Source organism: Petromyzon marinus, unplaced genomic scaffold (assembly GCF_048934315.1).
Source record: "Petromyzon marinus isolate PM22_M1 ecotype Great Lakes invasive population unplaced genomic scaffold, UKy_Petmar_22M1.pri1.0 PM_G_Scaffold_44, whole genome shotgun sequence".
Taxonomy (NCBI): domain Eukaryota; kingdom Metazoa; phylum Chordata; class Hyperoartia; order Petromyzontiformes; family Petromyzontidae; genus Petromyzon; species Petromyzon marinus.
The window spans coordinates 553,521-604,616 of NW_027422996.1; the positions used below are offsets into that span (position 1 = coordinate 553,521).

A 51,096-nucleotide genomic window follows, 5' to 3' on the forward strand; every position below is an offset into this window, starting at 1 on the left:
GTGCTTCAATTTGGTGATGCGCTTCTCCTCCTCGAGACGTTTCACTTCCATGAAATGCTTTAACTGATCGAGGCGCTTCTCCATGAGGTGGTTCACATCTTTGAGGCACTTTTCCACTAAGCGCTTCACTTCCTCGAGCCGCTCCTCTGCAAGCCGCTTCTCCTCTGCAAGCTGCTTCTCCTCTGCAAGGTGCTTCTCCTCTGCAAGGTGCTTCTCCTCTGCAAGGTGCTTCTCCTCTGCAAGGTGCTTCTCCTCTGCAAGGTGCTTCTCCTCTGCAAGGTGCTTCTCCTCTGCAAGGTGCTTCTCCTCTGCAAGGTGCTTCTCTTCCTCGAGACGCTTCACCTCGCCGAGGTTATTCACCTCCCGAATGCTCCTCTGGTTCTTGGGGCGCCTACACTTGAGCTGCTTCTATTCGTACATATGCGCAACGATAAGCACAGGAACATTCAGACATGCACACACATGCACAAAATCATACTCACACGCACGCAAACATGCATTTCCACCCATACACAAATGCATACTCACACACCTATGCATGGACGCAAACATGCATATTGACTCATGCAAATATGCTGAGCACACACATACATATACACAATCACCCGATGTTAAAACAAACCTTTACCAATCAGTACTTTTGAACACAGAATTAATGTAGCCCTAACCCCTAATTCACCTAAACCCTACAAACTAATGATACATGTTACACCCTCATATATTCCCACAGACACCTATCGACCCCACAGACCTCATGAACCCCATTGAGGCCTTGATCAACTGCGATAATTTAATGGCGATTGTTATCAACATTCATCACGGGCAATAGGTGCCAGAGAATGTTCCATTGTAAGGATCTAGCTGCCCATAAGCTAGAAAAATCTAAAAGCAGCGCTCATAGTGGGCAACTGGAATAGCACCTTCCAATGAGCTCACAGACTGAGGTCGCGTCACTGCCTGAAAAAAAGGCCAATTTATGTGCATGCACAAGTGGAATATGGCATGACATGGTGGCAAGATGGGGTGATGTCAGGAGATGATGTGGTGGTATTTAGATGTGATGTGTTGGAATGTTATGGAGAGATGGTGTCATGTGATGGTGTAGACACATGGTGAGGTTCTATGATGGGTTATTGACTAGATGTTGGGGTGGTATGATGGGAAAGGTGGTGTGGAGAAATGGCTTGATGTGATGTGTAGTCATGTTGTAGTTTGATCGTGTGGTGGCATGGTGTGCTATCATGTAGAGACGGTGTCTTTGACCCTCACCGATCACATACACACCTTTTGGTCGCCATTGTTGTCACCTTGGTTCGGGAAAGGGTCAACTCTGTCCATAATGTCCCCCCACGTAGTCGTTTGGAGCTGCGACTTCCGGGCTACGGAGCACAGACATTTCATTCAAAGGATGAGTAATGGATTAGAGAACGAAGCACATGGAGATTTCACAGAACTCATTCTGAGATCCCTCTAGTTACCTCTTATCACACTACAGGCCCTGCTATTGAGAAATATTCATCACATCGTATTAACACTTTACATGTCATATTTTTGTGAGCATGTTGAGATCATTCATTCCATAAACTTGAGACCCTAGTATAATTATAGGTTGCTGAAACCCAGAGCTTAATCAACATTCTCTGCCATGCTGGATCAGTGTCTAATCCCTTACCCACCAAGCCAGTTCTACTGAATGTCATTATTAGGGAGTTCTCCTCTGCATTTCGTAGTAATTTGTGAAAAGTAAGTTTATAGCTCATCAGAATCCTCCAGAATATATAAATATTCTGATTCTAACAAACTATTTTATGTAGGTATATGTAACTTACTCTCATAGTGCTCCAAGATATCAGCCCACTTAAGTTGTCTGTCCATGGTGTCGGTGTTGTGTCTGTTTGATGGTGGTGGCCTGGAGGGGTTGGAACAAGGATCAAATTTATCAACTCAACGAATCACTCATCCTCTCAATGATTACCATTTCCCACTCACAGTACCAGTTCACTCGCTCTTGTGCATGTTGATTTACAAGCCCCTTCATTTACTTGCTTACTGCCAACTCACTCACTTGTGCACCCGCTCACTCACTCATTCACTGACCCACTCACACATGTTTATTCCAATCCACTATTCCATTGAACATAATCGTCAGACTTAACCATGTTCATGTAGAACCCATTTGTATTAATCCACTGGCTGATAAAGGCCTCTCAATGCCTCATGGATGATGAGGGTTATGTAACCATACTTTAAAACGCTGGTCAGTGTGGGTTGGTGAAGGTCGGGGAGACTGCAAAAGAAAATATATTTCTACACTGCCCTCCAATGCTCACAATGGCTATTACACCATTTATAGCACGTGGTGGCCACCCAATGCTAGGACATCCAATCACTCCCCAAGCTAGACCCTGCTTAGCTTCTGAGACCTGATGAAATCAGGAGCATAACGGGTACTCTATTCATAGGTCAACCAATCATAGTTCATAGTTTATAGTTCTTTTATTTGGTATAGCCCTGTGAGCCATTCGGCTCTTGAATCGGGTGCAACCGCAACAAACAAAAAACATGAACAAGAAAACATCTTAAAGTGATTATGTGACTGTGCAAACAGAAAATACAGGAAAAAATATCAAAATATTCCTGAAATAGCACCGTACACCAACGCTGTGTGCAATCGAATAACCTGAGCAATATCCCTCACCCAAACATCAAAATACTATTACTCAAGCATAACCCGAACACCTGATAGGCAACCCTAACCCGTCATACCGAACACTAACCCTTAATACACAAACCCTAATACACAACCGTAACTCTAACTCCTAAACCGTAACTGTATCACACTTGCCCGTATGGCAAACTCCAACCTCTAATTATAACTGTGAACTCTAACCCTTCACTCTATAAAGAAGACCTGTACCACCGCCGTCGCCTTGCTCTGCAGATGCACACGGACACAACGCACACACACATACACGGGGAAAGGTGATGCAAAAGTATACTGCACTGCAAGCAAGAACTAAAATTATTCGTATATTTGGTATTTTTTACCATTTGTTAGAAAGTAATGCTATCACCAAGGTGCACAAGACACGTGAAGGGATGGCAGCCAATGGTCAAGGATTGGAAAGCATCCTAGAGATGTTCAGAGATGGAGTGATTAAATCAGCTCGCGTACAGGTGCTCGGTGGATTTGTACGTTACGGGACCACGAGCGAGTTACGGGACCATGAGCGATTGCAATAGTTTGGCGAGGCCCTCAGCAGTGTGTTTGTATTAAATCTTTGCATATCCACAATTAGTCACACTGCAGCAATAAATTGGCCAAACAAAATCGTTTGGATGATTGTCTCAATTCTTGGCAACCGGAAACAGCAAACATTGTATAAAGATGCCAGGTTTTTTGTGCCAGCTAAAAGGGTAAAAACCTATTACTATGTCATGTTACTGGCAAAGGAGGTCTCATGATGTAAAGGCTTACCCCGAGCTCTCAATACTCTGATGGTGCACTGTTTTTGAGTTGTACGCCTTATGGTGTCATCTGGTCCAACACCAGTGGAGACTAGGCTCTAAGAAAAGCCGTCTCGGCTGTGGACCAATCAAATTCAAGGACAGTGCCAATATTATTATCGGAGTTGTCTCTTTTTTGTTTGCATTTTGACTGCTTGTGTTGTGGTCATTGCAAACATGATGCCTTGAATAAAGGTGTCAGTTTTTGTGCCAGCCAAAAGGGTAAAAACCTATTACTATATCTTGTTACTGGCAAAGGTCTCATGATGTAAAGGCTTACCCCGAGTTCTCAATACTCCCTGATGGTGCGTTGTTTTTGAGTTGTACGCCTTATGGTGTCATCTGGTCCAACACCAGTGGAGACTAGGCTATAAGAAAAGCCGTCTCGGCTGTGGACCAATCAAATTCAAGGACAGTGCCAATATCATTATCAGAGTTGTTTCTTTTTGTTTGCATTTTTGACTGCTTGTGTTGTGGTTATTGCAAACATGATCCCTTGTATAAAGGTGTCAGATTTTTTGTGCCAGCTAAAAGGGTAAAAACCTATTACTATTGGTAAGTTAACTTATTATCGGACAAAAAGCAATATTTGACAATAAGTGAATGGGGGTTCAAAGCAAGTTGCTCAATGGTGAAAGTGTATGCAACTAAGAGAGGCCGCTCTCTCTACTTAGTGTTCACTCAAGTGGTACTCGTGTGATTGTTTCATTGATCCCAGGGGGATGACAAACTAAGTCTAGCGTCAACTGGAAAATTAAGTCACGACTTTCCATTTTGAATTGAGTGACCTATCACACAGTACCCTCCTCCCTGGCTGGATGCTCCATTATTAGGTATCGTTATTACTGAACACCCATGCCTGTTCTTATTTGGAAAAGGTCAATTGCAGCTCTAATGCTAAATTATAAACATGATGATAGCAGCAAGGCTTTGATATGCCAAGTAGGAAGGATTGCCGCCTGGTACTGTTGTTCATCTTGGATTGAACCTGTTCATGTTTTAATTTAAAACTGCTACAGTTTAAAATCATTGTAATTCCAATTTAAAGCCCCTGATAATCCTCATGCCTTTCTTACATGTAAGGGTCTCCAAGACAAAATAAATATCAATTGGACGTTCTAACTTCTGATGCTATTTCATTGAAAAGTTACGTTAACTTATAATACGTTTTAAATATATAAAGTTACCACTATTGAAATACAGCAATGTATGCCAAAATCCAACATGGTGGATAATTCAATCATCATCATCATATGTGAGACACCCAGCTGAACTTAAAACCCAGTGTACACCCAGTATTTTGTTTACTTTTATGTATGGGTATTTAAGTGTTACCTGCTGGTATAGGCAAAGTTTATCCCTGTACTCAGATTTCTTCTCACAAACAAACCTACAAGATGAGGAAATGGCCAAACATAAAATGTCTTCTTGAGATCTTGAGACTCGGTGAGACTTGTTTAGATAAATGAAGTGTTATACTGGTAGGAACGAAGTTGTAAACTGAGTGTACCAGCCTGCAATAGATTAATGTGTCCGTCCGTCCCCTTTCAATACTTTAACGAAGTGAAATCTCGTGCTGTTGGGTGTAAAAAAAATTCCAATGTTCCTACCAGCCCACCCTGCAAGGACCTGTTTGTTATAACTTGAATAATATACTTTTGAGTGTATTAGGGTACATGTATTATCATTGTCGTTACTATATAATGCACCTAAACTGACTTAACAATGTATTTGCATGAGATTTTGCAAAGGAGCAAAACATTTCTACACCATATATTTATTTTATTACAGGCGTAGTAACATCACGGATGTCACTGTGTGGTGCCGGCCCTAGCGAGGCACGGCGTGCGATGCATCGTCATCGCGAACACCCCGTAGGTGGGTGTAGTACCAGCCCTAGGGGGGCACGGCGTGCGATGCATCGTCATCGCGAACACCCCGTAGGTGGGTGTAGTACCAGCCCTAGGGGGGGCACGGCGTGCGATGCATCGTCATCGCGAACACCCCGTAGGTGGGTGTAGTACCAGCCCTAGGGGGGCACGGCGTGCGATGCATCGTCATCGCGAACACCCCGTAGGTGGGTGTAGTACCAGCCCTAGGGGGGCTAGGTGAGCGCTGGAATAGCGCAGTAGCACCACACGTGGCGCGCAGTACTGACTCCTACAGGAGGGAGTGTGGGAGTGTCAGCCATGGGATGAGGTTACCCTCGGCCATGGCACTCTGGTTGACCCCGGAAGGCACGTGGCGGGTAAGATCTACACAGGGGCCTCAGGAGGGGGCTTGGGGGTGGTCACGTGTCAGGGTAAGCTCCTAGGGAAGGGCCGAGAAACAACAAGAGGTTTCTCGAAGGTGGTCTTGGCCAGCCGCGACCCAGCAGCATATAAACTGGGTCCGCACAGGGACCGAGGTTCAGCGTTGCTACCGTCATCTGAAGATCTACGTCCAAGAAGAAGTCACCAACACGTGGACGAGGACCCCAGCTAGGGAGGGTCCTGTCCGTTGTAGCTACTCCCGGTAACTAGCGTAGTTAGCCTGGTGGTCCACCACCATAGGTTATCTGGTAAAGGGACAGTAACCCCTTGTGTTATGTGTTGGTGTTAATAAATATGTTGCCTCCACGAAGAATATCTGCGACTCAGTTGAATCCACTACACAGGTATTACAAACTGAAAAGGCTCGGTAATAACTAAAAAACGCAATACATTGTATACACTCGAATGTAGCTGTATAATACTCAGGGAAAGGCTGGTAGAATGGTGCTCGAGAAATTATGTAAAATTAAAGCCGTACAAACAATTGCTATTAGGTTAACTGTCTAGAGTATCGGTCATTTTGTAATGACATTAATGTTTTTTTTGTTACAGGCAGCGTAGAGAATTATGAAAATCTGGTTGCATGCAGGAGTCCTTGATGTGAATGACAATAACTTACAGAGAAAGTATCACAATAGTCAACCCCCCTCACATGTTGTTATAAGCTGCAGTAACGACGACAGGGTGGGCAGCAGTTAGCAGTTTTGGCAAAAACCCAATGTTGTAATGTCTATGCTCTTCCATCTTTGCTCCATGCTTCCACCAGCCGACACTGAGCAGCAAGGTGCAAGGTTAAACAAAAACTCGGTGACCCGCAGTGTCAGAAGGCCCTTGTCCAGCAGTGTATTAAATTAGGGCTGTACACGTTTATCCTATCATTACATAACAGCCTTTACCTGTCCCACCGTATTTTCATCTTGACATTTAATCGTAAGAATGCGACTTGCTTACATTATCACAATACTATAGAAAAAAATATATATGTATTGCTGTGTTTAAAAGTTCATCCAGTTCCTTCTGACACATGCATTATATGGTGCCTCTAGGCGAGTTTAATTTCAAGCATAAAGTGTTATTTTAGTTACTGTTCAGGCATACGGCTCATCTGATCAACAACAAATGAGTCAACACCGATATAAACAAACCTGTTCACTGTATATTGGAATAAAGATTATGTGGCTGGTATTTTACAACAACTTTGTAGCGTGGTTATTTGCATGCAAAGCAACTATGCCTCACATTTAAATATTGACAGTCTCAAGCCAAGCAAAGTTACATCAGGAAAAAAAAAACTATATAGTATCTTTGACAACAAGCATGACAATGTTGCAGTACCAAAAACAGACTTATCACAGAGAAAATGTATAGTTAGACCAGTGGTTCTTAACCTTGTTGGAGGTACCGAACCCCACCAGTTTCATATGCGCATTCACCGAACCCCTCTTTAGTGAAAAATAAAATGTGATTTTTTTCAAATTCAAGACATAGATATGTTTTTTACTGGTACACAAAATGAGCCGTGCATGAACATTACCTTGTTCAAAGAATAAAACCAACACAATGCATAAACTCACAACAAATTACATACCTGGAAATCAATGTGACTTCTGCTGTTGCCTTTGAGAGATCAGTTCAGATATGCGTGGCTTCACCTTGGCAAGTGCCACTCTCATGTCATTTTCACAGCAAAGTCTGTTCCTTTTCTTCGTTTTTATGTCCAGCATCCTCGAAAAGGATTGCTCACAAAGATATGTTGTAACAAATGGTATAAAAAAATCCAGGGCTTTCTTAGCAATAACTGGATACTTGTTCATTTGTCGACAGCAAAACGTTGAGAGCGTTGTTGTTCTGAAGAGTTGCTGTTGAACCTGGCTCTGCTGAATTTCAATGATTTCGTCGAGGAATTCATCATTGACATCTGCTGTTTCAACAGCAAACGTGAACGGCTGTCTCACCCATGCTGGATATGACTCTCTTGTAGGGAAATATCTGTCGAGAGACTTTGTAAGCTCATCTAAGTGCGTGGCAATTGTTTGCTTCAGTTCCGTGGATACAGAAATATCTCCGATTCCAGACACATCTTCGATCTTACTTGCACAGTCGTCCAGAAGCGGGAAGTTTGCGAAGTTATTGTTCTCTGTTCGTCGTTTCCATAACGGTAGCTTTTTTTGAAAAGCCTTCAGGTGTTCTTCCGCTTCCATGATATTGACTCCACCACCCTGCATCTGCTGATTGAGATGATTGAGAGCTGCGAATATATCAGCCATGTACGCTAAAATGAGAATGAACTCAGGGTTTTTGAAGCAATCTGTATGTCAGTGTTGGTGCTCTTGCAAAAACAGGGCTAATTCCACACGCATGGCAAAAACACGATTCAGCACCTGTCCCCGGGATAACCACCGAATATTAGAATGGAGCAGAAGTACCTCAAATTCAGAGCCCATTTCTTTACACAGCTCACTGAAGATGCGGTGCCTCAGAGCACTTTTTCGCACATAGTTCACACATTCCACCACAGTTTTTAATACTTCTGCCATTTTTGGAGGTAAGGTTTTTGTTGCCAACGCATGCCTGTGCAGAATACAATGCGTCACAATGATGTGTGGTGCATCGGCCTTTACTAGCGCACCAAAACCAGACTTTCTTCCCAGCATGACTGGAGCTCCGTCCGTACAAACTGCAGAAACCATATCCCATGAAAGATTGTTGTCTCTGAAGAAGTCATCCACAAGCTTCTTCACATCGGCTGCCTTCGTTGTTGTTGTAAGAGGCTTACAAAATAAAAACTCTTCTTTTATCATGTCGTCTTTCACATAGCGTACAAAAACAGCAAGCTGGCTTAGATCAGAAACGTCTGTGGTTTCGTCGAGTTGAAGGCTGAATTTTGCCGGGCTTGAAATCAGATCCGCGACTACTTGAGCCAAGATGTCTTTACTCATGTCTTCTATTCTGTCACTGACGGTGTCATTTGAAAGGGGAATTTGGGATAATTTACCTTCGGCCGCTGTTCCGAGTATCAGATTCGCCATCTTTAATGCAGCTGGTTTCACAAGTGTTTCACCAATGGTGTGTGGCTTGCCCTGCTTTGCGATCAGGTAAGCAACTTCGTACGATTCTGTTAGGATCGGTTTGTTAACAGGTACAAATCCAAGAGCAGGCAGAGTGGCCCTTTCATCGAATCTGGCTCTCTTCACCCTGAATTCAGCAAGTGTTGTGTTCTTGTATTCCCCGTCTCCATGCAGCTTCAAGAAGTGTTCCTTTAGTTTTGCCGGTGCAAGACTAGAGTTGCTCAACTTGGCGTTGCAAATCATGCAGATAGGACGCTCACTCCCATCACGTTCCGTGATACATGAGAATCCATGTTGTACATATTCGTCCGACCACTTTCTTCTTTTGCCCGACATAGTTAGTATGGATAAAATATTAAAGAAATCACACGACGTACGACAACAACAGTCACACGTTGACTACTGAGTACGCACTAAATTCCCCGCAGCGCTGATTGGCCAAGCAGTGTAGCATGATCATCTGCAGCCAGTGATGGCCATGCGGGCCGTGTGTGTCATCACAAATTTACACAATAATTCAAGTGTGTCCGGACCTCCGTGGCGGGGGCTCTGCCGAACCCCTGAGATCGACTCACCGAACCCCTGGGGTTCAATCGAACCCAGGTTAAGAACCACTGAGTTAGACAATTAGTATTCACATTTGATATATACTTAGCAAAGAGAACCAGTGGACGTTTTTAATGACACACAACCAACGCTGAATGTAAAGAATAACAATTACTAAATACACAAGCCCCCTTTCAGTTAAAATCGTTCAAATCAAACCACGCTACATCAAAGCACGGACCGGCGCTGCCCCCGGCCGGGGCTCGTCCCAGGGCGGCCGGCCGGCAGGGGCTAGGAAAGAGGGGTAAAGCCTCCGGCCTAATCACCAACTCACCGGACACCTGCGGCCCAGCACGTTGAAGATGATCTCATTCTCGCGCGGGGTGAGCACGGCCGGAGCCGGCACACGGCTGCTGCCACTTTTGCTGCCTTCCCGGCTGCGTAGGCATCGTCGTCAAGAGCGTGGGCCCGCGTCGGCCGTGCGGGGACGCGGCCTCTCGGCGGAGTCTGAAGCCGCCTCGGGAGCCGCGTCCCAGCGCCGTCACCACCGGGCAAAACTTCAATGACGTCACACACCCAGGGGGAGGAGGGGGGGAGGGGTCAGACACTTGTGTGACGATTTGAATTAGAAAGGGCAATATTTAACAATTTTAAATTAAACAGCGTGGTGTTTACACCATTGGAAACCTCATTTGCCAGTAACAAAATATGATAGTTGTTTTTTTTTTTACCCTTTAATCTGGCAACAAAACATCGATATATCGGTGTGGTGTTTCTCTGTCGTGTTGCATTTCTCTAAATTAGTTTATTTAGAATTGTGACAATGTTGATTTCTGTATACTACACTGCTTTGAGTAGAGCTGTGGCTACGACTCCAGAGGACATGAGCTCGATTCCCGGCGACGGCTTAACGTCAGTGGCGAGTGACATCTGAACCGATACAGGCTCCTCTCTATCAACCCGCAATGTGCCTGTGTGTACCAGTGTAACTTCCAATTAAATGCTCCTATAAAATGACAAATTCCCCAGTACAAACAGAAAATCACAAGAAACAAGTTGTTGACAGTAGAACTCTGAAGCCCATACAAATGAAAAGAAAAAAATAATTGCCAAAAAAATTAAATAAACCGAAAAAGTTATCTATGTTGTGTTAAATAATTGGCAGAGTAAGAAGGCACTACGTTATATTGTCTGTACAAGATCTGCATTCAACCAAATTAACTTTAAATGTCTGTCCTACGGGCAGACTTGTTCACACAATGTGAATGTTGAATTTCCATCACGAGCTCAGGGCTGGTGACAGAGATGGGCACTGATCAACATTTTTTTGAGAAGTGAGGCCAATTGAAATGTATGTTAACAATGCGGCTATAGCTAAGGGCATTTTCTCCAACATCCCTATAAGGCTGTACAGGGGGGGGATCTTTATTTTGACGAGTGTGACTTGCATCCCACTGGGATTTTTGCACACAGCGTTGGTGTACGGTGTTTTTTCAAGGAACATTTTGATGTTTTTTTCCTGGATTTTCTGTTTGCACAGTCACACAAAGTCACTTTAAGATGTTTTTCTCGTTCGTGTTTTTGTTTTTTTAGTTTGTTGCGGTTGCACCCGATTCAAGAGCCGAATGGCTCACAGGGGGCTATACACCAAATTAATGGAACTGAAACTGAACGAGGGAATCCCGACGCAGGGCTACGTGGCTGCCGCCTCGTGGACGGCCTGAGTATCGCGCGTGAATTCCCTCGCACCGGCAGTCCCCGGCGGCAGCTTCCCCAACAGCCACGAGCCGCGTGCTGAGGTCACTCTGAGCAGAGCAGCGCTCAAGCTGCATTCTGGGCGATGTTGTCAGAGCCCTCAACGAATCCGGGCAATTTACCTGCAGAACAGAACAGTCCGTTGCAATTATATACACAGAATGTAAACCTTTGACTCGAAACTTTTGTGACCGCAGAAACATTCACATTCTTTTGTTTCTTTCGGTAAAGTCACGTAGATAGAAACTATTAAAGTTTTTTTTCTTCACTTTATTTTTTTTTCTATCTACGTGACTTTACCGAAAGAACCAAATAATAAGAATGTAGTTGAATTAACGCTTAGGAGGCTTTCACGACCAATATCATCCACAACAGAGGTGTTTTTGGGGGTTAGAACGCGTAAATATACAAATGTGTCGTTAAACCCGCCACCACCCGACACAGCCAACCAGTAAGGGTGGTCACGTAAACAGAACGTGGCCAATTCGTGTATAGTACAGCACTAGTGTGTAGTGTGTAGTAGTGTATAGTGTAGTGTATATTGTAGTGTATAGTAGTGTATAGTGTAGTGTATAGTAGTGTATAGTGTAGTGTATAGTGTAGTGTATAGTGTAGTGTCTAGTGTAGTGTATAGTGTATTGCATAGTAGTGTATAATGTAATGCATAGTAGTATAGTGCATAGTGTAGTGTATAGTAGTGTATAGTGTAGTGTATAGTAATGTATAGTGTATAATGTAGTGTATAGTGTAGTGTATAGTGCAGTGTATAGTGTAGTGTATAGTGTAGTATACTAGTACAGCACACCGGTGTGTTGGAGACCCAAGCCACAACATTTACAGTCTGAGTACCGTGACGTTTCGCCAGTAATTACAATTAGCTTCATCAGGCAACATCCAGATTTGGTGAAATATGCCAATTTTATTTTTGAGTCCACACACCAAGGCTATTTATTCAGTCAACAGAGGAGCTGCGCAGTGAGCTGCTGCCAAACGCATTCAGGTTCATCAGACCATTGCCCTGACACCAGTGTTGACTTGGTCGCTGTCAATAAGTATGATGGCAAGTCTTAATATGACTGCTGCTTGCACTGAAAAAAGTTTAACTTCTTAGTTTTCAAAACATAGGCGATGTGTGCATCTTTTTTTGTCACCGTAAATCTAATATTGCATCTGTTCTCCCACAACAGAATTGTCTGGGCAAACGATTAGCAGCATGTGCCATTACCGGCAAATTGGACAGAGATTGATTCATCTGTCATCGCCTTTCCGAAAATGTCCATCGAGCAACGTGCAACGCAGCTATGGTCAGCACTCCACGCTATTTGTGGTTCCCCACCACTTATGTCATCCACCCGTGGTGCACTGTGTCTACCACGGGGTCAAACCGAGTGCTGGTCAGTCATCATTCGCCTCCTGTGGTCACGATGTTCACACGAATCCTCATCAGAGCACATCGTAAGGTCCAGCAGCTGCTGTAGTTAAAGTAGCTCTGACCATCGTGCTCACCTCTGACCTCTTGTGCAGTTCATTACGAATGTATCAACTAAGGTAATACCGATCGCATTTAGACTCGCATCTGCCGCTGTCACTTCTCGTAAGCTAGCCTATCGCTAATATCAGAGAGGATAAGACTGCTCCGTTTTGAACTTGATAATTTAGACAAATGTCTCTTACAATCACACTTAGCATTAACAGATAAAATGTCCACATCTGATTGGGACCTTGTAGATAACATGACTGTTTTTTTTTTCTGCCGCGACAATGTCAACCAAATGTAAAGTTAACCTGATTGCTAAAGACAATGCACTATCAAAATAATGAGTGCATTGTCTTTGAGCTGTACGCCTTTTGGCATCATCTGGTCGAGCACCAATTGGGTCGAGGCTCAAAAGAAAGCCGTCCCTTGGTGTGGACCAATCAGTTTCAAGGACAATGCATATATTATCATAGTAGGTTTTTTGTTTGCATTTTGACTGCAGGTATTGCGGTTAATGCAGACATGAATCCTCGTAAAAAGGTTTCAGTTTTGTTGCCATAAAAAAGGGGAAAAACCCTATCATTACATTTTGGTACTGGCAAAGGAGGTCTAATGATGAATAATAGCTTTCAAACACTGCACAAAATTAATGCAGAACTCCAGGTTATCCACTGTTGGCATAGCCAACACCTTAAACGCCTTTTGTTTTGTCAATATAAATCGGAGCAGGCTGTTACGGTATAATAACGACGTGCCCGCTAAACTCGGGCCCTCTTGTCCACTGATGAGTGAGGAAGTTTAACAAAAAATGACAACAGAAACTCACGCAAATTAAGAAGTAAGCTAAAGTAACAAAAATATTTGGGTTTCTTTAATCAAAACACACCTCCATATTGATTACAAACCCTCACGCAAACATTCCCCCCAACTCGTGCGTTTATACGTTGGCCGAATGCGAAAGCCACGATGTCACACAAAACGCGTTCTAAGGAGATTTGAACTCTAAATGCTCTGGGTTACAAACCCAGCGCCGTATCACCCGAGCCACGAGGCTGGGTGCTGGCGTGCCCCCCGTGCCGTCGCGAGCGCGTTAGCGGGGTGCCCGCGCTCTGCCACTCGAATCTTAAAAGCGCAAACGGTCGCCTCCGATTGAATCTTGACGGAAGAATGTCAAGAAAACCTCCAAAGTCGAGACGATCAAAACGGCAGCGGGGCATTGGGGGGCCGAGTAAATGGAACGTGGGATGGCAAAAAGCGATTTGAGCGATAACCTACGCCCGAGAGTAAAACTATCCCGCTAAATCAAGACGTGCAGGTCGTGGGGCGCGTCCACGCCGTGGGAGGCGCCGCCAGCGGCGTCGCCCCCAGCTCCGTCTGGAGCTCCTTCAACTCGTCACGGAGCTGCCACAATTCCGATGGTGACGTCGCTCTGGGACCCGCCGTGGACTCCGGCTCGACAGCATCTGCCACCCTAGAAACGAGTCGAATTTCAATAAGAGTATTTTCATTAACAAAAAATATATATACACTCTCCATGATAGAGGGTTTTTTGGTTATATCGCATGTATAGTGCAGTGTATAGTGTAGTATAAAGTGCAGTGTATAGTGTAATGTATAGTAGTATAAAGTGCAGTGTATAGTGTAGTGCAGGGGTCGGGAACCTATGGCTCGCGAGCCAGATGTGGCTCTTTTGATGATTGCATATGGCTCGCAGATAAAACAAAATATTCTCACTTGTTTTAATCCATCCATCGATTTTTCACTGCGCATGTCCTGTTCAGGGCTGCAGGAGCAATTGTCCATTATTTTAATTGGATGATACTGGCCTACGTTTGCCGTTGCTGGGTAAAACAGGTAAACGCCCCCTTTTGAATCAGTCTGAGACTGCGTCTGCTCGGTCATTAGCTCAAAGCTAACCCTTCGACGAAGAAGATGGCGAAAAGAAAAAAAAGACGACGAGTATCGTACATTTCAGGACGAATGGACCGAAGAATTCGCCTTTGTGGAGAGAGCGGGTTCTGCGGTGTGTCTAATTTGCAATGACAAAATTACATCGTTGAAACGGCCGAATGTAAAGCGGCACTTCGACACGCGCCACGCTACCTTTGCATCAAAATACCCTGCGGGAGACAGCAGAAAGAAAGCGTGCCAAGAGCTTCTGAGCAGGGTGCAAGCTAGCCAGCAGCAACTCCGCGTATGGACCCGGCAAGGTGACTATAATTCGGCTAGCTTTGCTGGTTCTTTAGCAATAGTGAGGAACGGAAAACCATTCACAGATGGCGAGTATGCTAAAACGTTCATGCTGGATGTAGCCAATGAACTTTTTGATGATCTTCCGAACAAAGACAAGATAATCAAACGGATACAAGACATGCCTCTGTCGGCAAGAACTGTTCATGATCGTACCATCGTGATGGCAAACAAAGTGGAGGAAACGCAAGTGAAGGACATAAATGCAGCGCCGTTCTTTTCTCTGGCTTTGGATGAGTCAACAGACGTGAGCCATTTGTCGCAGTTCAGCGTGATTGCAAGATATGCTGTTGGTGACACACTGCGCGAAGAAAGTCTTGCTGTTCTGCCATTAAAAGGGTCAACAAGAGGTGAGGATTTATTCAAGTCTTTCATGGAGTTTGCTCAAGAAAAAAGTCTACCTATGGATAAACTTCTCTCAGTGTGTACTGATGGTGCTCCGTGTATGGTGGGGAAAAACAAAGGATTTGTGGCGCTTCTCCGTGAACATGAAAATAGACCCATCCTAAGTTTCCATTGCATTATACACCAGGAGGCACTTTGTGCTCAGATGTGTGACAGGCAGTTTGGCGAAGTGATGTCGCTGGTCATTCGTGTGATCAACTTTATTGTTGCCCGAGCCTTAAATGATCGCCAGTTTAAAACACTGCTGGATGAAGTTGTAAATAACTATCCTGGTCTGCTTTTGCACAGCAATGTGCGTTGGTTGTCAAGAGGGAAGGTGCTTAGCCGTTTTGCGGCTTGCCTGAACGAAATCCGGACTTTCCTTGAAATGAAAGGCGTCGGGCATCCTGAGCTAGCCGACACCGAGTGGCTCCTCAAGTTTTACTATCTCGTAGATCTGACTGAACATCTGAACCAGCTCAACGTGAAAATGCAAGGCATTGGAAATACAGTGTTATCCCTTCAACAAGCTGTATTTGCTTTTGAAAACAAGCTGGAGCTTTTCATCACGGATCTTGAAACAGGTCGTTTACTACATTTTGAAAAACTGAGCCAATTTAAAGATGCATGCACAGCAAGTGAGCCCATTCAAAACCTTGATCTCCACCAGCTAGCTGGCTGCACATCCAGTCTCCTACAGTCCTTCAAAGCACGCTTTGGAGAATTTCGTGAGCACACTCGTCTTTTTAAGTTCATCACCCATCCAAACGAGTGTTCACTGAACACAGCCGACCTGAATTACATCCCTGGTGTCTCCGTCAGAGATTTTGAAGCAGAAGTGGCTGACCTGAAGGCCTCAGACATGTGGGTGAATAAGTTCAAGTCACTGAATGAAGATTTGGAAAGAATCACACGACAGAAAGCGGAGTTGGCGAGCAAGCACATGTGGACAGAAATGAAAAAACTCCAACCCGAAGACCAGCTGATTCTCAAAACTTGGAACGCGCTTCCTGTCACATACCACACACTGCAGCGTGTGAGTATTGCTGTATTGACCATGTTTGGATCTACGTATGCATGTGAGCAGTCATTCTCACATCTTAAAAACATCAAGTCCAACCTACGATCACGTTTAACGGATGAAAGCCTCAACGCTTGCATGAAGCTTAACCTCACCAAGTACCAACCCGACTACAAAGACATCAGCAAATCCATGCAGCACCAGAAGTCGCATTAATGGTGAGTGTTATAACAACATTATTTAAAAGAATAAATTCAGAGGCTTATTATACTGACATTTAGTTGAATTCACTTTTAAAATATATTATATGGCTCTCACTGAAATAAATTTCAATTTTTTTTGCTTTCATGGCTCTCTTAGTCAAAAAAGTTCCCGACCCCTGGTGTAGTGTATAGTAGTGTATAGTGTAGTGTATAGTGTAGTGTATAGCGTAGTGTATAGTAGTGTATAGTGCAGTGTATAGTGTATAGTGTAGTGTATAGTGCAGTGTATAGTGTAGTGTATAGTGTAGTGTATAGTGCAGTGCATAATGTAGTGTATAGTGCAGTGTATAGTGTAGTGTATAGCGTAGTGTATAGTAGTGTATAGTGCAGTGTATAGTGTAGTGTATAGTGAAGTGTATAGTGTAGTGTATAGTGTAGTGTATAGTGCAGTGCATAATGTAGTGTATAGTGCAGTGTATAGTGTAGTGTATAGCGTAGTGTATAGTGTACTGTAGTGTGTAGTGTAGTGTATAGTGTAGTGTATAGTGTAGTGTATAGTGTAGTGTATAGTGCAGTGCATAGTGTAGTGTATAGTGCAGTGGATAGTAGTGTATAGTGTAGTTTATAGTGTACTGTAGTGTGTAGTGTAGTGTATAGTGTAGTGTATAGTGTAGTGTATAGCGCAGTGTATAGTGCAGTGTATAGTGTAGTGAATAGTGCAGTGTATAGTGTAGTGTATAGTGCAGTGTATAGTGTAGTGTATAGTGCAGTGCATAGTGCAGTGGATAGTGCAGTGTATAGTGCAGTGTATAGTGCAGTGTATTGACGTGTATAGTGTAGTGTATAGTGCAGTGTATAGTGCAGTGTATAGTGTAGTGTATAGTGCGTATAGTGCAGTGTATAGTGCACACAACATCTATATACATATTCTTAGCTCTTTCGGTAAAGTCACGTTGAAGGGAAACAATAAAATAATAAAATATATATAAAACAATAAAACCGGATTCCCACCACCATCCATCACAGAAGAATTCTCTCATCAAGACTCTGTACCATAGAGCCCAATGCATATCCGACCAGGAACACATAGTCAGTGAACTCAAGCACGTACACCAAGTTCTTAAGGCTAATGGTTACTCCGACTATACAATCCGCAAAGCTATCACTCAAACCATGAAGGACCCTCTTGAGGAGCCTTTCAAAACCATCACTTTACCCTACATTGCGGCGATCACAAAAAAGATCTCTAAAATCTTGAATAAACACAAGATCCAGGTCCGTTTCAACACATTACATAAAATCCGTGATCTGGTTCCGTCTGTAAAAGAAGTGATTCCGGACATACAGTACCCTGGTGTCTACAAACTAAGTTGCCTCTGTGGTAGTAGTTACATTGGAGAAACCAAACGCCACGTCTCGGACCGCATCCGTGAACACAAAGCAGACCTTAAACACCGTACGACCAACACCTCGGCCGTGGCAGATCATTGTTATAATTCAGTAGGCTCACATGACATTGACTTTTCCAAGACAGAGGTTCTTTGTAAGCCATCTAGCTACCATGAGAGATTCGTTCATGAGGCTATCCACATATACAAGCACAGAGACAATTCCAACCGAGAAGATGGATTCTGGCTTAGCAATCATTGGAAAGATTTGATTAACCATTTCAGGTCTTAATTGATTGTTCACGCTTACAGTGGCTTTCAGACAGCATACATTAATTTTTCGTCTCCCCCCTCCTCTTTTCAGAACATAGATGGACTCGTCCTTCTAAATAAACTGCCAAATCGCTGCGCGTGGCACTGACGTTTTTCTTAAAATAAATAAAGACACTGTAAAAAAATAAAAAAATTAATGCAAACCGACACACCTGATGACGACCGTTTGTGTTATGGTCGAAACGTCGTGAGAATTTTTATTGTTTTATATATATTTTATTATTTTATTGTTTCCCTTCAACGTGACTTTACCGAAAGAGCTAAGAATATGAATTACTGCAGTCACGAAAGCTTTAAATCAAAATCTATATACATAGCTATCAACACATACACTACACTATACACTACACACACAACATCGATATACATTGCTATCAACACATATACTACACTATAAAATATACACAACATATATATAGCTATCAACACGTACACTACACTATACACTACAAACACAACATCTATATCCATAGCTATCAACACATACACTACATTGTACACTACACTATAAACTACACACATCTATATACATAGCTATCAACACATACACTACAGTATACACTACACACACAACAGCTATATACATAGCTATCAACACATACACTACACTACACACACATCTATATACATAGCTATCAACACATACACTACACTACACACAACATCTATATATATAGCTATCAACACATACACTACATTATACACTACACTATAAACTATACACAACATCTATATACATAGCTATCAACACATACACTACACTATACACTACACACAACATCTATACATAGCTATCAACACATACACTACACTATACACTACACTATAAACTACAAACATCTATATACATAGCTATCAACACATACACTACACTATAAACTACACACATCTATATACATCGCTATCAACACATACACTACACTATACATTACAAACACAACATCTATATACATAGCTATCAACACATACACTACACTATACACTACAAACACAACATCTATATACATAGCTATAAACACATACACTACATTGTACACTACACTATAAACTACCCACAACAGCTATATACATAGCTATTAACACATACACTACACTATACAGTATACACTACACACACAACATCTATATACATAGCTATCAACACATACACTATACACTACACACAGCATATATATAGCTATCAACACATACACTACATTATACACTACACTATAAACTATACACACCATCTATATACATAGCTATCAACACATACACTACATTATACACTACACTATAAACTATACACAACATCTATATACATAGCTATCAACACATACACTACATTATACACTACACTATACAATACACACAACATCTATATACATAGCTATCAAAACATACACTACATTATACACTATACACTACACACAACATCTATATACATAGCTATCAACACATACACTACATTATACACTACACTATACAATACACACAACATCTATATACATAGCTATCAAAACATACACTACATTATACACTATACACTACACACAACATCTATATACATAGCTATCAACACATACACTACATTATACACTACACTATAAACTATACACAACATCTATATACATAGATATCAACACATACACTACATTATACACTACACTATAAACTATACACAACATCTATATATAGCGGTTGGGAAGCTGACGGAACCGTTATTATTTCCCTTCCACGTGACTTTACCGAAAGAACCAAGAATAAGAGACAGCTTTGTTTAGAGCCTAGTCTCAAACAGTGTTAGATGAGAGGACAATGCCACTACGAAGACATTGACAGCTCGGGGTGAGACACACGAGGCTCTAAAGAAAGCTGTCTCTGGTGTGGAACAATCAGTTTCAAAGACAATGCATCATCATCATCTCGTAGACTACCAGAGCATGTTTTTTTTCTGTTTGCATGTTCATTACAAGTACCGTGTGCGTGGCCAATGCAGTGAGATGATTCCTTGCAAGAGGTTTACGTTTGGTGTTATCATGTTCACACAGCTGTTTTATTACTAGAAAGGGTAAAACCAATTCTTATATTTTGTTACTGGCAAGGGAGGTCCCATGATGTTTTTTTGCTGTTGTCATCATCGGCGAAACGTCACGGAAACTCGAATTGTCGGCGTAGTTGGGGGTCGCTCTCTGACACACAGCCGGCGAGTGTCGAGCCGGTAGCGACCCGGCACGTTTAGTTTACGTGACGCAATGCCAAACGCGCCGGCGAGGCCCCCCACCTGCTCCGTGGCCGGTGCCTCCCGCTCAGCGAGTCGTGGATGGTGCCCAGCCCCAGGTAGGCAATCTCGGACAGTTCGAGCAGGAGGCTGAGACCGGCGACTGCGTACATGACCAGAAGGAAGACGGTCTTCTCTGTGGGGCGCGACACAAAGCAGTCGACGCTATTCGGGCAGGGGTCACGGACGCACTTGAAGCGCGGGGCCACCTCCACGCCGTACATCAGGTACTGCCCCACCAGGAAGCCAACCTCGGCCAGCGTGCGGGCCAGCAGCTGGAGGGTGTAGGCCACCATCAGGCCGTCCGTCTTGATCCTCCACCGCTCATTGTGCTGCTTCCCCTCGCCGTCTTCTTCACCCTCCTCCTCCACCTCCTCTTCCACCTCCACCTCCTCCTCTTTCTCCGTGCATTCAATCACGCGGTCGGGGCCGCCGGTTCGCTTGGCTCGCTTGGTTTGTTCGTCTCGCTTGTACTCGATCCTACCACGACAGAGAGCGGCGGCGGCGTCGAAGTTTCACCCCTCGCTACGAGCGAGCCACCGTCGGGACTCGAGGTAAGTGAAAATATTTACCTTCCTTTAAAATTTGACGCTTTATTTACTACTAAGCGGGAAGCACCCGGCGTTGCCCGGGGGAAAACATATATTGAAACACTTCTCAAAACTTAAAAACATAACATATACAAGTGGAAAAAAAAACTTTGATCATTGCCTCATTCGTAAAAACTAAAATGAAACCCAATACGCGGCGTAAAAAAACGTACGCTCGCGCGCCAAGATTCGACTCTTTAGATCGCGCAAAGGAATCGAAGGTTGTAGATTTCTTTAGAATCGGCCTATTCCCGTTTAATCGATACCACAAAGCTCACCAGATATCGATTCTCGCCACACTTCATCGTCATTTCCCCACCCCCCCCCCCCCAAAAAAATAAGTGTATTTTAATGTTTGCATGGTGTACAGTATGGAAAGTACCCACATGGCAAATTTCAAGTTTGTTGCATGTCGGGAAGTACGCTAAACATTTTGAACAGACACATACTCACAACTTTGCCTTTTATACATGTGCAATTATAATATCGCATGCAAATGTATTATATTTCTTATTGTTGAAGAGTTTAACAATGCTTCCTTTTTGCTGTTGAATCGCAGAATATTTTACGACGCTGACCATGTGCGTGTTTAAACACAGCGCACATTCGCCCTCCCGAACTGAACTAGCCGTTCGGACGTACCGACGGGGGGGCTCGGGAACGGAACTCCGTTCCTAAGTCAAGGGGAAACCTTGCCGGCACCTTCACCGTTCAAACTCGTGACCAAAACGACGGCGCAACCTAATTAAAAAACAAATTAAAACATTTCCAACTGCGGGCAGCCATTCAAATTTCCACCGTAGCCCCCCCCCCCCCCCCCCCCCCCCACTGTGAAAACTCCCTCCGAGAACCTCGGTACCTGGTGATGCGATGCACTGCGAAGCCGAGGTACAGGATGGTGGGCGTGGCGACCGCGATGATCTGGAACACCCAGAAGCGGACGTGGGAGAGCGGGGCGAAGCTGTCGTAGCAGACGTTCTCGCAACCGGGCTGCGCCGTGTTGCACGAGAAGCGGCCCTGCTCGTCGTAGTAGATGGACTCGCCGGCGACCGTCGTGAGAACGACGCGAAAGATGACGAAGGTGGTGATCCACAGCTTGCTCAGGAAGGTGGAGTGCCGATGAACCTCCTCCAGCAGATGCGTGAGGTAGCCCCAGCTCATCGTGGCCGCCGGTCTAATTCAGCGACGCCGCTGCGGGGAAACGTTCACCCGTGTTTGTACAGGCACTACTCTACTTACAAACATTCAACTTCAGGACTTTTAGAGATAATAAAAAAAACCTATCCCATTTGTCCAGTTGCCCGTTTGGAATGAGAGTCGTAAGTTCAACCTCCACGCACAATAAATGGCAGTGGTGGCATCTACATCTGCAGAACGTGAAGAACCAGTGGCATCTACATCTGTAGAACGTGAAGAACCAGTGGCATCTACATCTGCAGAACGTGAAGAACCAGTGGCATCTACATCTACAGAACGTGAAGAACCAGTGGCATCTACATCTGCAGAACGTGAAGAACCAGTGGCATCTACATCGACAGAACATGAAGAACCAGTGGCATCTACATCTGCAGAACGTGAAGAACCAGTGGCATCTACATCGACAGAACGTGAAGAACCAATGGCATCTACATCTCCAGAACGTGAAGAACCAGTGGCATCTACATCTACAGAAAGTGAAGAACCTGTGGCATCTACATCGACAGAACGTGAAGAACCAGTGGCATCTACATCTACAGAACGTGAAGAACCAGTGGCATCTACGTCTACAGAACGTGAAGAACCAATGGCATCTGCATCTGCAGAACGTGAAGAACCAGTGGCATCTACATCTACAACGCTGGTAGCGGCCATCGGCAAGTCCAATCAAGTTTCAAGTTTCATTTATTAGGTGTATAGCCCTGTGAGTCATGCGGCTCTTGAGTTCGGGTGCAACCGCAACAAACAAAATATGAACAGAGAAACATCTTAAAGCGACGACGCGTAACGGAAACATCCTGTGATAAAACAGCAAATCTTCCAGAAAAGAAAAAAACTTATTACAACTCTGTGTGCAAAAATCTCACAAACCCCTTCTTGAATAAGAGCCTTGAGAATCGGCGAGCAATTCCCCTCCGGGTGAACTGAATCACATCGTTATTATCACTACTGCCCTCTGTTCGAACAGCGTTCATCTATTTTCGTTGTAAAATGTCAATCGGTCACTTGTTCGGAGGTCATGTCCATGAGGACGCATTTCCTAAGAAGGCCACGGCAGTTGCGTTGGTTCCTCGCGCGCTGCCGAGAGACGAGTTCTCGGTGGCACTCGAGAAAAAACAAACGCGCATCCGTCCCGTGCCCTCCTGGATAGCATCATCAATTGCGGTGTATAAGGGAGCAAAGATGCCGCCCGAGAAGACGATTCGTAATTTGTTTTTTTGGGGTCAAGATCTCTTGTGGACGCGCGCGTGTGTGTGCGTTCGGGCCCTCCTCCACCCGACACAGCCAATCAATAAAATGTTGACTCCCTCGCCTGGTGTTAAGGAGGTCGTGGATTCGATCCCGAACTTGACGCCTGCTGTGTACTCCATCTCTTCTCTAGCTGTTTAGGCATCCGCTTGCACACAACAACAACCGCCATTCGCCACTAAGTGGCGGTGATGTCACCACGACGCTTGTACCAGGCTATGTGCACCCTGAGGCCACGTGAAGTGTCGAACGCCCGCTAGCAGGAGGTCACGGGGCAGACCCAGGTGCCACGGGTCGACTGACTGAGATGACTGGCTGATGCACCACCTGTGCCCCCTACTGTGCCAACCTGCTGTGCTTTAGCCACCCGGCGCTCCGCTCGTTGTTGTGAGCGTCGCTCCTCCGCCCTCCGTTGTTGTTGGAGGGCGACTGCCTCCAACTGCCCAGTAGCGTCCTTCACGAGCCTTCTCCACAGAGGCCGATCTTGACACCGCTGGTACCAGTCATCGGCAAGTCCACTCAGCTCCACGTCCTCCTGTACCACATCACTCCATCTCCTCTCTAGCCCGTGCCGCGCCCGTTTAGCCCCCTCGATCCGGCCGAACAAAAGCTGTTTCGGCATGCGGTGGCTGGGCATGCGGGCTACATGACCCAGCCAACGCAGCCTTGCCTGCCGGAGGAGCTCACCGATGGGACCTTGCCCAGATCTTTCAAGGATTTGTGAGCTCCTCACACAATCCAGCCTGGTTAAACCCAGGATGGATCGTAGGCAGGCCAGTCTAAATGTTTCTAACCGGTGAAGATGTTCCATTAGGGGGGTCCACGTTTCGCAAGCGTAGAGAAGTGAGGGAATGACTGTGGTCGAGAAGACCTGAAGCTTAGTGCGGAGCCATAGACCAGGTAGCTTCCACACAGCGTTACGCAACCGATGAAAAGATATTGCCGCTCGACTGATTCGGAGTGAGACCTCTGCTGTTAAACTGGAGCTGGTCAAAAGCACACTGCCCAGGCATGGGAAACTCTCCACTCGCTCCACAACTGCCCCATCACCGATTGGGAGTTGTGGGGGTGTAGTGTCCGATGGTACAAAATACCCAGGAAGGTGCTTAGTTTTGGTGGGGCTGATGGTAAGGCCCCACCTCTTAGTGGCACGCTCCAGTCTCAGCAGCAGCGTCTCCAACTCCTCCTCTGACTGAGCAGCTATTACCAAATCATCAGCATACATAACGTGGTTGAGCAATAGGGAGCCATCCCTTGACCGCACCCGGGCATCGATTAGCCTCCCATTATATCTGTACCATATGGAGATTCCCCCGGTACAGCTATTGAAGGCTTCACGAACTACGTGGTCAAAATAGATGTTAAATAATGTGGGAGCCAGAGGACATCCCTGTCGCACCCCAAGGTGTACAGGGAATGGCTCTGACTCCCGGCCACGTAGTTTTACCCGGGCCCGCTCACCATCATGAAGGTCCTTAATGATCGTGAGCAGAGGGTCAGGTACTCCAAAAGCACGAAGAACGACCCATAGCCCAGGCCTACTGATGGTATCATAGGCCTTGACCAGGTCAATAAAGCAGAGATGTAGGTCTTGTTGGAATTCCCTACACCTCTGCTGTAGCAGACAGACAGAAAATATGACATCTGTGCAGGACCGCCCTTTCCTGAAACCGCATTGGGGCTCCGCAAGCCTCTCCTCAGCGTGCCTGGCAAGGCGATGCTGAATAATCCTTGCCAGGACCTTTCTCGGCACACTGAGGAGTGAGATGCCCCTGTAGTTATTACAGTCTGTGCGGTCCCCCTTCTTAAAAAGGGGGACCACCAGGGCATCCTTCCAATCCTGCGGAACCCGTCCAGTGGTCCAGACTGTTGTTATGATGTCATATAGGGCAGTCTGTGCACAAACGCCACCCTCCCTCAGCATTTCGCTTGGGAGATCATCTCTGCCCGCTGCCTTTCCTGGTCTCAGACTCCTGATCGCCTTCAATACTTCCTCAGCAGATAGCACCTCAGCCAGCCACTCACAGGGGGTGACTTCTTCCAATATTTGAGGCACCGCAGCCTCAGCAGGGTCATCCTCATTTTGTGCCATGATGTTTTCCTGGCTGAGGGATTTTCCCTCCCCCAGGACCTCACAGAAATGCTCAGCAAATCTGCAAACCTGTTCCTGGGGGTCGGAGATTGGATCACCGTTTTTTTCCCCTAATGATTGTAATAGGTGTGGCGCTGCAGGTTACTTTTTGATGGAGTTAAATAGAGATTTGTGATCATGGGCCACTGAGGCAGCATCTATCTCCTCAGCAACCCGCGACCACCACCCATCCTTGCAGCGCCTCACGGCCCTCCGAACTTCCGAGCGAAGGCTGCGGTAAGCCTCCTCATTCTCTGACGTGGGATTCTGTAGCCGATGACAGTGGGCCTGTCGCTTTTTCTCAACCATCCTGAACACCTCCTCTGTCAGCCAGGGTCTCTGGGGAGGTCTGGACCGCATACCCAAAGCAGCCATTGCAGCTGCATGAGTCACAGTCCTAAACCTCGCCCATTTACCCTCGACATCAGGAGTCGGGGACGATGCCAATCCCAGCCGCAAGCGATGATGAAATTCTCGCTTGCAACTTTCATCAGATAACTGAGACCAGGAAACTTTAGGTTGGAATGGGGTCCTGGGTGTACACCCACCACCGGACCTCCTGAATACCGCATAGATCCAGCCGGTACCGGTCCAGCTCCCGACAGAGGAGTGGCAGCCTCTCCTCTGCAGTGAGCGTTCGAACATTCCACGTGGCCACCCGTAGTGGCTTTTCGTTGTTTCTGGAGTAGCCCCGAGGGTAGGTATTCAATCTCCTGGCTCCGCCAAATGGGGTTTGGCCAGGAGACGTCATAGACGCCTGGCCCCCCGGGGCCTCCGGCACAAGCTTATTAGTTACATATTTCAGTTTAATTCGTGGTTTCGTGGTAATTAATTGAAGATGGAGGGGTTACCAGCCCCTCGCACCCGTCCAGAGCCCCCGTTTAGCCCCTGTGGTGGACACATATGCCATGAGGGGAGGAGCCAATCAAAATTGGATCTCCCCCCACAGCACTGTCCACGACAGAGTTGCCCGTCCGGCCCCGCGAGGAGGTAGGGGGTTGTTTTGACAGACAACAAAGATAAAGATCCCCCGTATAGCCTGAACAGACTGTAGGGGCAAGTGCTGTTAGCGAGCACCTATGAAGGCCGGAACGGTACACGAGGGGGTGGGTGGCCAGCACCACGCCCGACCGCCTTTGTCTCCCTAGTGGCAATGTTTACACACCGCACCAGGTACTCATTTTGAGGCTGAGTCGACCTAGGGGAGGCCCGGGACCGGTTCAGATAATCGTCACTGGTGTTGGCCGTGAGCGGGAATCGAACCCGGGTCGCCAGGTTCATAGCGCAGTGCGCTAACCGCTACACTATCGCTCCCCACCAAACACAGACACACACACAGACACACACACACACACAGACACACACACAGACACACACACACATACACACAGACACAGACACACACACACAGACACACACAGAGACAGACACACACACAGACACACACACACAGACACACACAGACACACACACACACAGACACAGACAGACACAGACACACACACTGACACAAACACACACACAGACACAAACACACAGACACACACACACAGACACACACAGACACACACACAGACACACACACACTGACACAAACACACACACAGACACACACACAGACACAAACACACAGACACACACACACAGACACACACAGACACACACACAGACACACACACACTGACACAAACACACACACAGACACACACACAGACACAAACACACAGACACACACACAGACACACACACACAGACACACACACAGACACACACACTGACACAAACACACACAGACACACACACACAGACACACACAGACAGACAGACACACACACAGACACACACAGACACACAGACACACACACTGACACAAACACAGACACACACACAGACACACACACAGACACAGATACACACACAGACACACACACAGACACACACAGACAGACACACACAGACACACACACAGACACACACACTGACACAAACACAGACACACACACAGACACACACACACAGATACACACACAGACACACACACACAGACACACACAGACACACACACAGACACACACAGACACACACACTGACACAAACACAGACACACACACAGACACACACACAGACACACACACACAGATACACACACAGACACACACACACAGACACACACAGACAGACACACACAGACACACACACACAGACACACAGACACACACACTGACACAAACACAGACACACACACAGACACACACACAGACACACACACACACAGACAGACACAGACACACACACAAACACAGACACACACACAGACACACACTGACACAGATCTCGGGGCCGTGGCCACAGCAGCAAGGGGAGACAAAGACGGCAGCGGCTGCGTGGGAGACAGCGCAGAGAGAGAGGGAAGGAGGAGGAGGGTGGTGGAGTGGTGGAGTCAGACCTCTGTTGGAGCACCCGGGAGCCCAGGAGACGTCCCGAGCAGCTGGGAGATGACGCAGAGAGATGAGAGACAGGGACAGCACCTAGCTAGGACGCCACCTTCCAGCCCCTCCCCCTCACTTCCAGCCCTTCCCCCTCACTTCACCCCCTCCACATCCGCCCCTCCCCCACATCCGGCCCCCCTCCACATCCGCCCCTCCCCCACATCCGGCCCCCCTCCACATCCGGCCCCTCTTTCGTCCTCTCTTTGGACCCTCCCCCCGGGCCCTCCCCTCACTTATGCCCCTCCCCCCTCGCTTCCGCCCTTCCTACCCTCCCCCCCTCGCTTCCGGCCCTCCTCTCCCCCGTCACCTCCCTCACCTCCGCCCCCCCCTCGCCCCTCACTTCAGACCCCGCCCCCCCTCACTTCCGGCTCCTCCCTTCTCATTCCCCTCCCTTCCCCCCCTGTTGTGGGCGAGGGGTTCGCACCATGAGCTGGAGAACCAAACAACCCGCAGACTGCCTGCTGCTGTATCTCCTCTCTGTTTCAAAGAACACATTTGAACAAATTTTGACCTCGGGTCTTTGCTCATCTACCGGCTTCACATTCCCTATTGCCAGTACAAAAACCCGGAGGAAGGGCCTTTGCTATTGATGCCCCCAGGGTCTGGAATGCTATTGCCAATAAACTGCAACTTGAATCGCTACCTATGAGATATTCACTCAAAACTGCTCTAGAGGAGTTGTACACCCCTAGCTTGCCACTGCTATTCAGTGGCCTAAAATAAAATAAAATGTTTCGCTCCGGATGACCGCTGCAAAGTATTATCTTTCGATTTAAAGCTTTCGTGACTGCAATGATTCATCTTCTTTGGTTCTTTCGGTAAAGTCACGTAGAATGAGAATGAAATAATAAATTGATAAAATAAAATAACACAATAATATTCTCACGACGTTTCGGCCACAACACAAGCGGCCTTCATCAGGTGAAGGGAGCGAGACTGTCTGGTAGGACAGCGCTGGAGTGAGAGAGCCACGTTCAGATCACGGCTTTTAAGCTGTGTGAGAGGAACAAAGAGCCTTGACGAAGGGATTAGTATAAAATGTAGCATTGAAATGGCTGAATGATTAGCTTGTGACTGGTCACAGAAATAGCTATGTTAAAAGTTAAAGCATACACATCCGCAGAGGCACCCATTGTTAAAAGGAATTAGCATAGAATTTAGCATTGAAATAGCTAAATTAAGGCATACACATCCGCAGAGGCACCCCTTGATAATGGGATTAGCATAGAATTTAGCATTGAAATGGCTGAGTGATTCGCTTGTAACTGCTACAGAAATAGTTACGTTGAAGTCAGAGCATACACATTCACCGAGGCACTTAGTACAAATCAAACAGGAGAATTTAGCATTGAAATAACTAGGCGAATTTAGCATTGAAATAACTGGGTGATTTGCTAGTGACTGGTCACAGAAATGACTACACATCTGAGCTATTCACAGTACTATATAGTGAACCAATAAAAACTAAAATATAAATTACCTTCATGTTATCAATAAACTCTATATTCTCCAATCAGCTAAGCTACCAACCATAAGTCGTTATATATCACAATGCTATATGGCGAAAAAATGGGTGGATTCTTACCCTCAAATTTCCGTACCACGGATAGCTACGGGCCCCGTTCAGATGGACGAGTTCGTCCATGGTCGGAACAGAGGAGGGGGAGAGAGACAGCTGCGAAGCCCTAGTATACTCCATGTTGTAAACCATACCATTAACCGTGGTGTGAGAGATATTAAGAGGCAATGCTGGCGAAAGAGCTGCGGTCTGAAGGTCATCGTAAAATTACAATTAATTAAGAACAGAAATGATTTAACACATCTTTCCAGTGGTTACTAAGCCTGAATCCATCTTCTCGGTTGAAATTGTCTCTGTGCTTGTATATGTGAATGGCCTCATGAACGAATCTCTCATGGTAGCCAGTTGGTTTGCAAAGAACCTCCGTCTTGGAGAAGTCAATGTCATGTGAGCCCACTGAATTGTAACAGTGATCTGCCACGGCAGAGGAGTTCGTCTTACCGTGTTTCAAGTCTGCTTTATGTTCGCGGATGCGGTCCGAGATATGTCTTTTGGTTTCTCCAATGTAGCTACTACCACAGAGGCACTTTAGTTTGTAAACGCCCGGGTACTGTATGTCTGGAAGAGCATCTTTTACAGATGGAACTAAATCACGGATTTTGTGTACTGTGTTGAATCGGACCTGGATCTTGTGTTTATTCAGGATTTTGGAGATCTTTTTAGTGACCCCTGCAATGTAGGGTAAGGTGATGGTTTTGAGTGGCTCCACAAGAGGATCCTTCTTCATGACTGGAGTGATGGCTTTGCGGATTGTGTAGTCGGAGTAGCCATTAGCCCTGAGAGCCTGGTGTACGTGCTTGAGTTCACTGGTAATGTGTTCCTGGTCGGAAATGCATTGGGCTCTATGGTATAGAGTCTTGATGAGGCAGTTCTTCTGGGATGGATGGTGGTGGGAATCCGGTTTCAAGTAAGCATCTGTATGGGTAGCTTTCCTGTAGACAGAGTGGCTCATTGAACCATCATGTCTCCTTTTAATTAAGACATCCAGAAAGGGTAGTTTGTCATCTTTTTCGACCTCCATGGTAAATAGAGCCCAATGCATTTCCGACCAGGAACACATTACCAGTGAACTCAAGCACGTACACCAGGCTCTCAGGGCTAATGGCTACTCCGACTACACAATCCGCAAAGCCATCACTCCAGTCATGAAGAAGGATCCTCTTGTGGAGCCACTCAAAACCATCACCTTACCCTACATTGCAGGGGTCACTAAAAAGATCTCCAAAATCCTGAATAAACACAAGATCCAGGTCCGATTCAACACAGTACACAAAATCCGTGATTTAGTTCCATCTGTAAAAGATGCTCTTCCAGACATACAGTACCCGGGCGTTTACAAACTAAAGTGCCTCTGTGGTAGTAGCTACATTGGAGAAACCAAAAGACATATCTCGGACCGCATCCGCGAACATAAAGCAGACTTGAAACACGGTAAGACGAACTCCTCTGCCGTGGCAGATCACTGTTACAATTCAGTGGGCTCACATGACATTGACTTCTCCAAGACGGAGGTTCTTTGCAAACCAACTGGCTACCATGAGAGATTCGTTCATGAGGCCATTCACATATACAAGCACAGAGACAATTTCAACCGAGAAGATGGATTCAGGCTTAGTAACCACTGGAAAGATGTGTTAAATCATTTCTGTTCTTAATTAATTGTAATTTTACGATGACCTTCAGACCGCAGCTCTTTCGCCAGCATTGCCTCTTAATACCTCTCACACCACGGTTAATGGTATGGTTTACAACATGGAGTATACTAGGGCTTCGCAGCTGTCTCTCTCCCCCTCCTCTGTTCCGACCATGGACGAACTCGTCCGTCTGAACGGGGCCCGTAGCTATCCGTGGTACGGAAATTTGAGGGTAAGAATCCACCCATTTTTTCGCCATATAGCATTGTGATATATAACGACTTATGGTTGGTAGCTTAGCTGATTGGAGAATATAGAGTTTATTGATAACATGAAGGTAATTTATATTTTAGTTTTTATTGGTTCACTATATAGTACTGTGAATAGCTCAGATGTGTAGTCATTTCTGTGACCAGTCACTAGCAAATCACCCAGTTATTTCAATGCTAAATTCGCCTAGTTATTTCAATGCTAAATTCTCCTGTTTGATTTGTACTAAGTGCCTCGGTGAATGTGTATGCTCTGACTTCAACGTAACTATTTCTGTAGCAGTTACAAGCGAATCACTCAGCCATTTCAATGCTAAATTCTATGCTAATCCCATTATCAAGGGGTGCCTCTGCGGATGTGTATGCCTTAATTTAGCTATTTCAATGCTAAATTCTATGCTAATTCCTTTTAACAATGGGTGCCTCTGCGGATGTGTATGCTTTAACTTTTAACATAGCTATTTCTGTGACCAGTCACAAGCTAATCATTCAGCCATTCCAATGCTAAATTTTATGCTAATCCCTTCGTCAAGGCTCTTTGTTCCTCTCACACAGCTTAAAAGCCGTGATCTGAACGTGGCTCTCTCACTCCAGCGCTGTCCTACCAGACAGTCTCGCTCCCTTCACCTGATGAAGGCCGCTTGTGTTGTGGCCGAAACGTCGTGAGAATATTATTGTGTTATTTTATTTGATCAATTTATTATTTTACTCTCATTCTACGTGACTTTACCGAAAGAACCAAAGAAGAAAAAAGTATTATCTTTTTTGTGATTTAGCGTGCTGATCTTAAAGGTGCATTGAAAAATTTGATACTCCGACCGATGCTCCTGTTGTTTGTGGAGTAACTCATGCAGCCAGCTGTGGCTCTAGGGTTTGGTGTTACATGGTTGTTTATGTAGTTTATTGTTAAAAATTCGGTCACAGTTCCTATGATCACTGTTACATTGCATTTATGGCTTTATTTTGGTGATTTCTAAAAGTTTTTTGGTTTGACCATGTTTTTGTTTATTGTAGTACGGAGTTAGACTGATGGCCTTATTCTTAGTTTTCTTGTTGTTGTTTGACTTGCATCCCAATGGGATTTTTGCACACAGCGTTGGTGTACGGTGCTATTTCAGGAATATTTTGATGTTTTTTTCCTGGATTTTCTGTTTGCACATGCACAAAGTTACTTTAAGATGTTTTCTTGTTCATGTTTTTTTGTTTGTTTGCGTTGCACCCGATTCAAGAGCCGAATGGCTCACAGGGCTATACCAAATAAATGAAACTATGAAACTATGAGAAGGGATGGACTGATGCGGCACAGGAGTATTTGGAGCTGAGTGGACTTGCCGACCAGCGGTGCCAAGCTTGGGCTCTGTGGAGGAGTTTCCTGAAGAACGCTACTGGGCAGTAGAGGCAGTCGCCCTCCCAACAACAGCAGTGGTTGGAGAAGCGACGCTCACAACAACGAGCGTTGCACTGGGCGGATAAAATACAGCGAGTTGGCACAATGGGGAGCACAGGTGGTGAAACAGCCAGTCATCTCGGTTAGTCTGTCCCGTGACCGGCTCGCAGAGAGCCTTCGATACTTCACGTGGCCTCAAAGTGTGCACTTTAAGTGCACCTAACCTGGCACAAGCGCTGTGGTCACGTCACCGCCACTTTATGGCAGTTCTGCATGGGTGCTAAAGAATCAACTAATGTCACCTGCTGGGTCTGTCCCGTGACCTCCTGCACCTAGCCTGGCACAGTGGTGCATCTGCCAGTCATCTCGGTCAGTCAACTAATGCCACCTGCTGGGCCTGTCCCGTGACCTCCTGCACCTAGCCTGGCACAGTGGTGCATCTGCCAGTCATCTCGGTGAGTCAACTAATGTGACTTGCTGGCCCTGTCCCGTGACCTCCTGCACCTAGCCTGGCACAGTGGTGCATCTGCCAGTCATCTCGGTGAGTCAACTAATGTCACCTGCTGGGTCTGTCCCGTGACCTCCTGCACCTAGCCTGGCACAGGTTCCAACGCGTTCTACCCTCCCGTCAATCCCCGCAGCTGCTACCGCTGCTGCTGCTGTACAACAGCGACCTCTCTCAGATCTGCGTCACAGTCTCCCACCATGTGGCCTCGTCTCCTCTTCCCCTAGGTCGCTGGAGAAACTCTCCATCCCATACAGGAGCTGTGTCCACAGTCCCCCCTCCCCGCCGCCTCCGCTATCACAGAAGGATTTTCTTTGTCCTTCCGCTGGCTAAAAACCTTTCAGAGGCGTCGTTCGGCGCTCAAAAGTATTTTGAAACTTTGACTTTATTTTCACAACTGTGGAACATTACATCTCTTGACCATTTACTGAAACTGGTAATACGATCAGAGGATTAGATATGCAACACCAACCGTGAAATGTTTTTATTAGATAAACTACATTATAAAAAAAAAACATTAACTTATACAAGTTGTGTTGCAGGCAAGGAAATTGCTGTTATGATGAAGACCATCCGTAAAGAATATAAGTGACGCAATTTTGCTAGAACACCTCGGTCAGACGTTTCAAAATCGATTTACCAACTCAGAAAATCCCTCTAAATATTTTCAGAAAGTTCTTCATAGCATCCTCAGCGTCCTCCGTTTGTTGTACGCTAAAATGTCGAACAACAACGACCAGCATTACAATTAGTGCGTCAATTTTAAAAAACCCTCACAGTAGGCCATATTATTCACCATATAGACTATAGTCACTATACTTATTAACCCAGGAAAACATCGGTCAAAAAATACATCACTCCAATAGGGGGCGCCAATTGCTATGAATACAGTAGAAAGGTTTTTGTTTGGGTTAGATCGCATAAATGTGTCGTTATCCCACCACCACCCAACACAGCCAATTAGTAAGGTTTGTCACGTAAACAAGACGTGCCAATTAGTTCATACTTAAGCCCACCGGTGTGTTGCAGAGTAAATGCACAGATCTGGCCGTCCGCCTGATGATGCTGGTTGTAATCACTGGCGAAACGTCGTGCTCAGATTAAAAATGTTGTGGATTTGCTCTCCGTTACATCAACGTGCTGTACTAGTAAGGTTTTTTTGGAGGGGGGGTTATATCGCGCAAATATAAATGTGTGGTTAAACCCGCCACCACCCGACATAGCTGTGGCTCTAGGGTTTGGTGTTACATGTTATTTATGTAGTTTATTGTTAAAAATTCGGTCACAGTTCCTATGATCACTGTTACATTGCATTTATGGCTTTATTTTGGTGATTTGTAAAAGTTTTTGGGTTTGGTAATGTTTTTGTTTATTGTAGTACGGAGTTAGACTGATGCCCTAATCTAAGTTTTCTTGTTTTTGTTTGACTTGCATCCCACTGGGATTTTTGCACACAGCGTTGGTGTGCAGTGCTATTTCAGGAATATTTTGATGTTTTTTCCTGGATTTTCTGTTTGCACATGCACAAAGTCACTTCAAGATGTTTTCTTGTTCATGTTTTTTGTTTGTTGCGGTTGCACCCGATTCAAGAGCCGAATGGCTCACAGGGCTATACCAAATAATGAAATTATGAAACTATGAAAACTATGACATCTGAACAGAACATGCCAACTCGTTACCTGCACAGCACACCGGGTGTGTTGTGGAGTAAACCCACAACATTTACAAACTGAGTACGACGTTTCGCCAGTAATTACAACCAGCATCATCAGGCGATAGCCAGATTTGTGGAGACAGGAGGACAGAACAAATCTGGCTGTCGCCTGATGATGCTGGTCGCGAACATTGGCGAAACGTCGTACTCAGATTGTTAATGTTGTGGATTTGCTCTGCAACACACCGGCGTGCTGTACTAGTAACGAATTGGCACGTTCTGTTTACGTGACAAACCTTACTAGTTGGCTGTGTCGGGTGGTGGCGGGTTTAACGACACATTTACATTTTTGCGATCTAACCCAAGAAACCCATACCATTGATAAATGCACAACATTTACAAATTGCGTACTGTGACGCTTCGCTGGTAATTACACCCAGCTTCATGACTGGACTTGTGAGGGTTGCTCATGTTTAATATGGGAGGGCGGGTTGTTCTGATCCATTTTCTCTCACGTGCAATTTCCTAAATATTTTTTTTATAGGACACCAACGCGGACGGATTCTTTAAACATGCTTCACGATGATAGAAAGAAGAACAATAACCCGATCTAGAATACAATAAATCCTAACATTTGGAATGTATAAACTATGCCTTGATTCCCTTCCTCACTATTGACACACATTGCACAAGGTCACGAACCGACTGTGGCGGATGGCAATTTCTTGACAACCGAGTACAATCACTGTTTGAAGATTCAATGAACTCCCTGTTACGCACTCGTACGACAGCACTGTCACTAAGTGTTTCACTTCTTACCCCCGTAGGAAATTCAACCTTTCAATATACGGCGTACAATAGTGCAGGACTGTCATTTGCAAATTTGACTCTGGCAAGCAATGGCCAACTCATCTTAAAACAATGCCACGGGCTCTTCTAGCATCCTCTTCGAAGCAGACGGCGTGTCGTACTTAGCAGTTCATTGCCCGGCAGTAATATCCAGGACAGTCTGCTAGATTCTAACCCCGGGACCTTTACAACAAGCGGGGGAAAAAACACCCACTACCGCTGGGGCAGGCACTGTATAAGAACGTTAAATACGATAATACTGCACTGGTGTTTGGGCCCGTTGTTGAAAGCACCGATTTGTCTCACCTAGTGGAGCTTGGAGAAAGAAACATGCGGCTTTTGGAATCACCGTAGGATTTCTCACCGCATGCCACCTGAGATGTAAAAAAAAGAGTAAGCACTTAAACATCGCCCTCCAATCACAATCGTGTCAAAACACAAGATGTCATCGTGGCGACAGCCGTTGATACCACCAGACTTCTCCAAGCGAGGGAAGAAGAAAGAAGCAAAGAGGGAGTTGTTGTGGTTAGCGCATGCAGAGCGTAGATGAGATGAAACAGTTCAGTAAACCGAGCGCTCAACATGTGTGTAGAGCATCTACATCCTTAGACCTCCTTTGCCAGTACCAAAATGTAATAATAGGGTTTTTCCCATTTTTTCTGGCAACAAAACTGAAACCTTTTTACGAGGATTCATGTCTGCATTAACCACAATACCTGCAGTCAAAATGCAAACAAAAAACATACTATGATAATATATGCATTGTCCTTGAAACTGATTGGTCCACATCAAGGGACGGCTTTCTTTTGAGCCTTTTGATGTCATCTGGTCGAGAACCAATTGGGTCGAGGCTCAAAAGAAAGCCGTCCCTTGGTGTGGACCAATCAGTTTCAAGGACAATGCATCATATTATCATAGTATGTGTTTTGTTTGCATTTTGACTGCAGGTATTGTGGTTAATGCAGACATGAATCCTTGTAAAAAGGTTTCAGTTTTGTTGCCAGAAAAAAGGGGAAAACCCTATTATTTTATGTGTAGAGTTCAATGGGTGAGGTTCAAGCGAAGAGTAGTCACAGCAGATAAAGAACAGTGATAAGGAGGTAACTGTTGTTAAATTCTATGAATAATCATAATTGCAATGCTTTCTTTGGAACTAAACCTTAAACCGTGCATGCGATCGTGGTTTATCATATTCTTACCAAACGTGCATATTAAATGTAGTATTTACATTTTCATGTTAAGTCTGTGATGCAATTTTACCTGCTCAGGATGTGTTGGCAAAGGTTCATTGGCTTGTGTGACACACGGGGGAACAGCTTGATCACGCTGCTCCTGGCGACTCCACTGCCCATCCAGTCCTGAGCATCTGTCATAAGGTCTCTTCCTATGGTTGCCATGCCTCTTGTCGACTCTGCACAACCAGAATGTGGCCTATTTAGTAGTATTGGCAATCTACCTTTGTACTATTAACTATCACCAATTAATTTGTTTATATATTACACGAATGACGTTATATAAATATCCAAATGGCCCTTGGCAGATAAAAAGGTTCCCCACCCCTGCCGTAGTAGACCATGAAACCAGCTGGCCAGTAATGCCATTGAAATGCACTCCATAGGCATCGGCATCGCTGTGATCGTCAAGGAGGCTAAAATTCAACATTTCATTTGCGATTCCACCAGGCCGGCCACACCCAATGGGCCCTCCCATCTTGCCTAAATGCCACACTGTAATCAGGATGAAGTCAGGCTAATTCTGTGAACTGTTTAAATAGGTATTCTAGTCCATACCTGTCATCTGGTATCGACTTGATACTAGTAAACCAGTATCAACCAGAATATTCTGATTGGCTGTTGCTTATTTCGACCCATAACTTGCATTACTCTCTTAAAGATCAAGCTATTTAATTTTCCAGGAAAACCTCACTGACTCCTAAGACTGTGTTTCCAGAAGATCTTGGTTTGGGATGTTTGGCCATTTCCATTCATGAGAAAGTTAGCATGTTGTAGAAAACTGGAAAACTCGGAGACAACCCAGATCATAGTCCAAGCTATCAACATCTGGCAAGTCCCGATGACCACCCATTGAATGCTTAATCAGACTTAAACCTGATTAGCTTTGGACTGGTAAGACCTGGTGCATTTTGGATGATTTCACTGAATAACGTTTGCATGTTGAATGTGTGTTGTGTGAAAGGTGATCTGGGAGACAGACCCACTGTCGTCTTGATTTCGAAATGCTGGAACTGGAACATCAGTGACGCTCACGGGAGATCGGAGTTTGGCCACTCCACTTGGTGACTCTGTTGACCCCGACGTGCGATGATCCACACTCTTGTCACCAGCAAACACAGCTGCACACACCACGTTTCATAGAGAGCGGTATTACAAAGCTTCTTGATGTATATTGTGCCATGTTAAATGTTTATCCCTATCCAGAGTGCATAAATATACAGTAGCAGCCCAAAAGTAAGGGCACAAAGAGTTATTATACTTATTTTTTACAAACCACATCGGGTTATTTTTATTTATTTTAACAAACGTTCAAACTGACTCCCATTGACATTAATGGTTGCTTGAATTCTCTTTTGAAATTAATTAAGGACTATTTTGACTGCAGGTGTAATCTTTGAACATTCATCAATTATTTTGTCTCAATTCAATTCGGGTTCTTTGTCGAGGTGACCCCAGGGGCAGAAGAAAATAGGTATTAATAATAATAGATAAAATATTACCTTAAAGAATAAACACATTTTTTTAATGCCAGTGTTACATTAAATGAAATCACTCTAACTTTTGGGCTACCCCGTATGTCGGAAACAGCTTAATATGCTTGGCCTTGTACTTTTGACATTTTTTATCTGGAAAAGAAATCAAGGAATTACATTTTAATTGATTTTATCATCTATTATAATACATTCCCAAGCGAATTATGTTGAGCTCTTTTTAGAGTCCATGGCCGCATTTTAAAGCTATCCGACATTGTGGCTCAGCACGAGATCGAATGCTTGCAAATTGGAAGATTACAAATTTAAATCCTCATTTGGGAATGACTCTGCCCATCAACCCTGCGTGGTCTGTAAGTACCAGTGTGTGTGAGAACAATTAATCGGTGGTTGTCTTATGCATAGGGTCTCCCCCTGCCGTCGGAAAGGTGAAATCCCGCCGCTGGATCAGGGCTATAAACAGCAGTGTGCAACAATGCTCATTTGAGCAAGACAATTATTCTGACTTTTTTGATTACAGGTATTTTAAGCCTCCATCTTTTCATTATCTCCTTTAATTTGGATCCTGGTTTGCACAATTAAAATGTAGGGTTATAAACATATAAATACAACAGTGCCTTATTATTGTTCTGTATCGCAAGGTGAAAAAAGATGCATGATTACAAGAAAATCAGGGTGGCCTTTGATACTCCAAGATTTTACACTTTGGAAGCGGAAGGGACAGAGAGATAGATAAGACATGAAGGGCATGATGAAGCATGTCTCGTGGGACAGACACTCGACCAAAGGGCCCAGAGAGAGATGGGCAAAGAGACACATAGTCTCTCCTGCATCGCTTATTTTAAAATCAAACGTTGCAGTTAATTGTAGTCATTGCATTAGGAGGTTAAGAGCTCAGACGACACAGAGTTATCAAAATGACAAGTGTAGCATTTTAAGTTGAGTATATAGCTATTATCTACAGACATAACCAAATTACCCAACTGGCCTTGTGGAGACAGGAGCTCAGAAGGGCCACTGCATCTGCAATAAGACAAACACGTTTAAAATATCAAGCTTTGCCATGGCTATACAAGTACAACACACCTTAACACTGTATGACTCAGCATAATTAATGTATTAATCACCATATTCTTGGTTCTTTCGGTAAAGTCACCACGTAGAAGGGGAACAATTAAAAAATAAAAATATAAAACAATAAAATTCTCACGACGTTTTGACTGCAACACAAGCAATCATCATCAGGTGTGAAAACCACAAATCTGTGGTTTTCACACCAATCATCATCAGGTGTGAAAACCACAAATCTGTGGTTTTCACACCTGATGATGATTGCTGTGGTTTTCACACCTGATGATGATTGCTTGTGTTGCAGTCGAAACGTTGTGAAACAATAGGGAAGCAATAAAATAATAAAAATATAAAACAATCAAATGACTTTACCGAAATAACCAAAAATATGAATCCCTGCAGTCACGAAAGCTTTAAATCAAAAGTATTCATCACTGTTGCATTTTTAATTTTCAGCACACTTAATTTACCGTCAAACGTACCTGTCATCATGCAGTCCACACTGAGGCTTAGGGACGTGAGCAAACTTGGATAAATTCACTGCGATTCCCCCCTTTACAGAGCAAACCTATGATGAATGTACTCAACACAAGACACGACAGGATGCTCACAACATGCTTAAGGTATATCAAGGGTTGACAATTATCGTGCTGAACGCAAATACAATCTGAAACGTTTTGTTTTGTATAACATGACAATTATTATAAAAAATGGCCTGTTACTAATGAAATCAAGTCAATAATGCCACGTTTAATCCTGATGCACTTTTAAATCTAAATTGAAAACTAATTATTTTTTAAACTGATTTTCGTGTTTAGTTTGTTGTCCTTCCCCCGCACCTCCGATATGGCACGGTTGGCTACGTACAGTGAGGGAAAAAAGCATTTGATCCCCTGCTGATTTTGTACGTTTGCCCACTAACAAAGAAATGATCAGTCGATAATTTTAATGGTAGGTTTGCTTGAACAGTGAGAGAAAGAATAACAAGAAAAATCCAGAAAAACGCATGTCAAAAATGTTATAAATTGATTTGCATTTTAATGAGGGAAATAAGTATTTGACCCCCTCTCAATCAGAAAGATTTCTGGCTCCCAGGTGTCTTTAATACAGGTAACAAGCTGAGATTAGGAGCACACTCTTAAAGGGAGTGCTCCTAATCTCAGCGTGTTACCTGTATAAAAGATACCTGTCCACAGAAGCAATCAATCAATCAGATTCCAAACTCTCCACCATGGCCAAGACCAAAGAGCTCTCCAAGGATGTCAGGGACAAGATTGTAGACCTACACAAGGCTGGAATGGGCTACAAGACCATTGCCAAGCAGCTTGGTGAGAAGGTGACAACAGTTGGTGCGATTATTCGCAAATGGAAGAAACACAAAAGAACTGTCAATCTCCCTCGGCCTGGGGCTCCATGCAAGATCTCAACTCGTGAAGTTGCAATGATCATGAGAACGGGAGGGGTCAGCCCAGAACTACACGGGAGGATCTTGTCAATGATCTCAAGGCAGCTGGGACCATAGTCACCAAAAAAACACTTGGTAACACACTACGCCGTGAAGGACTGAAATCCTGCAGCGCCCGCAAGGTCCCCCTGCTCAAGAAAGCACATATACATGCCCGTCTGAAGTTTGCCAATGAACATCTGAATGATTCAGAGGACAACTGGGTGAAAGTGTTGTGGTCAGATGAGACCAAAATGGAGCTCTTTGGCATCAACTCAACTCGCCATGTTTGGAGGAGGAATGCTGCCTATGACCCCAAGAACACCATCCCCACCGTCAAACATGGAGGTGGAAACATTATTCTTTGGGGGTGTTTTTCTGATAAGGGGACCGGACAACTTCACCACATCAAAGGGACGATGGACGGGGCCATGTACCGTCAAATCTTGGGTGAGAACCTCCTTCCCTCAGCCAGGGCATTGAAAATGGGTCGTTGATGGGTATTCCAGCATGACAATGACCCAAAACACACGGCCAAGGCAACAAAGGAGTGGCTCAAGAAGAAGCACATTAAGGTCCTGGAGTGGCCTAGCCAGTCTCCAGACCTTAATCCCATAGAAAATCTGTGGAGGGAGCTGAAGGTTCGAGTTGCCAAACGTCAGCCTCGAAACCTTAATGACTTGGAGAAGATCTGCAAAGAGGAGTGGGACAAAATCCCTCCTGAGATGTGTGCAAACCTGGTGGCCAACTACAAGAAACGTCTGACCTCTGTGATTGCCAACAACGGTTTTGCCACCAAGTACTAAGTCATGTTTTGCAGAGGGGTCAAATACTTATTTCCCTCATTAAAATGCAAATCAATTAATAAATTTTTTGACATGCGTTTTTCTGGATTTTGTTGTTGTTATTCTATCTCTCACTGTTCAAATAAACCTACCATTAAAATTATAGACTGATAATTTCTTTGTCAGTGGGCAAACGTACAAAATCAGCAGGGGATCAAATACTTTTTTTTCCCTCGCTGTACGGTGTGAAAGAACCTCAACATACATACATACAAATGCATCTCAGAATATTTCACAAAGCATGGGTGCTTATTGATACATGGGTGCTTATATTTTTAAAATGTAGCAAAGGCTACAAAGGAACGCATTCAGACAAGGGGCTGTGGTAATCCGTCACCATCCCTAGAGAGAAAACCGCAACGGGCACAAAGTTTCAGTTTCATTTATGAGGATTGACCCTGTGAGCCATTCGGCTATTGGTTTGGGTGCAACCGCAACAAACAATAAAATTACAAGCTACACCTAAAATTAATTGTACACATATCTAAACATCACCACGTACATAATCAATAAAATCCTACAGAAAAAGCACCGCCCTGTCCATGCTGCGTACAAAAAGTGCAAAAAAATTCCGTTTCGATGTTTGATCCCAATAACAATCACAATACAATACAGATCAAAAAAATGTAAGTATAAATCGATACTAAATAAAAAAAATCGGGCCAAACCAAGCCCCTCTAAAACTTACTGAAACAATGCTACCTAAACAACGTAACAGTTCTCCCAACAAATGTGATTAAAAGGTTACAATAGCGACACACACACACACAACACGCATCACTAAACCTAGCGTCCTTCGCTAGCTGCGTAAGTCATAACAGCCGGATTAACAATAGCAGTAGCAGCGCACTAGAATCAACATGCATAATAAGTTCATACGTCGGTCATCTAAAGCTACACTTTTGAATTCAGGCCACAGGGGAGCCGTGGCAGCTTTGGTTGTGCGACTCCTCTAGAGCACTCTCGCTCCCAGAGCCACTTCAACATGAGACAATGCACAACTCTTACAGCATCTCGAGTGCAGTCCACACAATGGAGCGGTGTGCACCACTGCATTGTGTATTCATTTGTATGTTGACAGGGTGCGGTACTCATTGTACAACACTCTATCCGTTCTAAATGTTTGCATTTATAACGGATAGAGTGCTACGGATAGTTTGCTACGCGCGTGCCAATTTACACAAAACAAAACGAGGTACAGTATGAACACAGGTGCAGTGACAGATATGAGGGCTGTCAAAATGTGCGATGTTTAACCGTGACATTTTCACTCATACCTTGAGCCTTTTGTGACTCGGAAAGCCTGTTAGACTTAAGGTCTTGCTCTTTAGTTCACTCAGGAAGCTGCGCACGTCAGCGCTCGGGGTGCTGGGCGTTAGCGGCGTTGACCTGGCCATATTCCCTTTGCCTACAAGTTAAACCAACAACGCAGGCGCTTAGACCTGAGTGACAACACTGCATTCATCAGGTGCTTTCGCATTGCTGGTGGGCCGCTCACAGTTGGAAGGTTACGAGTTCAGATCCTAGTGGGGGGGTTGGCTCAGCCTACATTCTCCAGGGTCAGTAAAGTTTGTATCATATTGTGGGGAAGACAACAGAATCAAACTCCTGTGAATCACTCACCCCACCACAGGAATGCAGAATTAGCACCACTGGACTATGGCTGTCATCAGGAAATGAGTATCGCCAAATGCTCATTTGAGCGGCAAAACAAAGACTATACGAGTTATTTATTTAGCAGGCCTATGATACGTGCAACCAATTGTGCATGAGAATGATCGATGACTGATGAAAATTATATGCAAATGTATCATTTTGGCTAACGTTCAAAATGAGACCGCACAAGACAGAATCTACGAGGCAGACCATACAAATGAGACAGAAGAAGCTTGATAACAAAAAATAATGCAGTCTTGAATGGAATCGTGTCAAATCACATTATTTTACACATTCCATTACCAGCCTACAAACAAAATAAATACGCGCACAGCACGCATTCCACATCTGTCCCTCCACATGAACATTAAAGTAATTGTATACATCCCATCTGTCAAACCTCCATTCTGGGAGTGCATAATTGCAGCAAAATGTGTTTAATACAATAAAACGCCGCACCAGTTTTGGCATTCAGTGTCTCATCAGCAACGTCAGATTTGCTTGGATCAACGCTGGTGAATGGCCAGAAGTGTATCGGTCTTCGTTTGATGAAATACGATATGATACGCAACCCAAAATAATCACAATTGCTCGTAGTAATAACTTTGTAAATACGTTGAATCAAGATGAAGGTACTCACAGCACTCGTGTCCACACATTTGTTTATTTTTACAGTTGTGAAGACAGCTTCTCTTGGAATCATCCAAGCCAGCAGAGTAACCTTCAGAAACAAACGAGAGCTCTGTAGAGAAGTCTTTTTCACTGTAAACGTGTTTTATAACGACACATTACACATCACGTGACGAATACAATCAAACGCTGAATGTTTATGAACATTACTTTCAGCATATTGTAGGTCGAGCGAAGAGTCGAGATGTGTAAGCCACTCTAGTGTGCAGAAGCATGTCTTAAAACGTTCCAAGGAGGGTGGGGGAGACAGTCCTGAAGATTTAATTAGATCCCTAAAGTCGTGGTTTAAAGATTTCGTGACTGCAGTGATTCATATTCTTGGTTCTTTCGGTAAAGTTACGTTGAAGGGAAACAATAAAATAATAAAATATATATAAAACAATACAATTCTTACGACGTTTTGACTGCAACACAAGCAGCCATCATCAGGTGTGATGACTGCTTTATGTTGCAGTCGAAACGTCGTGAGAATTTTATTGTTTTATATATATAATTATTTTAGTGTTTCAGGTATGATGACTGCTTGTGTTGCAGTCGAAACGTCGTGAGAATTGTATTGTTTTATATATATATAATTATTTTAGTGTTTCAGGTATGATGACTGCTTGTGTTGCAGTCGAAACGTCGTGAGAATTTTATTGTTTTATATATGTATTTTTTATTTTATTGTTTCCCTTCAACGTGACTTTACCGAAAGAACCAAGAATATATATACTCTTTGGTTCTATTGGGTAAAGTCACGTAGGTGAAAATAAAATAACAAAAAATCACGACGTTTCGGCCACAACACAAGCGGCCTTCATCAGGTGAAGGGACGAGACTGTCTGGAGGACAGCGCTGGAGTGGAAGAAGCCACGCTTAGATCACGACCTTTAAGCTGTGTGAGAAGAAAAAGACCAGGCGCCTTGACAAAGGAATTAGCATATAATTTAGCATTGAAATGGCTCATTGAAATAGCTAAGTTAAAGTATACACATCTGCAGAGGTACCCCTTGACAAAGGAATTAGCATCGAATTTAGCATTGAAATAGCTGAGTGATTAGCTTGTAACTGGTCACAAGAATAGCTGTGTTAAAGTTAGAGCATATACATTCACCGAGGCACCTAGTACTCATCAAACAGGATAATTTAGCGAAACACAACCACGCTCAGACATCGGACCTGTGTGCGAGCAAACAAGGTGTTCTGACAAAGAAATTAGCATAAAAATTAGCATTTGATTGACGGATTTTAGGAAAGAGGTGGTGTACGTGCCGGTGGACTTGCAGTTTGGCGCGGGGGGGGGGGGAGTTTACCTATTGATGGTGTGAAAAGGGGGAATTTATAAGAGCTGCAAAAGTTTGGGGTACCACTACTTGAAAAATATACTGTACCATTGAAATTAGTTTAATGTTTAGTTCGATTTAGAACATCTTTCTAATGGTTGCTTAATTTGAAACCATCCTCTCGGTTGAAATTGTGTCTGTGTTTGTAGATCTGAATTGCTTCATGAACAAATCTCTGATAAAAGCCAGTGGGTTTGCAAAGAACCTTGGTATCGGAGAAAATTATATCGTGATCCCCCACAGCGTTGTAACAGTGATCAGCCACGGTAGAAGAATTCGTTTTGCCGTGTTTCAAATCTGATTTGTGCTCGCGAATTCGGTCAGAGACATGTCGCTTTGTCTCACCGATGTAGCAATCACCGCAGGTACAACTCAATTTGTAAACCCCGGGGTACTGTAAATCAGGAATGACATCCTTCACGGATGGGATCAGATCGCACACAGGTCCGATGTCTGAGCGTGGTTGTGTTGAGACAAAGCGACATGTCTCTGACCGAATTCGCGAGCACAAATCAGATTTGAAACACGGCAAAACGAATTCTTCTACCGTGGCTGATCACTGTTACAACGCTGTGGGGGATCACGATATAATTTTCTCCGATACCAAGGTTCTTTGCAAACCCACTGGCTTTTATCAGAGATTTGTTCATGAAGCAATTCAGATCTACAAACACAGACACAATTTCAACCGAGAGGATGGTTTCAAATTAAGCAACCATTAGAAAGATGTTCTAAATCGAACTAAACATTAAACTAATTTCAATGGTACAGTATATTTTTCAAGTAGTGGTACCCCAAACTTTTGCAGCTCTTATAAATTCCCCCTTTTCACACCATCAATAGGTAAACTCCCCCCCCCTCCCCGCGCCAAACTGCAAGTCCACCGGCACGTACACCACCTCTTTCCTAAAATCCGTCAATCAAATGCTAATTTTTATGCTAATTTCTTTGTCAGAACACCTTGTTTGCTCGCACACAGGTCCGATGTCTGAGCGTGGTTGTGTTTCGCTAAATTATCCTGTTTGATGAGTACTAGGTGCCTCGGTGAATGTATATGCTCTAACTTTAACACAGCTATTTCTGTGACCAGTTACAAGCTAATCACTCAGCTATTTCAATGCTAAATTCGATGATAATTCCTTTGTCAAGGGGTACCTCTGCGGATGTGTATACTTTAACTTAGCTATTTCAATGAGCCATTTAAATGCTAAATTATATGCTAATTCCTTTGTCAAGGCGCTTGGTCTTTTTATTCTCACACAGCTTAAAGGTCGTGATCTAAGCGTGGCTTCTTCCACTCCAGCGCTAATTCCTTTGTCAAGGGGTACCTCTGCGGATGTGTATACTTTAACTTAGCTATTTCAATGAGCCATTGTCAAGGCGCCTGGTCTTTTTCTTCTCACACAGCTTAAAGGTCGTGATCTAAGCGTGGCTTCTTCCACTCCAGCGCTAATTCCTTTGTCAAGGGGTACCTCTGCGGATGTGTATACTTTAACTTAGCTATTTCAATGAGCCATTGCAATGCTAAATTATATGGTAATTCCTTTGTCAAGGCGCCTGGTCTTTTTCTTCTCACACAGCTTAAAGGTTGTGATCTAAGCGTGGCTTCTTCCACTCCAGCGCTGTCCTCCAGAGAGTCTTGTCCCTTCACCTGATGAAGGCCGCTTGTGTTGTGGCCGAAACGTCGTGATTTTTTGTTATTTTATTTTCACCTACGTGACTTTACCCAATAGAACCAATGAGTATGGATCCTAGCAGTCACGAAAGCTTTAAATCTAGAAAAGAATATATATCCCTAAAGTCGTATAAAATATATGCAGTTCATGTATTTTCTCTGAGAATAAAATATTAATTTTCGGGGTCTCAAGGAAGAGGGGAGTGGGGGGTGTCGATCACCGCTGTGTCAGTTTGGAACTCTTGAGCACAAGAGAGATGACCTTTGAAGTAAAGTTGTATATGTACAGGTCAACTTCACAACAAAATATAATGCACCACACCTAACGTCCCCTATGTATATTACTGCATACTTGTCACAGCATGAGTTGGTGGGAACAATTGCACAATTTAAGGATTATATCAGTGTTGTAGATATGAAGATGCTGCATTCTAAATTGCTTCCATGGGATCAAATGCATACAGTCTAAATAAACCAATTGATCTAAAATGCATGTAGAAATGAGGCGACACAAACCATTGCCGGCTGCTTGTGCATCTGCTGAGGCAAACGTCTTTGGTTTCTCACAGGTAGTAGCATGCAGGGATTGGGCCTGCTGATGCCTCCCATTCCCGTAGAGCCCAGAGGTGCGAGGGCTAGAGTAGAATGGTGTGAAGTTCTGATGGATATCCATACCAACTGGGAAAAGCATTAAAACCACAATCTTACCACGATGGCTTTAATCATCTTCACCACATTTTTTTTTCTGCCAAATACACAGAGAGTGTGAGAAACCTTTCAGTTGTAATTGATCCTGAGCACGAGTTATCTCTCTACTGTAAACTCTGGAGAACCTCATACCTCCACCTGCACATTTTCCACGTCCACCATTTCCTTACCCCAGCTGCCATCCACACCTTCACATCTCCTCACATCCTCAAACTCCAGATGATACAAGATGCCCCTGACAGGCTTCTCGTCCACATCCATAAACAAAACATCACCATAATACTGAGATCCCTCCACTGGCTCTCAATGTAATCCCAGATCAATTTTAAAATAGCACTCACCGTCCTAAAGATACTCCATTGACTCGCCCATGCCTAAATCTCTCCTCTCATCTCACTCTACTCCCCTCCACATATTCTTCACTCCAGCAACCAAGGTTTTCTGTCAAATTCCCCCTGTAAACCTCGGTTCACTGGGAAGTTGCTAACTCTCGTTTGCTGCCCCCATAATCTGGACCTCCCTCCTCCCAGTCATAAGTTCTGTCGACGCCTTTCTCCTTGTATAAATGTAGCATCAAGAGCTTCCTTTTTCCTCTGCCTATGGCCGACTGCCTCTCTAAAAATATTTTTTTGAAAATATGCCTTCTGATTTAAAGCTTTCGTGACTGCAGGGATTCATATTCTTGGTTCTATTCGGTAAAGTCACGTAGAAGGGAAACAATAAATTAATAAAAATATGAAACAATAAATTCTCACGACGTTTCGACTGCAACACAAGCAATCATCATCTTGCTGTGGTTTTCACACCTGATGATGATTGCTTGTGTTGCAGTCGAAACGTCGTGATAATTTTATAGTTTTATATTTGTATTATTTTATTGTTTCCCTTCTACGTGACTTTACCGAAAGAACCAAGAATATAATATGCCTTCTGTTTGTGTACGGTGTCTTGAGATGCTGTCGCATTTAGATGTCATACGAATCCACATTGTATTGCAACCTTTGATAAATAACAAGTAAAATTGGACGAGAGGCTACATGGATGAAATAGAGTTTGTGTGTAACGTGTGCAAGATTGGCACTTGTTCGGGAATTGACATCTGTGCTCGGGTACCAGTAATTTATTTTTTACCTAGACCTGGTACCAGTATTGAGTTGAAATTTATTCCAGGACACTGCACAGTTTCGTTAGACCTTGCCCAGGGGTCGGCAACCAAAATAACAATAAGAGCCTTTTTTTCGAATTCGGTACAAAACTTGATATTTCAACAGCTGCCATACTTGTGAATACTGTACGTACATACATTATGTCATGAAGCAGTCTGCAAGAAGCTGAACGCGGCTCCGAAGCTGACTCCTGACCAAGGCTGACTGAGAAATATGTCCTGATGTAGTCTGTGGACAAGGTGGCAACCCTGAGACTTACCATATGTAGAGCTGAGGAGGTAAACGTTGAGCTCGTCACTCTTTTCCGGCCGAACAACTTCAATCTTCTTCATGAAACTCCCTGTTTTCAGCAGCATGTAATCTCTGTGAAGGTCATATCGGTTGTATATGTAGTTTCCGCAAATTACTATTACTGCAGGTGTCTTAATAATTAAATATGTGCGCTATGTTGCACTGACGTTAAAGATTTCTGACATTCAAAACGAGTAGACCAGTTCGACTCGTTGACAAATACGAATACAGAAATACGTAAAAAATAACTCAATTGGAATTACACACAGCAACCATCGCCCCCTACTGGCAACCTTATGCCCAATTGCAGGCCAGGTGCTAAATCTCCTTGTGTCCACAGGGACAGTTGTCACTGGGGGTGCCCATTTAAATGTGTCTGAGACGTGGTGTAAGTCGCTTATTGCGCGTCAAGCGCTCATAGACACCCCAGAGTAAAAGGCCCTATCAAAAACAGGTGATTATTATTTAAAAAAATTCCAGTAACAAGTGCATTTAAAATGTTGTTACATTTGTTTTTAGGAACAATGTTGTTTACATATAGGAAGGAGGCGTAATGTCTGCCTATTTATTTTGTTACATTTACTTCTATATGATGCTAATTATCATGCTCTATTCCTTTATATTGCTGTATGTTCAGGGGCTGAATGCCAATGTCGAGATCTGATAAACCACGAGAGCTTCAGGAGCGAGTTTGTGTCGTTTTTATACTGCTCGGTTGAAGGAGAGCAGAGACCACAGTGGTTTACTGTCTGGTCCATAGTTTGGGTTGCATGGCCACTGATCGCACTGCAGGAGACGTGCGCGTTGGCCTGTTTGATGTTGTGATGTGGTCGATGGTTCACCGGTGTCTTTGAGGAATGTCAAAGCAAGGAGGTGCGATGTCTGGGTCTCTAATCATTAGGCAAAACGATTATTTTGTTCGATTCAACATAGAAAAAAACACGTGGCCTTGTCACAATTGCTGCGATGTGTAATTTAAGCGCACGTGATGATTTGCCGATGGACGAGGTTGTTGTCGGCGTTGCCCAGTAGTAGTGTGCAGCAGTGGTTGTTTGGAGCTGTGCGGTGAGACTGTAGGTCCGCACAGTTCTTTAGTATCACTGTAATTATCACCTCAGCCACACCTTTGTAGTATCGGTTACCCTGGAAAAAAAGCAACCAGTGCCATTCTGAATTGATGATATGCAAAGCTTACCAAGCCATTAAATTAAATTGAATATTACTAAGGTGAAGATAAACGTTAAATAGTCGATTCCTTCATTTAAAACCTAGTAAAAAAACATTTAACAAATGACAGCAACGGCCACTTGCCCCACTGTTGTCACCACGTCTGTACCAAGATACTGGGTGGCATTACAAGTACTCTTTCTTTCTCAAATGAGCATTGAGGTGGTGACCATCTCTCATTTACAACCCCTGAGACAGTGGTGGAAACAATGCGTCTCTATATAACCCATCAAACAA

The 51,096-nt window shown here is 44.3% G+C and overlaps 2 protein-coding genes and 1 long non-coding RNA gene across 3 annotated transcripts; all 3 read right to left on the bottom strand.

The window, feature by feature from the left end:
• Positions 1-327: 327 nt before the first annotated feature.
• LOC142917246 (uncharacterized) lies at positions 328-2,250 on the bottom strand. The gene is made up of 3 exons (XR_012936948.1): positions 1,830-2,250; positions 1,285-1,379; positions 328-408 (listed from the first exon to the last, which is right to left on the bottom strand). It is a non-coding gene; the product is annotated as an uncharacterized LOC142917246 (long non-coding RNA).
• Positions 2,251-13,509: 11,259 nt separating this feature from the next.
• LOC116937334 (gap junction gamma-1 protein-like) lies at positions 13,510-28,225 on the bottom strand. Its single transcript, XM_076061897.1, has 4 exons — positions 28,117-28,225; positions 21,954-22,285; positions 20,508-20,984; positions 13,510-14,136 (listed from the first exon to the last, which is right to left on the bottom strand). The coding sequence occupies exons 2-4, from the start codon at positions 22,253-22,255 to the stop codon at positions 13,968-13,970; spliced, it is 948 nt and encodes a 315-aa protein (XP_075918012.1). The 5' UTR covers positions 22,256-22,285; positions 28,117-28,225; the 3' UTR covers positions 13,510-13,967.
• A 5,675-nt stretch (positions 28,226-33,900) lies between these two features.
• LOC142917271 (uncharacterized) lies at positions 33,901-43,520 on the bottom strand. The gene is made up of 7 exons (XM_076061898.1): positions 43,399-43,520; positions 40,315-40,400; positions 39,741-39,784; positions 38,251-38,389; positions 37,297-37,447; positions 36,343-36,410; positions 33,901-34,247 (listed from the first exon to the last, which is right to left on the bottom strand). Exons 1-7 carry the CDS (start codon positions 43,516-43,518, stop codon positions 34,178-34,180), a joined length of 678 nt encoding a protein of 225 aa, XP_075918013.1. The 5' UTR covers positions 43,519-43,520; the 3' UTR covers positions 33,901-34,177.
• Positions 43,521-51,096: the final 7,576 nt, after the last annotated feature.

Bases quoted from the DNA above. Each gene is read 5' to 3' on its own strand.
- LOC116937334 (XM_076061897.1), bottom strand. From the start codon at position 22,255: ATGAGCTGGGGCTACCTCACGCATCTGCTGGAGGAGGTTCATCGGCAC. The intron at 20,985-21,953 runs GTACCGAGGTTC...CTGTCGTGGTAG, and splicing joins GCAGTGCATCGCATCACCAG to GATCGAGTACAAGCGAGACG. The intron at 14,137-20,507 runs GTGGGGGGCCTC...ACTCGTTTCTAG, and splicing joins AGGCACCGGCCACGGAGCAG to GGTGGCAGATGCTGTCGAGC.
- LOC142917271 (XM_076061898.1), bottom strand. From the start codon at position 43,518: ATGGCCAGGTCAACGCCGCTAACGCCCAGCACCCCGAGCGCTGACGTG. The intron at 37,448-38,250 runs GTCTGTCTCCCA...CTGGTTGTGCAG, and splicing joins CGAAATCAAGACGACAGTGG to AGTCGACAAGAGGCATGGCA. The intron at 34,248-36,342 runs GTGAGACAAATC...TCGACATTTTAG, and splicing joins CTTTCTCCAAGCTCCACTAG to CGTACAACAAACGGAGGACG.